The sequence below is a fragment of the Chlorocebus sabaeus genome, chromosome 24 (genome assembly GCF_047675955.1).
Source record: "Chlorocebus sabaeus isolate Y175 chromosome 24, mChlSab1.0.hap1, whole genome shotgun sequence".
NCBI lineage: Eukaryota > Metazoa > Chordata > Mammalia > Primates > Cercopithecidae > Chlorocebus > Chlorocebus sabaeus.
In genome coordinates this window covers 59,717,477-59,789,565 of record NC_132927.1, presented here as the reverse complement: position 1 = coordinate 59,789,565, position 72,089 = coordinate 59,717,477, and positions in this window count along the sequence as shown.

Sequence of the window (72,089 nt, the reverse complement as noted above, 5' to 3'; positions counted from 1 at the left end):
GCCCAAGTGTTGGAGTCACAGCCTGATTTTATACATTTTAGGAGGGCAGAAGTTACAGGCAAATATCAATTAATACACGTAAGGTGTACATTGATTTAGTCTGGAAAGGCAGGACATCTAAAAATGGGGGCTTCCAGGCCATAGGTGGACTCAAAGATTTCCTGACTGGCAGTTGGTTGAAAGCGTTTAATTTTGGCTAAAGAGTTGAAGTTAGCAGGAAAAAAAAAAAAATGCTTGGGGTTAAGATAAAAGGGATTGTGGAAACCAAAGTTTTTGTCATGCAGATAAAGCCTCTAATTAGCAGCCTTCAGAGACAATAGATGTTAAAGGTATTCTTATCAGACATTAAAAGGTGCTAGACTTTCCTGAAAAGACCCAGTAAGGGAAGGAGATTCTCTACAGAATATGTTTCCCCCCACACAACACAACTTTGCAGAGCCATTTTAAAATATATCATGGAAAAATATTTTTGGATAAAATACTTTTATTTCTTTCAGGGCCTGTTATCTGTCATGTAAGTCTATAGTAGGTCAGATTGGAATTTGGTATCTTATTGCTACAAAGAGTCTGTTTTGCCAGTTTTAGATCTTTGTTTTAATGTTAATGCTGGTCAGTTGTGCCTGAATTCCAAAGGGAGGAGAGTATAATGAGGTATATGGAACCCCTGTTTCCATCATGGCCTGAACTAGTTTTTCAGGTTAACTTTAAAATGCCCTTGGCTGAGAGGAGGGGTCCATTCAGTTGGTTGGGGGCCTTAGAATTTTATTTTTAGTTTACAGATTGATTCTAGTTCTGGACCCAGTCCATTTTCTGTTGAAAGTTCTGAAGAAAGTTCGGATCAAAAATTTTGTTCAAATAAACTTGGATAGCTCAAAACACAAAATCTGTTGAGCTTCAGAATCCTGGAGAGAACTTGCCAGGATTCCCAGCTGCTGTGAGAGTGCAATGGACACAACGCACTCCAGGCATCCCACTTGGTCACTCAATGCTCCCGCAGGTTGCTAGAAGCTCTATTTCCGATGACACTTCTGACTTCATCTGTTAAAAGACAAAAACATAGACAAATTAAATTTAACAAGTTTAATTGAGCAAAGAATGATTCACAAATTCTGCAGCTTCCCAAGCTGGATGAGGCTCAGAGTTGCTCCAGCACGGCCATATGGTGGAAGACAATTAATGGACAGAAAAAGGAAGGTGATGTACAAAAAATGGAAGTGAGGTACTGACATAGCCAGATTAATTACAGTTCAGCATTTGCCTTATTTGAACACAATTTGGACAGTGGGCTGCCTGTGATTGGCCGAAACTTGGTGACTGGAATGAGAAGGTTACAATCTGTTTACACATCCAGTTAGAATACAACTCACCATGCACAGAAAAAACTTCAGGCTGAACTTAAAATATGAAAAGAAACAGCTCTAGGCTAAATCTAATTTAACAATGCATACCAATCAAGAGTTCTTTTTGTTTTTGTTTCTGTCTGGATAAATGTTACTGAAGAGCCAATAGAGGATTACTTAAGGGAGAAACCAGCTGAATTGTGAGAAGTGCAGAGCAAAAAATAAATGGGTGTTTAGAAACTGGTAAAATATACTCTTTCTTTCAATTATTTTTAAAGTAAACTGAAATCATCATTAATTTTACTTAATAAAAAGGTGGAAATTAAGTGTCCAGAGGTCGTTAATAATGAAGGAAATCTAAATATTTCACCCAAAATATGTCTCCTTGGTACAATGAGTATTTTAAATGGAAAATCCTAAAAGATCAATAAGTGACAAAAGAAACTTTTCCCCATCTACATAAAGGGAGAACTGACCCACCAAGGAGAAAAGTTGTTCTTATTTCCCTCCCTTTTGTCTTATTTTTCGTTACAGGAAAGAAGATCAAAAATGTAACCACACTTGAACAGACCTGTTTTCAGGATAATGACTGTTTCCGAGGATCATTTAAAATCTAAAGACAGCTATTTACAAGTCAATTTCTGTTAGATAGTAATCATTTATGGACCCTCAACAGAATTCCTCTTCTCTCCCTTCCCATATTCTATTTTACCAGGATGCAAGCCCCCATTCTTTCTGTAACCTCAAGGTGGTATATAAGCTTCTGTTCCTCATTGGGAGGTTGGGTCTTTATTCTTAAGGCTCCTAGGTATACCCATTAAATAAATTGGTATGCCTTTTCTACTATCATTCAATTTGCCTCATGTCAGTGCTTTTCAGCAAAACTTTAGGAAGTCAAAAGTGTAACCACCCAAGGGTTCACGTTGCCTGCTGCCTAGACAGAGCCAATTTATCAAGACAGGGGAATTGCATTAGAGAAAGAGTAATTCATGCAGAGCCAGTTGTGCGGGAGACCAGAGTTTTATTATTACTAAAATCAGTCTCCCTGAGCATTCAGGGAACAGAGTTTTTAAGAACAACTTGGTGGGTGAGGGGAATCTGGTGAGCCAGGAGTTCTGATTGGTTAGGTAGAAGATGAAATCATAGGGAATTGAAGCTGTCCTCTTGTGCTGAGTCGGTTCCTGGGTGGGGGCCACAAGATCAAATGAGCCAGTTAATCAATCTGGGTGGTGCCAGCTGATACATCCAGTGCAGGATCTTCAAAATATCTCAAGCACTGATCTTGGGAGCAGTTTGAGGATGGTCAGAATCTTGTAGCTTCCAGCTGCATGACTCTTAAGCTATCATTTCTAATCTTGCGGCTATCTTGTTAGTCCTACAAAAGCAGTCTAGGCTCCAGGTTTCTTTTGGGAAAACGCTTTTATTGTCTTTGTTTTAAACTTTAAACTAAGTCCCTCCCAAAGTTAGTTCAGCCTACACCCAGGAAGGAACAAGGACAGCTTAAGGTTTAGAACCAAGAAGGACTTGGTTAGGTTAGATCTCTTTCACTGTCTCAGTCATAATTTTGCAAAGGAAATTTCAATAGCTTCAGCCTCCACAATAAGAAAAGTGATAGATACAAGTTTTGTAAGTTTTCATAAGTAATTAATTTACATAAGAGTCTAATTTTGTTTGAAAGAAGAATAGGTAGAATGAATGACTTTAAACCGTTAGAAAAAAAATTGTGTAGCTTAACACAACAAATATTTACCAACCAATATTCTAGGTATTGGGCATTTGCTTGGGTTGTTGGAAGAAAAGGAGGCGATTGTGAAGCAGAACTGGTAATGAGGAAGGTAAAAGTAGTTCAGAGATGTAGAAGGGAGAGAATTCTAGCTCATGGTATAGAGACTGGAGCGTGCTTTCACCAAGATAATGTAATGAAGAGTCTGACTCAATTTTTGATGTTTGATGGCGGAGAGCTTTCAAGCCCCATCTCTTCCTTTTACTTTTCTGCCACGTATCTGGGCAAGCTGAGGAGAATTCCCTAGTGCTCTCTCCTTTGGTGCCAGCAGGAAGTTTAAGTTACATATGCTTCTACCCCAAAGCGGAAATTCTCATCCCAACCCAACTGTCTAACCACAGTGAAAGCTTAAAGCTAGTCTTGCTTTTTACTCCTGCAAGCCATTTTCAGCTCCCCTTAGGAGTGGCCCCACTTTCTCAAGAAAATATCCTATGTGAGAAACCTTTTCAGACCCTTGTGTGTGTGCGTGTGTGTCACTAACAGTGTTGACATTGAGCCAAATTTTAAATGACCACAACTGAAAGTAAGCTTTAGAAATGTTTGAGTAGGTATAGATATTATTTGAGATAGAGATGATAGATAGATAGATAGATAGATAGATAGATAGATAGATAGACAGACAGACAGACAGATATGGATATAGAGAGATGTAAAACAATTATTTATTTTCTCTGTGCAAAATATATTGAAGGAAGGGAGGGGATAGAACAGAAAACTATTGCAGGTTGCTTCAGTAGCTTAAACCACTTCTCTCCAATCTTTCTTACCCTAGGAAGCCCACATAGAAATTAAGAGTGCCTATGCCATACACTGGGATGGCAAAAGAGGCTGCTCAGCATCAGGAATTGTTCCCAGTTTCTCTAATTTCTTCAGCCCTCACTGATCATAAGAGGATTTGTTATTGTGGTACACTTGAATCATATTAGGAACAATGTTAGGAAAGCTGGGAAGAGATGGTGAGGGCTTAGATACCAAGTGGCAGAAAGAGAAATGAGAATAAGTTGTTTTAAAGGTAGAGCTACTGCACTTTGGTGTATGTTGGAAGTAAGATGAAACCACCTTTGTAAGATTATGACAGTGAGAGAAATTTAGTATAACTGACTTCATCTTGCTTCTAACCTTACAGTTAGAAGCAAGGTTACAAGGTTACACGTCTTTGCTCATTCCTGGGTGTAGACCAAGCTGACTATGGAAGGAATTTAGTTTATAGTTTAACTTTGAAACAAGTGATAATAGTCCCTGCCTAAAACTGATCTCCTCCATGTTTGGGGTCTGAAACAACCTTTGTAGGACTAATGAAAGGTCGTAAGATTAGAATTATGAGGGAAGCCTGAATCCCACTAAGATATAGGCATAGTTTCTATAATCTCTTACTTCTTGGGAGTCAAGGCCAGTGGTAACAAGATGTGTGACTTCCTCAGTTGCTCCTATAGCTAACATCACTATCATAGAATCTAAGATTCGTCTTTTAAGATGTTTTTCAGACTTTTGCATTCTGGTAGCTGACTGACCCTACCTGGATTTATGATTTATGACTCATGACTCAACTAGTCCTGTGGGCCCCCCACCCAGAGGCAGATTCAGTGCACAAGGACCATTTTCCACATATCTATGATTGGATTCCAACCAACTGGCAGCACCCATTCCCTAGTCCCCTGTCCACCAAATTATCTTTGAAAAACCCAAACTTCTGCGCATTTGGGGATAATAATTTCAGTGATTATTCCAGCTGTCCTGTGTGGCTGGCTGGCCTTGTGTCAATTAAAGTGTCTTTACTGTAATATCACGATCTCAGTGAATTGGTTTTGTCTATGCAGTGGGCAGGAAGAACATATCTGGTGATTATAAGAGAATGTAGGATATCAAGATATCCCCAAGGTTTTTGGTATGAGCAAACAGATGAATAGAATTACCATTTACTGAGATGAAGAGAGTGTGGAAAGAGCTAGTTTAATGTACCAGAAAGGAAATTTTGTGTTCTAAACATACTGTGCTTTTCAAAAATGTATTAACAAGCACTAACAGCAAAAATTCAGGACCATTGACATCATTTTGCTAGAATTTTCCATTGAAAAGATAGAACCAAATGGTAAAATACAGTGCAACGTTTAGCATGTGTGTGGTTCAAAATAACTTCAACAAAACATATATTAAATCATCTGTTATTTTTAAGGTCTATATTTTGTCATTTGGTTCCTTTTTATAACTTATATGTCTTACTGGAATTTTATATCTTGTATTTGTTTCCAGAGAAGTCATAATTGTTTGTTAATGATTATGCTTACTGTATTATAAAAATCCTTTTAAGGTCATGCTAAATCTGGCTCATCTCACTTTGTGTCTGTTGATATCTTTTCTCATTCATGTTGTGATTTTCCTGTTTCGTGTTATGATTAATGCATTCTCAATTATACTCTTGACATTTTAGTTGTTACGAGACTCTGCATCCTATTTAATCTTTTTTTTTTTTTTTTTTCAGCTGGATGTTCCCTGGGGCATAGTGAAAGGGCCAGGTGGGTGTGTATATTTAGCTTTCCACTGTGTCCCACACACACCCTAGCAAGAGTACTCAGTCACACTGCCTTTTTGCAGACAGATATGAAATTTCACCTCTCCCTCAGCCCTGCTGATGTTTTCTCACAGAAAGAAGACACCAATTTGCACCTCCTCATTGTATTCAGGTTGGGATATAGAGCTTCACACTGGGCTCTCCATCACCAGGAAGATAGTAAGTAAAGGACTAATTCTCATTGTCTTGTTGCTGTTTGGGTAGGTAAAAGTTCAACACTTTACTGGGACTCTCATACCAGGAGTGGAGAGAGGCAGAATAGAGTGGAGGGGAAATGTGGAGTGGCAACTACCTTCACTTGAACCACCATGTCATTCTACCTTGTTGATACTGGCTTGGGGTGGAAGCAAGGCTCACCACCAAGCTAAACTAGCAGTAGGGAAAGGAAATACGGAGTATTGTCTAACCCATCTTGCACCACCTAATTCTGCCTTATTGATGTCAGGCGGCTATGAAGGCTTAGCTCCCTGGGGTGCCCACTTGTTATATACTGATTTTATAAATAGTAAGAATAATGTGATTTAACAATGAAAATACGTGAAATTTAAAAACTTTCATTTCACCTGCACTGCAAAATTTGTGTTTCATGCTATTTTCCAAACCTTCTCTGTATGCATTCATATAGTATACTATTGTAATGATAGTATATATTATTTTATCTTATTTTTATGCTTATATTTATATATTTTACTTTTGTAAAGTCTTTATGGTTATTGTACTTGATACAGTCTGGATATTTGTCCCTGTCTTAATCTCATGTTGAAACGTAATCCCCAGTGTTGGAGGTGAGGCTTGGTGGGAAGTGTTTGAATCATGGGGATGAATCCCTCATGAATGACTTGGGCCATCCCCGTGGTAATAAGTGAGCTCCTGCTTTGAGTTCACAGGAGATCTGGTCATTTAAAAGCGGGTGGCAGCCCCCTACATTCTCTCTTGCTCCTGCTTTTGCCATATGACAACGCACAAGCTCTTGCTTCTGCCATGAGTAAAAGCTCCCTGAGGCTTCCACAGAAGCCAAGTGATATCACTGCCATGTAAAACAATTAAATTTCTTTTCTTTATAAATTATCCAGTCTTGGGTATTTCTTTATAGCAATACAATAATTGCCTAGCACCATACAACACAAACAGTATTTTATAAATAATTGTGTGTTAAAATTTTTTAAAAGAATATTATGATATTGGGAAGTCATTTAAAAACCTTTTTTTTTAATTAAACGTATAACACAAAATGCCTACCAAAGTGGCTGATTAGTAAGATACTCTTCTTTCCTGTTAGTGATTGTATTACTTTCCTGTGGTTACTGTAACACATTACCACAAACTTATCATCTTAAAACAGAAAAAAATTTATCTGTTACAGTTTTGGAAGTCAGGAGTCTGGACAGATCTTACTCAGCTAAAATTAAATTGCGGTCAGGGTTGCATTCCTTTCTGGAGGCTCTAGGGGATAATCCATTCTTAAAATTTGGAAAAAGTGGAGACATTCATATCTGAAGTCCTATATCCTTTAGTACATTTCTAAAAAACAAATGTATCAGGAATAGCACATCAGTATCAATAAGATTTACTCCAATTTCTAAAGGAAAATATGGAGGAGAAGGTTTAAATTTTGGGACTGGAAAGATCAGCACCAAAGTCTAAAACAACTTCGTTTGTCTTAGAAAGATAATAAAATTGAACTCCTGCATCTTAAATAACTTGCCTATATTCATACACCTAATAAGTAACAATGAGAGAACAAGAGCCAGTAATCAGTATTTTTGAACTCCAGTTCTTCACTTCTCTGTTTCATTACAACATTCATTAGGAAAAAAAAAGTGTTAATTCATTTCAATTGAAGTTTATTCATCATGAAAGATATGTGACAAAAATACCATCATACAAACGGATAAATTTGTTGAAAATAAGAAATTATTTTAGAAAGAACAACTAGACTAGGTGTGGTAGCTTACCTCTGTAGTCTCAGCAATTTGGGAGGCCAAGGTTGGAGGATCACTTAAGTCCAGGAGTCTGAGACCAGTCTGGGCAATAAAGTAAGACCCCATCTCTACAAAAATGTTTTAAAAATTAGCTGGGCATCGTGATGTGCACCTGTAGTCCTAGCTACTCAGAAAACTGAGATACAAAGCTATCTTGAGCCCAGGAGGTCATGACATTGCACTCCAGACTTGGCCACAGAGCAATATTCTGTTTCAAAAACAAAATAAAAATAATAAAAAAAATTAAAAGAACAATTAAAACTAATACCAATACTTTTATAGAGAATATCTCTAGGTGCTTTTAGGTAATGACATTGTTCTTTAATTTGCTACATTTTGTAGTCTGTGTAGTTATAAACAGCCTCACCTGAGTCTATTTAAAAATCACTTCTTCCAGTCAAAAAATGCCAACATGTATAGGTTTTGGCTCAATGTTGGTGTCCCTTCAAAATTCATATATTGAAATCCTAACGTCCAATATGAAGTGGAGACTTTGGGAGGTGATTGGGTGATGAGGGTAAAACCTTTATGAATAGAATCAATACCCTGATAAAAGTGGCCCTAGAGAGATTCCTGGTTCCTTCTGCCATGTGAGTACACAGTGAGAAGATGCAACCACCTGTTCATCTGTGAACCAGGAAGCCAGCCCTCACCAGACACCAGATCTACTGCTGCCTTGATCTTGGACTAGTCCTTGGAGACTAGTTCCAGTCTCTAGAATTGTGAGAAATAAATGTTTGTTGTTTAAGCAACCCAGTCTATGGTATTCTTGCAATAGTAGCCCAAATAAACAAAGCCAATACTATGCCAAGTTAAAGTGACACTTAAATCCACATACATACACATATATATGTGTGTATATATGTGTATACTTATATATTAGGCAAGCAGTATGCTTGAATATATTACTAACTAATTGTTTGAAGTGGATTATTTTTAACAAAATGTTTGAAATATATTTATCACTAAACCTGTCAGAGAAAGAAATCTACACTTCTAATTTAGTTATCAAAGTAAAAATTCTGTCAATTTTTGCACCATAGGAATTGAAATAGCTATGAAATATGTTAGTTTCCTAGTTAGATCTCCTTTTCACTCTAAGTCAGGTCACTATGAAAAACTAACATGACATGGAAAGGAAGAGTTCTTGATTGCAATTTTAAGTCTTTTACCTGTAACTCATGGTATTACATGAATTTGAAATCAGCAGCTGAAAACTAGAATATACCATCCCTAATTCATTGCTAGATGATAAGTAGGAAAAGAACAATCCGTTATTTTTTTCTCCTTACAGGACAATTATAAAAATGATGCAAAAATCACAAAATGATTCCATTGTAGCTGTGTTGGCTCCACAAATTAGCCATTTTATAGAACCTGTTTTTGAGCACACTGTAGAAACACGTGAATTCTACAAATGATAATACCACATTTTGAGTTTAAATATAGGAAAATCCATTACAGATGACTTAACTCTTCAGTAGAGAGCTTAATATTTTTTTTCTCCACAAGTTCATATTAGAAAGTTTTAGGCTTAAACATTCTTTGAACTGTAATACCTATATGTTTGTACAAAAGAAACTTATGAAGAAATGTTGGATAGAAATCTAAGAAACGTGTTAGTTCTAGAAACACAAGAAATATGTATCAGTGTTTTTTTGTTTGCTTTGATTTTTAGCACCAAATGTAGATTGGCTACTTTAGGATATTAGCTGTAACAATTACTTCACTGCAAATCTTTTCTTGGCATCATTCATGACCAAATGAACTTAAGAAGCCAATTAGCTATTCTCATGAGATACAATGTTTCTTAGACAGTGTGACTGTTTTTATTGAAACAGTTTTTATTGAAAAATACACAAAAACAGATTTTAAAATATGAGGTATTTGAGATACTTGTAAACTTTATATAAAAACAAGATGAGGCAGAAAAAGGCTAATAGAGTGATTACATAATTTGTCATTAAAAGTCGGATAATTTTCAGAGCGAAATGAACTATCGATAATTAGACCAAAATGAGACATTGAGATTGCTCAAGACAATTCAAGAAGTGTGGGCATGCCATTGATCAAGACTATCAAATCAATGTATAAAGGGACTTAGAAGTGTTTTTGCACAAACCTGAATTCAGGCTCTGGATGTGCCATTAACTAAATGTACTTTACCTAGGACATCATTTAAAGACTACTAAAGTAGTCTTTAATGCTTCAGTAGTCTTTGGCCAGATGTGGTGGCTCACACTTGTAATGCAGCACTTTGGGAGGCTGAGGCAGATGGATTGCTTGAGCCCAGACATTTGAGACAAGACTGGGCAACATAGTGAAAGCCTGTCTCTACAAAAAAATGCAAAAATTAGTTGGGCATGGTGGCGCATGCCTGTAATCCCAGCAACTTGGGAAGCTGAGGTGGGAGAATCACTTTAGCCCAGGAGGCAGAGGTTGCAGTGAGCCAAGATCACGGTAATGCACTCCAGCCTGGATGGCTAAGTGAGATCCTGTCTCAACAACAACAGAAAGGACTAGTCATTATATGTAAAATTGTAACCGTAATAATATCTGTCTTTCTAGTTGATTGTGAGGAGTAAATGTGGTAAGATTTAAAGCAGTAAAGATTATTGGTACCAAGTAAGTGCTGAGAAAAGGGTAGTTATATTGTACCGATACTGAGTTTTTTGTTTTTGTTTTTAAGCAGAACAAACAATCAAAGAAGAGGCAGATAATCTGGATAGGAGATTTTGAGAAGTACCTCTCCAGCACTGTGAAAATACCTTTCCCATCAAAATTTGCTATAATTAGAAATTCTTTTATTGTCCTCCTTTTAAGTGCGAATAATTCTGGGAGGAATACACATTTTAAGCACTTCAGAGGTCTTTCTCCTCATTAGATATTATTATTAATTTATTGTTGGATAAAAACGGCAGATTATATTTTGTTTAGAATTCAATTGTTTCCAGAACAATTTTCCACATATTATGATGATTTCATTTTTTTTTTTTTAATTTATTTATTATTATTAAACTTCAAGTTGTAGGGTACATGTGCACAATGTGCAGGTTTGCTACATATGTATACTTGTGTCATGTTGGTGTGCTGCACCCATCAACTCGTCATTTACATCAGGTATAACTCCCAATGCAATCCCTCCCCCCTCCCCCCTCCCCATGATAGGCCCCGGTGTGTGATGTTCCCCTTCCCGAGTCCAAGTGATCTCATTGTTCAGTTCCCACCTACGAGTGAGAACATGCGGTGTTTGGTTTTCTGTTCTTGTGATAGTTTGCTAAGAATGATGGTTTCCAGCTGCATCCATGTCCCTACAAAGGACACAAACTCATCCTTTTTTATGGCTGCATAGTATTCCATGGTGTATATGTGCCACATTTTCTTAATCCAATCTGTCACTGATGGACCTTTGGGTTGATTCCAAGTCTTTGCTATTGTGAATAGTGCTGCAATAAACATACGTGTGCATGTGTCCTTATAGCAGCATAATTTATAATCCTTTGGGTATATACCCAGTAATGGGATGGCTGGGTCATATGGTACATCTAGTTCTAGATCCTTGAGGAATCGCCATACTGTTTTCCATAATGGTTGAACTAGTTTACAATCCCACCAACAGTGTAAAAGTGTTCCTATTTCTCCACATCCTCTCCAGCACCTGTTGTTTCCTGACTTTTTAATGATCGCCATTCTAACTGGTGTGAGATGGTATCTCATTGTGGTTTTGATTTGCATTTCTCTGATGGCCAGTGATGATGAGCATTTTTTCATGTGTCTGTTGGCTGTATGAATGTCTTCTTTTGAGAAATGTCTGTTCATATCCTTTGCCCACTTTTGGATGGGGTTGTTTGTTTTTTTCTTGTAAATTTGTTTGAGTTCTTTGTAGGTTCTGGATATTAGCCCTTTGTCAGATGAGTAGATTGCAAAAATTTTCTCCCATTCTGTAGGTTGCCTGCTCACTCTGATGGTAGTTTCTTTTGCTGTGCAGAAGCTCTTTAGTTTGATGAGATCCCATTTGTCAATTTTGGCTTTTGCTGCTGTTGCTTTTGGTGTTTTAGACATGAAGTCTTTGCCCATGCCTATGTCCTGAATGGTTCTACCTAGGTTTTCCTCTAGGATTTTTATGGTATTAGGTCTAACATTTAAGTCTCTAATCCATCTTGAATTAATTTTCGTATGAGGAGTAAGGAAAGGATCCAGTTTCAGCTTTCTACTTATGGCTAGCCAGTTTTCCCAGCACCATTTATTAAATAGGGAATCCTTTCCCCATTTCTTGTTTCTCTCAGGTTTGTCAAAGATCAGATGGCTGTAGATGTGTGGTATTATTTCTGAGGACTCTGTTCTGTTCCATTGGTCTATATCTCTGTTTTGGTACCAGTACCATGCTGTTTTGGTTACTGTAGCCTTGTAGTAGAGTTTGAAGTCAGGTAGCGTGATGCCTCCAGCTTTGTTCTTTTGACTTAGGATTGTCTTGGAGATGCGGGCTCTTTTTTGGTTCCATATGAACTTTAAAGCAGTTTTTTCCAATTCTGTGAAGAAGCTCATTGGTAGCTTGATGGGGATGGCATTGAATCTATAAATTACCTTGGGCAGTATGGCCATTTTCACGATATTGATTCTTCCTATCCATGAGCATGGTATGTTCTTCCATTTGTTTGTGTCCTCTTTGATTTCACTGAGCAGTGGTTTGTAGTTCTCCTTGAAGAGGTCCTTTACATCCCTTGTAAGTTGGATTCCTAGGTATTTTATTCTCTTTGAAGCAATTGTGAATGGAAGTTCATTCCTGATTTGGCTCTCTGTTTGACTGTCACTGGTGTATAAGAATGCTTGTGATTTTTGCACATTAATTTTGTATCCTGAGACTTTGCTGAAGTTGCTGATCAGCTTAAGGAGATTTTGGGCTGAGACAATGGGGTTTTCTAAATATACAATCATGTCGTCTGCAAACAGGGACAATTTGACTTCTTCTTTTCCTAACTGAATCCCCTTGATTTCTTTCTCTTGCCTGATTGCCCTAGCCAGAACTTCCAACACTATGTTGAATAGGAGTGGTGAGAGAGGGCATCCCTGTCTTGTGCCAGTTTTCAAAGGGAATTTTTCCAGTTTTTGCCCATTCAGTATGATATTGGCTGTGGGTTTGTCATAAATAGCTCTTATGATTTTGAGGTACGTTCCATCAATACCGAATTTATTGAGCGTTTTTAGCATGAAGGGCTGTTGAATTTTGTCAAAAGCCTTTTCTGCATCTATTGAGATAATGATGTGGTTCTTGTCTTTGGTTCTGTTTATATGCTGGATTATGTTTATTGATTTGCGAATGTTGAACCAGCCTTGCATCCCAGGGATGAAGCCCACTTGATCATGGTGGATAAGCTTTTTGATGTGCTGCTGAATCCGGTTTGCCAGTATTTTATTGAGGATTTTTGCATCGATGTTCATCAGGGATATTGGTCTAAAATTCTCTTTTTTTGTTGTGTCTCTGCCAGGCTTTGGTATCAGGATGATGTTGGCCTCATAAAATGAGTTAGGGAGGATTCCCTCTTTTTCTATTGATTGGAATAGTTTCAGAAGGAATGGTACCAGCTCCTCCTTGTACCTCTGGTAGAATTCAGCTGTGAATCCATCTGGTCCTGGACTTTTTTTGGTTGGTAGGCTATTAATTATTGCCTCAATTTCAGAGCCTACTATTGGTCTATTCAGGGATTCAACTTCTTCCTGGTTTAGTCTTGGAAGAGTGTAAGTGTCCAGGAAATTATCCATTTCTTCTAGATTTTCCAGTTTATTTGCGTAGAGGTGTTTATAGTATTCTCTGATGGTAGTTTGTATTTCTGTGGGGTCGGTGGTGATATCCCCTTTATCATTTTTAATTGCGTCGATTTGATTCTTCTCTCTTTTCTTCTTTATTAGTCTTGCTAGTGGTCTGTCAATTTTGTTGATCTTTTCAAAAAACCAACTCCTGGATTCATTGATTTTTTGGAGGGTTTTTTGTGTCTCTATCTCCTTCAGTTCTGCTCTGATCTTAGTTATTTCTTGCCTTCTGCTAGCTTTCGAATGTGTTTGCTCTTGCTTCTCTAGTTCTTTTAATTGCGATGTTAGAGTGTCAATTTTAGATCTTTCCTGCTTTCTCTTGTGGGCATTTAGTGCTATAAATTTCCCTCTACACACTGCTTTAAATGTGTCCCAGAGATTCTGGTATGTTGTATCTTTGTTCTCATTGGTTTCAAAGAACATCTTTATTTCTGCCTTCATTTCGTTATGTACCCAGTAGTCATTCAGGAGCAGGTTGTTCAGTTTCCATGTAGTTGAGCGGTTTTGATTGAGTTTCTTAGTCCTGAGTTCTAATTTGATTGCACTGTGGTCTGAGAGACAGTTTGTTATAATTTCTGTTCTTGCACATTTGCTGAGGAGTGCTTTACTTCCGATTATGTGGTCAATTTTGGAGTAAGTACGATGTGGTGCTGAGAAGAATGTATATTCTGTTGATTTGGGGTGGAGAGTTCTATAGATGTCTATTAGGTCTGCTTGCTGCAGAGATGAGTTCAATTCCTGGATATCCTTGTTAACTTTCTGTCTCGTTGATCTGTCTAATGTTGACAGTGGAGTGTTGAAGTCTCCCATTATTATTGTATGGGAGTCTAAGTCTCTTTGTAAGTCTCTAAGGACTTGCTTTATGAATCTGGGTGCTCCTGTATTGGGTGCATATATATTTAGGAGAGTTAGCTCTTCCTGTTGAATTGATCCCTTTACCATTATGTAATGGCCTTCTTTGTCTCTTTTGGTCTTTGATGGTTTAAAGTCTGTTTTATCAGAGACTAGTATTGCAACCCCCGCTTTTTTGTGTTCTCCATTTGCTTGGTAAATCTTCCTCCATCCCTTTATTTTGAGCCTATGTATGTCTCTGCGTGTGAGATGGGTTTCCTGAATACAGCAGACTGATGGGTCTTGACTCTTTATCCAGTTTGCCAGTCTGTGTCTTTTAATTGGAGCATTTAGTCCATTTACATTTAAGGTTAAGATTGTTATGTGTGAACTTGATCCTGCCATTATGATATTAACTGGTGATTTTGCTCGTTAGTTGATGCAGTTTCTTCCTAGCCTTGATGGTCTTTACATTTTGGCATGTTTTTGCAATGGCTGGTACCGGTTGTTCCTTTCCATGTTTAGTGCTTCCTTCAGGGTCTCTTGTAAGGCAGGCCTAGTGGTGACAAAATCTCTAAGCATTTGCTTATCTGTAAAGGATTTTATTTCTCCTTCACTTATGAAACTTAGTTTGGCTGGATATAAAATTCTGGGTTTAAAATTCTTTTCTTTAAGAATGTTGAATATTGGCCCCCACTCTCTTCTGGCTTGAAGAGTTTCTGCCGAGAGATCTGCTGTTAGTCTGATGGGCTTCCCTTTGTGGGTAACCCGACCTTTCTCTCTGGCTGCCCTTAAGATTTTTTCCTTCATTTCAACTTTGGTGAATCTGGCAATTATGTGTCTTGGAGTTGCTCTTCTCGAGGAGTATCTTTGTGGCGTTCTCTGTATTTCCTGGATTTGAATGTTGGCCTGCCCTACTAGGTTGGGGAAGTTCTCCTGGATGATATCCTGAAGAGTGTTTTCCAACTTGGTTCCATTTTCCCCATCACTTTCAGGCACCCCAATCAGACGTAGATTTGGTCTTTTTACATAATCCCATACTTCTTGCAGGCTTTGTTCATTTCTTTTTCTTCTTTTTTCTTTTGGTTTCTCTTCTCGCTTCATTTCATTCATTTGATCCTCCATCGCTGACATTCTTTCTTCCAGTTGATCGAGACGGTTACTGAAGCTTGTGCATTTGTCACGTATTTCTCGTGCCATGGTTTTCGTCTCTTTCATTTCGTTTGTGAGCTTCTCTGCATTAATTACTCTAGCCATCAATTCTTCCACTTTTTTTTCAAGATTTTTAGTTTCTTTGCGCTGGGTACGTAATTCCTCCTTTAGCTCTGAGAAATTTGATGGACTGAAGCCTTCTTCTCTCATCTCGTCGAAGTCATTCTCCGTCCAGCTTTGATCCGTTGCTGGCGATGAGCTGCGCTCCTTTGCCGGGGGAGATGCGCTCTTATTTTTTGAATTTCCAGCTTTTCTGCCCTGCTTTCTCCCCATCTTTGTGGTTTTATCTGCCTCTGGTCTTTGATGATGGTGATGTACTGATGGGGTTTTGGTGTAGGTGTCCTTGCTGTTTGATAGTTTTCCTTCTAACAGTCAGGATCCTCAGCTGTAGGTTGTAGCTGTAGGAGATTGCTTGAGGTCCACTCCAGACCCTGTTTGCCTGGGTATCAGCAGCAGAGGCTGCAGAAGATAGAATATTTCTGAACAGCGAGTGTACCTGTCTGATTCTTGCTTTGGAATCTTCCTCTCAGGGGTGTACTCCACCCTGTGAGGTGTGGGGTGTCAGACTGCCCCTAGTGGGGGATGTCTCCCAGTTAGGCTACTCAGGGGTCAGGGACCCACTTGAGCAGGGAGTCTGTCCCTTCTCAGATCTCAACCTCCGTGTTGGGAGATCCACTGCTCTCTTCAAAGCTGTCAGACAGAGTCGTTTGCGTCTGCAGAGCTGCTGCGTTTGTTATTATTTACTGTGCCCTGTCCCCAGAGGTGGAGTCTACAGAGACAGGCAGGTTTCCTTGAGCTGCTGTGAGCTCCACCCAGGTCGAGCTTCCCAGCAGCTTTGTTTACCTACTTAAGCCTCAGCAATGGCGGGCGCCCCTCCCCCAGCCTCGCTGCTGCCTTGCCGGTAGATCACAGACTGCTGTGCTAGCAATGAGGGAGGCTCCGTGGGTGTGGGACACTCCCGGCCAGGTGTGGGATATGATCTCCTGGTGTGCCTGTCTGCTTAAAGCGCAGTATTGGGGTGGGAGTTACCCGATTTTCCAGGTGTTGTGTGTCTCAGTTCCCCTGGCTAGGAAAAGGGATTCCCTTCCCCCTTGCGCTTTCCAGGTGAGGCAATGCCTCGCCCTGCTTCAGCTCTCGCTGGTCGGGCTGCAGCAGCCGACCAGCACCGATCGTCTGGCACTCCCCAGTGAGATGAACCCAGTACCTCAGTTGAAAATGCAGAAATCGCCGGTCTTCTGTGTCGCTAGCGCTGGGAGTTGGAGACTGGAGCTGTTCCTATTCGGCCATCTTGCTCCGCCCCCGAAATACTCTTTCTTCGATGATTACATTTTTGCGTATTAGCAAATACTATTATCATTACCCTTGCTTTTCAGATGAGGGAATCGAATAAAATATTCCACCTTAGAGATTCAGAGTTGGAGCTTAACTTCAATGCAGGTTTTCAGGTTCAAGTATCTGGAACTCTATTTAAGTAGGACTAGCTAAGAGCTGCTTTTCAGAGCACAGAGGCTGGAAAAGACAGGCCCAATGCTAGAAAGAATCTTTAAGGGACTATATTTGGTAATGGAGTGGCCATTGCTGACAGATGGCACCTAAACATGAGTAGAAGAGAGTGGGGAGGGAAGAACACCATGAGGAAGGTAGATTCAGAACAATAAATGGTATGTAAACATACTTCTGGGCCATTTCAAATACTTTTCGCCTTACCTTGTGCTTTAGCCAGTACAGCATTGACTCAATCCATGGAAGTTTTAGCAACATGCTATCTCCTTACTTCTTACCCCAGGGCTTTTCTGAAGCCATTGCATGGAATACCCATGGAAACCTCCTCCAATCATACACGTATGCACACAGAAGGACAAGGAATTTCTTTTTTTCTTTTCTTTTTTTTTTTTTTTTTGAGACAGAGTTTCACTCTTGTTGCCCAGGCTGGAGTGCAATGGCACGATCTCGGCTCACCGCAACCTCTGCCTCCCAGGTTCAAGCAATTCTCCTGCCTCAGCCTCTGTAGTAGCTGGGATTATAGGCATGTGCCACCACGCCTGGCTAATTTTGTATTTTTAGTAGAGATGGGGTTTCTTCATGTTGGTCAGGCTGGTCTCGAACTCCCGACCTCAGGTGATCCACCCGCCTCGGCCTCCCAAAGTGCTGGGATTACAGGCATGAGCCACCGCGCCTGGCAGGAATTTCAAACTAGTGGATTTATGCATTTGAGAAGATATCAAATCATTTTTGCCTTGAATGGAAAGGTCTGAGAAGTATTTCACAAAGCTCCTCCAAAAGTCATAATGGACTGAACACTGGGTGGCTTTACTTCTTTCACTATTTGACTGACTCTCTTTGTTCTTTCCTCTTGGTTTGAGGTGTCAAGGCTCGCCAAAATCCAACAAGAAAATATATTCTCTTTTCTAACAGGAAATTATTTGCATATTGGAAAAATTATAGAACCACCAAGAGGTCCTAGGGGAAGAAGAAAACCCACAAAATAAGTGCAGTAAGTCTTGTGAGTACTGGTTTATTGGGCTCAAATATAAGACAGAGATTTATTGACTTAGAAGCACTTGGAACCTGTCTTTAATGAGACGTCCTTTTGCAGCATAACAACTGTCAAAAACATTGTTACTTAAAGGGTGACTTACAGACCAGTAGTATGAGTATCACCCAAAAGTGTGTTAGAAATACAGAATTATATATTCTATTAGGTATATTGAATCAGAATCTGCATTTTATCAAGACCCTAGGAAATTCGTTCCATATTTAATTTTAAGAAGTGCTAGTCTACAGTAAATGAAGTGGAGATGGCTTAATAGAGTATTAAAGAAGGAGAGAGAGGCACATACACAAAGTTCACTCTCCTGGGAGAAAACAGGGAATAGCCATATAGGAGAGAAAAATAGTTATCTTTTCCTCACCTACTGCAAAGGTTATGGCTGAGACTCATACAACAAAAGACAGATTAATAAGAGAAAAAACACACAAATGTATTATATAAGTTTTACATGACAGGGAAGACTTCAGAAATGAAGGCTTAAAGAAACAGGGAAATCTGTGTACATTTATGACAATCATGCAGAAGTGTGACTGGAGGACCAAAAAATGTATGATCTAAGGGTAATAAACTGAGGGAAAATTAGCAAGGCCCACTTGTTCAGATTAGTCTTGGTGACTATGTATTCATTCTCTTTCTCCAGGTACAGGGAGGACACTTCTGGAATTAAGCTCTTATGATCTACTTTGTTAAAAGTCAGATAATTCTTCTGTGGTCTACTTCATGGGAGAATGCTGGGAGAATTTCAGAGAGACTTTTCTACTTCTGCTATTTTCTTAAATGCCAAGGTGCCATACTTGGAATAGGTTGTCCTGAGTCCCATAAGTCAAATAAAAAAGCAAATTCATACTTAGGTAATAAGGGACTTTATTCAAAAAGACTATTGCAATAGGGAGACTATTGCAGAGAAATGAAAGTAAACAAGACCAGACAAAACTGGGTATTGTGGATTAGGCCGAGGCAAGGGTATGATTAGAGAGTTTATCAGGGAATAGTTTTTCGATGAGGTCAGTCGATTCTATGGAAAAGCCATTAAGAGGGTTGGTTTCCAACGCTCAGAAGAGGAACAAAATTTATGGACCTGAGGGAAGAAATCTTAATATAGGTTCATTGAGTTAGCAGAGATTTGTCCAGATTGGTGAGTGGGAACAAGCAGTTCAATTAATCGTTTATGAGATGAATAGGCATTTGTAAAGTCTGTGTCTGTCCTTATCACAAGTAAACAAAGGGGTCAGTCATCCAGGAGTCTTATCTAAAGGTGGGTCTTTGTAGCAAGCCCTCTCATGGAACACAAACGGAAGATTTCTCAGCCATTGCTGTTTGCCAGGAGCACAGGACTCTATGGTCAACGTGGAAACACATCCTTAAGTTGCCATTGTTCTATTTTTCATTACCCTGTCATTTCTACCCTTTGAAATCACTTCCCAAATAAACTACCTACATGGAAACCTTTTACTGGCTCTGCTTTATTTAGGAAAACCAGGCTAAGATAGAAAAACAAAGGCAATCTTTCCATTTTCCAACTGTTCAACTAAATGAACAGTTAACGTTGTTAAAAGGACCAGCAATACAAGAATAGACTTCTAGATAATTGGCTTGCTCTAAAATACTGCTCGGCTTTGAAGAGAACTTTGTCAACGTAGAAACACCAGTGCCCTGTGAATCTGAAGGTCTGTATTTAAACTACTGAAAGTTATCTGAATTTAGGAGAAAAAAAATGCAAGATTTTAGGTGTTCAGTCAATAAAATATAGAGAATAGCTGACTCATGGATTATGTATAAAATATGGAAAAGTTCTTTGAATTTCCTTTGTAAAAGGTATTACTAGCTCATAAAGTATTTTTTCTCAATTGTTGAACATACGCATTTTAATAGCAAAGAGGTGGTAAAATACGATAAGAACGGAGACGTTAAAAAAAGTAAGTGAGAAACAAAAGTTGCTTTAATGATTGTGATAACACACTACTGGGGAACTACTAGCTAATAATGTCTGTCATATAATCGGTGCAAAATGTGTATGTTAAGCAGGGAGAAATCATGTCTTTCACAGGCAGTCCTAGAAACAGTCTTCATGTGCCCCTCAGGAGTACTTCAGCATTTGGGCACTGCCCTTCTTCAGAGTCCTAACTCTGCAAGGTCCCTCCTCTGAGCTTCTGGAGTACCAGCACTAGGTAGGCAGCTCCACCTGTTAGAGCTAGAACTCAGTTCTGAGGATGGTTGACTCAGTTCTGAGGATTGGCTCCTCAGTGATTCTAGTCCTAATACATTAAACAACTTCTCTACCAACCCATCATTCTAGTTGGGGAGTGGGAGGAGGTGGTGTGCTGTTTCCTGCAGTTACTATCTCTGCATTGCTTCAGTGTTGCTTATCGGTGTTTGCTTTTCCTCTTCAGCTCCCCAACATTTAATTTATTTATTTATTTATTTATTTATTTATTTATTTATTTACTTATTTATTTATTTATTTTCAGATGAAGTCTCTCACTTTGTCACCTAGGCTGGAGTGCAGTGGTGTGATCTCGGCTCACACAACCTCCCCCTGCAGGTTCAAATGATTCTCCTACCACAGCCTCCCCGGTAGCTGGGATTACAGGCACCTACCACCATGCCCAGCTAATTTTTATGTTTTTAGTTGAGTTAGGGTTTCACCATATTGGTCAGGCAGGTCTCAAACTCCTGACCTCAAGCCATCCATCTGCTTCGGCCTCCCTAAATGCTGGGATTACAGGCCTGATCCACCACGTCTGGCCTCCCCAACACTTTCTAATGAATTCCTTTGCTGAACTCTCTTTGTGGAAACACATAGTATAATTTCTACAATTTCTGGTTTTTGACTGGACCCTAAGTCGTACAAATGTCTTCATGTGAGTAGATGAAAATAGTCCTTCAGTGGTTTTCAAGCCCCTGGCCTCACTCTGTTCACAACAAGTCTCCACACAGCTGTCCCTGATCTTGTGGAAATGCAGGTGTGTTCAAATTATTCATTCCTTTAATATCCCTCAGTGGATCATCAAGGACATAACAATTCCTTTTGCTTTTCTTCAGGTACAAATTTTCTTTAATCATGGGTCAGAAATTTTCTTTCTGTGAGGGGCCTGATAGTCAATATTTGATGCTTTGAGGGCCGTACTGTCTCTAGCTTAACTACTTAACTCTGCCTTTGTAGGATGCAAGTAGCCATAGACAATACTGAAAGAATGAGTGGCAGAATTCCAATAAATGTTGACACTGGTGGCGGGGTGGATTTGGCCAATGGATATAGCTTCCTGACACTTGCTCTAACAAAAGTTTCTTTAAAAAAAAAACTACTACTCAGTTCTTTAGCATGCTTTCTTCCTACTTCAAGCTTCTGGTTTTGTTCAAATATACTGTCATCTGAATAAAACATCATTCTGGTCTTATTTGAATGATGAACTCCTAGTCATCCTTTTAAAACTCAGTTAAAAGACATAAAGTCTTACCTCTAAAGTGAAAGCTTTTTACTGTACATCTTACTAGGGAGTCCTCATTGATACGTCTGATTCTCCTGCTTTACTTTGTAGTCATTTCTCTTTTAATGGGTAAAATATTATATTGGCCATCTGCATATCGTGTCCTTCTATAGAAATGTAAGTTCCTTTAGGGAAGAGAGATTTTATTTTTAAAATTCAGCTGTTATGATGTGTTTATTGAAACTTTTTAGTTTGCTAAAGGATTAAATGTATGAATGAATGACTAAAACATCCTTATGGTTCTCTGTAAGTTTGGTCTTCCTGGTTCACATTTTTTTTAAGGAAAGCTTGCTTCCACTTAAGACTTGGGCAGCAAAAGTCAAATAAGAAGAAACATACTTGCCAGTGGTTATCTTTTTTTTAGTGTTGGTTAGAGAATCTTTACCAAAATCTGAAGTAGCATGGTGCCTCATTAAGAGAGACAACCATATTTATAGCTAAGTGTTTGAGAGAAAAAAATAATGGAGAAAATCCGGAATTATCTCTTTGTTTTATACATACAGGTTCTTTGAAAATAAATAGCTTATAAAAAATAATGACCCACTTAAAAGCAATTCAGACCATATGGTAACATATTATGTTCATCACATTTAAGTTCTCAAGTTTGAGGCTTCTTGTTTTCTCAATGAACATGCTGCTAATAGTATTTATACCACTGTACAGCCGTTTCTGCCTCCAGATTCTCTTGCTTCATTCCCATGTGATATGGTTTGGCTATGTCTCCACTCAAATCTCATCTTGAATTGTAGTTCCCATAATTCCCACATGTTCTGGGAGGGTCCAAGTAATTGAATCCTGGGGTAGGCTATTCCCATGCTGTTCTCGAGATAGTGAAGAAGTCTCATGAGAACTGATGGTTTTGTCAAAGGGCAATTCCCCTGCACAAGCTCTCTATTGCCTGCTGCCATGTATCATGTCCCTTTGCTCTCCCTTCATCTTCTGCCATTACTGTGCAGACTCTCCAGCCATGTGGAACTGTGAGTCTATTAAACCTCTTTCCTTTATAAATTACCCAGTCTCAGGTATGTCTTTATTAGCAGCATAAGAACAGACAAATATACGATGTTACAAAAATATTTCTCTGAATACATCTGTTTATTGACTTTGAGACAGTAAGTAGGGAATAGTATTATTACTAATAAAGTTTTTTAAAAAAGAACAAAAACCTTGAAGTTAAAAACAACTTACGAGTACAGTTTACAATTCCAGACCTTGCATTTTACTTACTGACAAAATATTTCCTATTTTCTCTTGGTCTTTTCTGTACCAGATGTTTCAGCCTTAAATATCATACTGGTGCCTTTTACTGCCTTTAGGTCATAACTGCCATTAGTTTAAGAAATCCTGGATTAATAGTAAAACTTATCAAGGGAAAACTAAACAATGTAACCCAAAACTCTGTCAAAATATTCAGGTTTGGACAGGTAGTAGTTCATATAAAAACAGATTCCAGAATTTAGGGTGTGGGTTGGGTGGGTGGGGAGTCAAACACGGAATGACTGGTCTGAACATTGCATAGTGAACCAAAAAGCCACAGATGTTTCCAGGTTTGTGTCTGAAAATCTGGGAAGATGAATGATTTATATATTTTTATTTTTATGCTGGGGAGAGTCAAGTGAATGATGTTGTAAGTAACAAGTCATGAGATGTTGAAACATATGTTGAGAAGCTCAGTGACTTGGATGCCAAAATTGGCTACCCCGCTCTGCCCTCACAGCTAAACATATTTTACTTCTAGTTTATACATTTCTTCTACCTTAATGTAATCTCATTATTTTATGGAAACAATGGAGAGGTGACAAATAACTTTGATTCCTTTAAATATTGAGAAGAAATTTAAGAATCGTTCCTAGTTGAAAAGATTGGGTACACAGCAAAAATAAAACTGATAGTATGTGATTTTAAAATAATGCTCTTTGGAAATCTATATAAGTTATTTACTAAAAAGGTAAATGCATTACAACAAAAGTACTTCATATTGGTCTATTTTCTACATCTACATTGTACAATCTAAAAGAAAATCCTTAAGCTTGCTCTCCCTACACTTGCTACAATTGAAGACTGTTTTTGGGTGTTCACGGTGGATCATATTACTAACCAGTAAAAACTATTACAATTTTTAGTCACTAAAATGGTTATAATATTGCTTTGAACATGACTCAAAAGCTGTTTGTATTAATTAAAACTTCCACCTACATCTTGGAATTGTTTTTTTCTATTTTGCTTTCTTATAAGATTGCCTTCCTGTCTTTTCTTCACATCCAGGATACCACAAAATGGTCCAACTACTTACCTCGTCACTGCACATTTCTTACAAACACACCTGAAAATTTATCCCTTCTAAAGCAGCCTTAGACATGAGTGATAACTCTAACATTCAGTTTAATATTTACTGTATTAGGGTTCTCTAGAGGGCCATGACTAATAGGATAGATGTATATATGAAGGGGAGTTTATTAAGGAGTATTGACTCACACGATCACAAGGTGAAGTCCCACAATAGGCCATCTGCAAGCTGAGGAGCAAGGAAGCCAGTCCAAGTCCCAAAACCTCAAAAGTAGGGAAGCCAACAGTGTAGCCTTCAGTCTGTGGACCAAGACCCGAAAGCCCCTAGCAAACCACTGGTGTTTGTTCAAGAGTCCAAAAGCTGAAGAACTTGGAGAACAGGAGAAAGATGGAGGACAGAAGATTTAGCCAGTCTAATCCTTCCACATTCCTCTGCCTGCTTTTATCCTAACCGAGCTGGCAACTGATTACATGATGTCCACCCAGATTGAGATTGAGTCTACCTCTCCCAGTCCACTGACTCAAATGTTAATTTCCTTTGGCAACACCCTCACAGACACACCTAGAAGCAATACTCTGCATCCGTCAATTCAATGGAGTTGACACTCAATATTAACCATCACATTTACCAAAGAAAATTAACCTGCAGCTATTGAATGATTATTCAGCATGGTTAATTTTAGAGCAGTTTCATGTTCTCAGTAGGGAATATGCGCAACTGAAGAAATCTACAAGAATTCTACTTCATTCTTTTCTTTATATTATTTCTCATTTCATATTTATTTCTCAGAGATCCTTGTTTTGATATTCCTTGTTTTAAATACACGTTAAATTCCACCTGTTAGTCAAACTCCAGCTAGAAGATATAGATCACACTAGTTTTTTTTAACGGAAATAAATTGATATAAAGAGGTATTTTTAACTAGATATAAAACTGTTACCTAGGTAACTCGAAAGGTAAAAAAAAAAAACAAAAAAACAACAACATGAAGGTATCACAGAAGTAACAATTTCAAGAAGCAGCTCCCCACTCATACCTAAAATGCCTCATAAATTGGAAAATTGTCAGTGATTTTCAGCTAACCTTGTAATGGTTTTATTTCCATAGCTAGCTCAGAGATTTCTGATATCTCTATATATTTTTTAAAAATTGTTCCAGCTTTTTCTAATAGATGAGACATAAGTATTAGCCCACTATGATCTATTATATTCTAGAAATGAAGGTTTTTGTCAATACTTTTTACTAGTTGTACAATATGACTGAATTTACTTAGGATAAACCAGTTATAATTAATTTAACATTGCTGGTTAATACTTAGCAAATGAAAGCACACTTTTTGACAGTTCTGGATACTCCTACCTATCTCTCTGTGTAAGAAACTAAGTGTTTTTTTTAAATATATTTTCCAAAAGAGATACTTCAGTGAATATATATTCTCATACGTGAAGTTTTAGAGATAGATAGGATAGGTAGACATAGGTATCTAATATATATTTACATATTAATTAACAATTTTATTATAGTAAAATAAGCTTATAAATTATAAATTATTCCCATATAAGCTGATCTAGTGCTGTCAATCTGTTTCCAAATATTACTTTTCAATGCCAAACAAAACTTTTTGTGAAGTATAAAACTATGACCTTTTAGAAATGTATTATATAAAAACCCGTTAAACTCTATGATCATTGCTCAGAAATATCAAACATTAAAAACTACATAAAATTACGGATTCATCTGTCAGATGAGCAGATTCTATTGAGAAAACTACTTTTTTTCCCCTGAAATCTTCCTAATTATGTCTCTCAGCACACAACAGGTATACTCATGAAAATAATTTGAAGTTTAGACATTATATACGTTGACTGGTAACATAGACTGATATGAACTCTGTGTAAGTGTTCTTGTTCTATCTCATACATATTTATGGAATAAGTGTGGATGGAATAGAACACTCACAGTTCATATAAATCACACAGAGTCAATACAAATCTCCAGAACAATAAATCCATCTGACAAGTTCTGATCTGCTCTGATCTTCAGGACAATGTATCTGACTAGTCTGTATTTGCAGTTTGGTATCTCAAAGACATTTGAAATGCAACAACTTCAAAATCAAACTCTTTCCTCCAGCATGATCTACCTAGACTGCCCCATTTTTCCTAGCATGAAAGTGAAAATCCTTAGTATAGAATGTGGCAAGTCCTTCCCTTATTCAGGACTTGCTGGCCTACCTTGGCCTCGTTACTCATCACCCATTCCTTTGTGATATCCACGAGGACACGCAGTTTTTCAAATGTGTCTTTCTGTGGCTGCCTCAAGGGCTCTGCACATTCTAGTTCACCTGCCTGCCTTGCCAGAATGCCCCCCCACACACCATTCCCCTAGTCTACCCTGTCAAATCAGGGATATTTCAGCATACTTCTGTGGGTGTGTTTTCCATGGCTTCATAGGGTGGGGCACATCTTTTTGTTATGTGCTCATCTGACACAGCCAGGTACATATTGCAGTTTGTAAAAATAGCTTTTGTGATTTTTAAAAATTACCATTAATGTACTCCATCAGGCTGAATTTTTTGTGTGAAAGCAGGTATATCTATTTTAGTTGTTGTTGTTGATATTGTTTTGTAGTTGTCATTTTGTTTTGTTTTTACCATTTCCTAGAACAATGCCTGGCATATCATAGGCATTCAACTGACACTCCTTGTAGGAGGGAACAAAGAGACGGAAGGAGGGTTAGATTAATAAACTACCAAGGAAAACAGTGTTTGTTTTTTAAATTAAAAAAAATTTTTTTTTCAGTTTATTATTTAGTTTTTTTAATTTTTTAATTTAAATCCCAAATTTGGATGATTCAAGTAATTTCAGACCCTGCCACCAACAAGAAAATATAACTTGAAATAATGTATCCTAGTTTTAATAGCTGCAATGAGTAAATAGCAAAGTTCCAACGAAAATTAAATAAAATAGTATATGTAAAGCAACTTTCTGAAAACAGTGTATCTTATCCCCTTTCAAGGAATAACAAAAACTAAATTTTACAAAATCCAAATATTTGACCTTTTTTACACAAAAACTTTTGATATACAATCATAATTTTACCATTAGCCTTCCTGGTTTATGTTGATACATCTTTAGAAATTTTGGAAATGTGACTTGGTTTTTACAAGTTTAAATCTTATTTTAAAAATCCCAATTAGCCCTGGCATGGTGGCTTATGCCTGTAATCTCAGCACTTTGGGAGGTCAAGACAGGAAAATCACTGGAGCTCAGAAGTTCAAACCATCCTGTGCAACATAGTGAGACACTCTCTCTACCAAAAAAAAAATAATAAAATAAAATAAAAACATAAACAATCAGCCAAACAAATTAGCCGTGTGTGGTGACACATGGTTGTGTTCTCAGCTACCCAGAAGGCTGAGGATGGAGGCTTAAGCCCCAGAGTTTGAGATTGTCATGAGCCATGATCGCACCACTGCACTCCAACCTGAGTGACAGAGGTGACCTTGTCTCAAAAACAAAATAAAACAAAACCAAAATCCAAACAGAAGTAATTAACTGCTTTGGGACAAATTAAACTAATCTAACTTACTGGAAATTTCTCAAAATATGTGCCACTGAAAGGAAACAGTATTCTCCTACATATGGCTAGGCATTATCCCAGCACCATTTGTTGAAAAAGGTATCCTTTCCCCACTTCATATTTGTGTTTGCTTTGTTGAAGATCAGCTGGCTGTAAGTATTTGGGTTTATTTCTGGGTTCTCTATTCTGTTCCACTGGATTATGTGCCTATTTTAATACCACTACCTTGCTATTTTGGTGAATATGGCCTTATAGTATAGTTTGAAATCAGGTAGTGTGATGCCTCCACATTTATTCTTTTTCCTTAGTCCTGCTTTGGTGATGCGGGCTCTTTTTTGATATGAAGTTTAGAATTGTTTTTTTCTAATTCTGTTAAGAATGATGGTGATAATTTGTTGGAGATTGCATTGAGTTTGTATATTGCTTTTGGCAGTATGGTCATTTTCTTCATGTTGAATCTACCCATCCATGAGCATGGAATGTGTTTCCATTTGTTTGTGTAGTCTATGTTTTCTTTCAGCAGTGTTTTATACTTTTCCTTGTAGAGGTCTTTCAACTCCTTGGTTAGATATATTCCTAAGGGTTTTTGTTTGTTTGTTTGTTTTTGTTTTTGTTTTTTTGTAGCTATTGTAAGAGGAGTTGAACTGGATCCTCATCTCTCACCTTATACAAAAATCAACTCAAGACAGATTAAGGACTTAAATCTAAGACCTGAAACTATAAAAATTATATAAGTAACATTGTAAAAACCCTCCTAGACATTAGTTTAGGCAAGGATTTCATAACCAAGAACTCAAAAGCAAATGCAGTAAAAACAAAGATAAATAGCTGGGACTTAATTAAACTAAGGAGTGTTTGCACAGCAAAATGAATAGTCAGCAGAGTAAACAGACAACCCACAGAGTGGGAGAAAATCTTCACAATTTATACATCTGATAAAAGACTAATATCCAGAATACAACATATTCAAACAAATTAGTAAAAAAAAAAAAAAAAAAAAAAAAACAATCCCATCAAAAAGTGGGCTAAGGCCATGAACAGACAATTCTCTAAAGAAGATACACAAATGACCAACAAGCATATGAAAAAATGCTCAACATCACTAATGATCACGGAAATGCAATTCAAAACCACAATGCAATACCACCTTATTCCTGCAAGAATGGCCATGATCAAAATATCAAAAAACAGTAGATGCTGGCATGGATGTGGTGATCAGGGAACACTTCTACACTGCTAGTGGGAATGTAAACTAGTACAACCACTATGGAAAACAGTGTCTCCACACTTAAAGAACTAAAAGTAGAACTACCATTTGATCCAGCAATCCCAGAAATAGATACTTGCACATGCATGTTTACAGTAGCACAATTCACAATTGCAAAATCATGGAACCAACTCAAGTACCCATCAATCAACGAGTGGATAAAGAAACTGTGATATATATATGTAATACATATATGTGTGTGTGTGTGTGTGTGTATATATATATGTATATGATGGACTATTACTCAGCCATAGAAAGGAATGAATTAACAGCATTTCCAACGACCTGGATGACATTGGAGACTATTATCTTAAGTGAAGTAACTCAGGAGTGGAGACCCAAACATAGTATGTTCTCACTCATATGCAGGAGCTAAGCTATGAGGATGCAAAGGCATAAGAATGACACAATGAACTTTGGGTAATTGGGGAGAAGAGTAGGAGGGGAGAGAGAGATAATATACTACAAATATGGTGCAATGTATACTGGTTGGGTGATGAATACACCAAAATCTCACAAATCACTGCTAAAGAATTTACTCATGTAACCAAATACCACCTGTACCCCAATAACTTATGGAAAAATAAAAAAAGAAAATAATTCATTTAGAGGATAAGAGAAACATATTTTTCTTATGCATTAAATAAAGCTTGTAAGTGCCTGCCAAAAAAGGAAACAATATAATATTTGACACCTATAGCATACTTAACATTTTTAATAAGTAAATTGCAGATACTTATCCTCACATGCATGAACATAAGTCAGCTTCCATAAAGAGTCATACAACTGCATTTTCTGTAGACAAGCCCAACATCATAAATGTCATCTCATTGATGAGTAAACTGTTATCTTTGGTAAATGTTTTACCATATAATACTATATTTAAAACATTTATCAATGACACCTTTGTAATGGAATCATATAATTCATCTATAGTCTATAGGCATATATGTTTCCTCTTCTGGGGCAGACTCACTTCCAAAATAGCACATAGAATATAGAAATTTATCTTCATAACATAGATTATCTATATGACCATTAAAACCATGGCCCATCATACTGTAGAAACTTTTTTATTGTGTTACAGAATTTTAGCAATTTTCTTTTGAGTTTTGACATAATAAATTACTTACATGAAAAGTACCAATCACAAAATCAGTCCGTAAGAAGCTAAAATATGCTTCATAAGAGTATCTAATTTCACTTTCACATTTCACGTGATTAGTATGTTTGGATTTTTTTCTCTGTTGTTTGTTACAGTGTCCTATATCAACAGAATATCGTCTCCTAAAATAAACATGGTCAATAAAAAGATAACCTTGCTATCAACCAATGGTGAATGGAACTGTCAAGGATCCCATTTAAATTTATTTTTCATTTTCTCTTAGAGGCCTGTGATAACTGATCAAATAATTCATATAGCAAATCGAATTATGGGAAATGTTGTATATTTTCAGGTCCTAAAAAACATATTAATAGCCACTGTTCTGTTGTCATAATTTAAACTCTAATAGTATATGGAGAAACTGGACTATTGTGTAACTGGTAAAATAGGGCATATATTTCCTCACTTGGACGCCTGAATTAACAAATCTGCAGAAAAGCTTCAACCACTTCACCACAATCACCATTCTTTACTTCTCTCTCTCTTTTTTTTTAAATGGGCATATTCAAATGTTATATGTTTTTAAATTTAAAAAGAACAAAATATCACCACCCTTTTACCTTTTGGTTTCTCTTTATTTGTTCTTATGTGGGTATACTTTTAAAAAATATTACTTAATATAGCAGCAAGTGTATCACCTAGGATTAGGGTCACTTGTAGAAAGATGCCTTTGCCACAATCCCATGGATCCCTTGGCTACTATGCTTTCAGTACCAATAGCCATGGCTATGTCTCCATTTGTTCGAGGACTGCCCACAAACTTCCAGAATGTGCATCTCTTAATAAGTAGCAGATAGAGGCAAGAACATTAGTACTCCAGTTCCTTTGCCCTAATCAGGACCACTTGGAGATACAACCTATACTTCCTCCAAAGCTCCCCATTTAGCACAGACCCAAAGTTGCTCACTGTGGAACTCTGTGTGATATCACATCTCTTCTTGACCTCCTTTCCTTTGTGGTTCCATTTTCCTACTTTTCTACCAGAGTTTCCTATGAACACTTCTTATTAAATTAATCTCAAATGAATCTTGCTCTTAGAAGTTACTTCTGAGGAACCTAGTATTAAATATGGCATGAGTAACAGAAAATATAATAAATTGTTTAAAATATAATTTCTTTTTAGTTTTGGGGATCAGGTTTGACACTGTCACCCACATTTGTACCGAGGTGTGGTCATAGCTCACTGTAGTCTTGAACTCTTGGTCTCAAGTGATACTCCTGGCTCAGCCTCCCAAGTAGCTAGAGCAGGTGCGTGCCACTACACTCAACTAATTTTCTATTTATAGAAATAGAGATGTAGAGATGAAGTGTCTTTATGCTGCCATGGCTTACTTTCTTTTTGGTCTCACAAGTAAAATAATTATTATGGAGGTGGTTTTTAAATGGTTCTATCTAATAGGTGGTTAGAATTAGTCAAAAATGGAAGTTAGGCATATTTGGAAGGCAGAGTGAAACAACTACCATTACTCTGTGAACACTGTAAGACTCAGATGTGGTGACGAATAAATGCAGAGGTGTCTAGTACGTTTCTTCCTGTCATTACTGCCCTCTGCTCCTCTTCTACTCTTCTGACCAACTCGTAGCCCAATTCACCACAACAAACCCTGGAGCACCACCAGGAATTTGACTGTGGATCAACAGAAGTGGTAGCTACAAAAAGTCAACAGCTTCCCATAGACTGCCATGTGCAATTTCCAACTTCCACTCTGGAAGCTAGAAGAGCTTAGCTTCTCCGCCTGGCTTGTTAGTGACTCCTTCTCTGATTTTCCATTTCCCCTTTCAAACTATCACTTCTAGAGATCTTTTCACAATTGTGCAAGATCTAATATTTATACTGAATTCCTTATCTATAACAGCCATAGTGACATACACACAGTGACTCTTAATGGTCATTTCATAAATATTTGATAAATAAGTGCATAGTAATTTCATAGAAAGAGTTAACTTACTAAGAGATTGGGAAAATATGTCCTTCGTATAGTAAATACTTCTTTATCATTGACAGAGTTAAGTTAAATTATAAGCAGTTAAGGTATTCACTAAACTTAGAGATCCTTATAAATTCAGAGAATTTATAAGAATTCTTTTGAGAAATTGAGAGAAATCGAACAAGAAAGGCATAGTAGAATGTTCACATCCCCAGTTGATAACTCAGATTTGTTGAGCACTCACTGTGTGAATCATTACCTCTCTAATTGGTATATACATAAACTTGTCCCCCAAAAAATCATGATTTAATGTCTGCAAATAAATTGTACCATAGTGAACTTTCTTTTTCTTGATATACAGAAGAAATGCATTTCTAGATACACATCCAGAAAATTTCAAATAAGTAATTTATGGTTTGAAATATGAAATTTTTTGCATTGCAACCCAAAATTAAGCCTCGAGAACAGCAGATAACTATTAAATAACTATTTCACTTATTTAAAAGAATTCAAAAGTAACACTTGTTTTATTCAGCTTTGCAATGAAGAAATCTAACAGGAATTACTATGAATCATAATGTAGTGGCTCAAGTATCCATGATGTCTAACAATGAAAACAGGAAAATAAAGAATAAGAAATGTAGTCCAAGATTTACTGTAAATGTCAGAAACCTGAATGCAAGAAAACTCATAAAATCATTTTTTCAAGCTAAATTCTTACAGCATATTATTTATATGTCAGCTGTTAATACTGCTTTCATCATTCATTCTCAAAATGCTTGATAAATTTTAGTGAAAGCATAAAGATGCTTCTCCAATTCAAGATAGACTTTATTCTTGCTATTTCAATTAGATTGCCAATCTTTTCCTCCTACTCCATATCTCCCACTACCAATAGTGTTATTTATATTTTTTTCAGGAAAGAAAATGAATTATGGTATGACCATACAATAAAATGTTGCTATGAACTCTTATTTAGTTAACCGACTTAAAATTCTGGGCTGTACATGGGAAGGGTCTTAGTGTGACTCTTAAAAAGTCTTAATATACTAAAGATTTGTAGGTAATTCTGATATGAAGACAGTATTTCAAACCATGTTTTGTTTACAGAGTGCTATAGATATAATTATAGATAACTATTTGACTCATAGCACTCACTGGAAAGTAAGAATCTTTTTAAAGTTAAGCAGTGTTTAATCACATTTCCAAATTAAGTAAATTGTGGAAAACACCAGTTCTATTACATACTAGCTGTATGATCCTAATCTGATTTCTCCTCTCTAAGATGTGAGTTTCCACGTATTTAAAAAGAAGGAAGCTATCTGCCAATTCTTCCTCATGGTAGTCCTAAAATGCAATGGAATTAACAATGTGCCAACATGCTTTGTAAATCCTTAACTTTGTGAAAAAATATGCTCTGATAAGCATGGCTGAAAAACAAACAAACAAACAAACAAAAAGTTCTGCTGAGCGCAGTGGCTCACACCTATAATCCCAGCACTTTGGGAGGCCCAGGTGGGCGGATCACCTGATGTCGCAAGTTAGAGAACAGCCTGACCAACATGGAGAAACCTCGTCTCTACTAGAAATAGAAAATTAGCCGGGCGTGGCCAGGCGCAGTGGCTCATGCCTGTAATCCCAGCACTTTGGGAGGCCGAGGCGGGCGGATCACGAGGTCAGGAGATCGAGACCATGCTGGCCAACATGGTGAAACCCCGTCTCTACTAAAACACACACACACGCGCACACACACACACACACACACACACACAAAATTAGCCAGGAGTGGTGGCGGGCGCCTGTAGTCCCAGCTACTCGTGAGGCTGAGGCAAGAGACTGGAGTGAACCCAGGAGATGGAGCTTGCAGTGAGCTAAGATCGCGCCGCTGCACTACAGCTTGGGCGACAGAGGAAGATTCTGTCTTAAAAAAAAAAAAAAAAAGAAGAAGAAGAAGAAGAAGAAGAAGAAGAAGAAGAAGAAGAAGAGGAAGAGGAAGAGGAAGAGGAAGAGGAAGAGGAAGAAGAAGAAGAAGAAGAAGAAGAAGAAGAAGAAGAAGAAGAAGAAGAAAGAAGGAAGAAGGAAGAAGGAAGAAGGAAGAAGGAAGAAGGAAGAAGGAAGAAGAAGAAGAAGAAGAAGAAGAAGAAGAAGAAGAAGAAGAAGAAGAAGAAGAAAAAAGAAAACAAAAGCACAGAAAATTCGCCAAATGTGGTGACGCATGCCTGAAGAAGAAGAAGAAGAAGAAGAAGAAGAAGAAGAAGAAGAAGAAGAAAAAAGAAAACAAAAGCACAGAAAATTCGCCAAATGTGGTGATGCATGCCTGTAATCCCAGCTGCTCGGGAGGCTGAGGCAGGAGAATCACTTGAACCCAGGAAGTGGAGGTTGTGGTGGGCCCAGATTGTGCCATTGCACTCCAGCCTGGGGACAAGAGTGAAACTCCATCTCAAAAAAAAAAAAAAAAAAAAAAAAAAAATCTGAGAATTACTTAAAGTGTGTGTTTTCTTTAATCCTGCCTTTACCAGTTCCAGCAACTTTCAGTAAGCTAGAGCTCTTGTGTCATGTCTCATAACCCCATCAGACATTTGGGGAAAATGTCACCTATTCAGAACACATTGATATGATTATAGTTAAATATACTCCTGGGAACGACTGGGTGTGTCATATCATTTCCTTATAACTGGCTTTGATATAGAAAGCAAGCAATTGCACACAGGACAAAGACCATGTGAGTGGGATGACTGGCCAAGTGAAATACAAATGGAAACAACAGTTGATAGGTCTGTAGAAGACACGGCTTTGCTCATTTCAATACTGCGGTGCTGTACAACAGGGAAGTTACCTGTGAGGCTGAAACCACTGTTAAGTTAAGGCCAGTAGGATTGGCAAGACTCCTAAAATTACTGAGAACAGAAACAGTGATATATCAAAAGGAAACCATTTACAGTTTGATCATTATTGGTCTGTTTTTCTTAAGGCATTCATGACATATTCTGGGAATTACCTAAATTATTTACTTCTGTAATATATTTTGGAAGTTTCAGCCACTCTTTGTATATCACACTAATAAAGTTCTAAGGGAATAGAACAAAAACTAGTCATGTTTTGTTTTTCTTTCAGTGAATAAACTCTTTTGTGTGTTATGTGCTAAGTGGTCTCTATTTGTCCTCAAAAAAGAAGTCATACTACTCATTTCTGTTTGCATGCTGGAGGGCAGGGCAACTGATGGAGCGGACTGGTTGGGCTTTTTAGACCATTTGCTTCTACTTAGTGGGAGAAATCTGTATGATAAGAGTGCAAAGAGTGAAAACTTGGGGTACTTGTGCCCCTGCCTCCCTCCATATAAGACCAGGTGCCCTCCTCTTTTTCACATTGCAGTTCCTATCCACAGCCATTTCCTGCGGCTGCAGGTCACCCTGTGTTCCCTCCGACAACCCCTCCGGTGGCACCTTTCTTTAGAACCAGACTGGAGTTTCTTATTTTTGTTAGCAAATGAATTGTTTCACTATTTCCTATTAGTCTCCCTCGCTCTGTTCGTATCTTTGGGGAAATTTCCATCATTAAATGTTTTGGACCACATTTTATGTGATTTTCTGGCTCCCTAAAAAGCATGTGGTGTATAAAATAAATAATCAGGTATAGAAGCTACTCATAATGTTTCTTTCTTTCTTTCCCTCTGTCTCTCTCTCTTTCCCTTCCTTCCTTCCTTCCTTCCTTCCTTCCTTTCTTTCTTTCCTTCTTTCCTTCCTTCCTTCCTTCTTCCTCCCTCCCTCCCTCCCTCCCTCCCTCTCTCTCTCTCTCTCTCTTTCTCTCTTTCGCTGGAGTCTCACTCTGTTGCTAAAGCTGGAGTGCAATGGTGTGATCTCGGCTCACTGCAACCTCCGCCTCCTGAGTTCAAGCCATTCTCCTGCCTCAGCCTCCTGAGTAACTGGGATTACAGGCACCTGCCACTACGCCTGGCTAATTTTTGTATTTTTGGTAGAAACAGAGTTCCACCATGTTAGTCAGGCTGGTCTCGAACTCCTGACCTCAGGTGATCCTCTCACCTTGGCCTCCCAAAGTGCTAGGATTACAGGTGTGAGACACCACGCACGACCATAATTGTTCTTTTTGATACTAATTCTATTTTTAATTCAGAAAACAAACAGGAAAAGCAAGCAAACAAAACCCATAAACATGAAACATTTGTTATTTACTAAGGGAAAAAAACCCTAACCTGCAAAATACTTATTTTTTCTTAGTTAAAAAAAGAAAAGTTAAGTTACTTCTGTGGCCTCTGATATCTAAAATAAGGTAAGCAGAGCAACACAATAGAAAGAACACAGGCTTTGGAATCAAAAGACACAGATTCTGCTGGACACAGAAACTCTGTCTCTCCCTAGTCTATGATTGGTGTCTCGTTAACTTCCTATCTCTAACCTTTATTCTTCCATCTGCAAATATCAGTTTCTGGGGATGTGAAGTTCTAAATCTATAGGGCAAGCTAAAAATTTCAGCAAGTGTTGATGTTGCAGTCTTGAGTCTGAAGACAGTCTGGGGGGAGAAATCCCATCTTCCGGGACTCGTAAGTCTTTTCTCGAACGGTTTTCAAGTGAATAGATGAGGCCAATTATGTAATGTAATCCGCTTTACTCAAAATCTACTGATCTAAATGTTAACCACATCTAAAAAATACCTCACAGTCACATCTAGACTGGTGTTTGACCAGACAACTGAGTACCAGCGCCAAATTGATAGATAAAATTAGCAACGACAACAGGCTTTCAATAAATCTAAAATCTTTGCCACAAGCATGAAAGGGGATTGTTATCATTAGCATAAATAAACCATCCAAAATACAAACATTTTACACACACCCCAAAAGGAAATTCAAATGTTCATTAAAATATAAGGAAACATTGTTTAGGCCACTAATATTGCAGGAGAATAAAACCAAAAGCACAAAATCAATTTAAAGGTGATAGATGTTGTTATTTATAAAATTTGTGTTGAAAGAAGAGGGTGGGGAGAGCTTGTAAGCCAGGGGCTAGAAACATCACATCCCATTCTATATAGATCTTGAAAATAGAGAATTTCTGTAGTACATAGATGGATATTATCTAAGATCCTTTGTGATCTAAGATCCTCTTTGTGATTAACAAAGAGGATAAACCTCAACATATCTCAGTTGAGGAGGTTAAGACCCATCTATAAGTGGCTTCAGGTGATTGTTCAGGATAGGAAAGAAGTAAGAATCACCTTAGCGTTTAGAATTTATGACATGTAATATTTTCTCATATAGAGAGACATCCATCCAGCACTCAAATAAATGTAGCATAGATTACTTTCCCCTGGGAAATTAGGGATAAAAATTACATTATTCATATTGGCCCTCATATTTCGCATTTCACACATAAAAGACTAAGAGGTGAGAAGGAGTTTGATGGTGGGACTCTAAAAAGGAAGAAAAGGAGAAACAAAATAAGGACGAGGTTGCAATTTTTCGTATTTTTTCAAAGTAAAAAATATACTTGTGAAATTTGTACAATTATCCTAAAGCTTTTCTAGATCTCAAAAGTGAAAGATATCATTTGTGTCATTTTTTTCACGAGCAAATTTTTAAAATATTATCTTTACCCTTAAAGATTTATTATTACATGAAGATTGATGACTTAAAATTGTGGCCACTCTTTTGTGTATGGTATGTGCCAATATCAGAAAGGGTGAACTAAGTGGAAAATGCCAGTTTCTAGCCAGGAAATTGAAATAAAGGAAGAAAAATAGAAGCACCAGAACTTAGACCCTTAAATCAGCCACAGTCGGGAATGTGACAGCCCACTTTTTTCTCTTCTCCTGGCTTTGGTTTGCAGATGAACTCCAAGTTGCTTTTGAAAGTCATAAGGTTTCATTTAAATAATAAAAGAAATGAAGTTGGAGCACAAATCAAAAAACAGGGTTTAGTTTAACAACTAGAGCAGGAACGAATGAGAAAGGTTCTGGTCTCTCAGTAGATTCATCACATAGATCGAATTTCTCTTTCTCTGAGAGTTTACGTTTAAGCCCTTTGAAAGTGTTAAGCTTAATTCTTTCAAACATAACTCAAAATTCAGTTTCCAGTCAAGGTGAAAAAAATGTACTTCTTTAAAATCCATTTATTCATGATTGACCACAATCCCTTATTAAGTTTCAAAACAATTGGAATTGAAATATTTCAGAGATATGTCCCAAATTAGCTGTCCTTATAAGAAACGTGTGTGTATCTCTCTCTCTATATATATTCTATATGATATATTATACATATTATATATAATATAATATATAACATGTATATATTATAATTATATAGATTATATTATTATATTATATTATATATATTATATAGAATATATATATAGAATATATAGTCAAGGTTAACAAGTGATAGTTTTTAGGAGGATTTGAAATTCTTAGAACTATGGTAGTCACAAGTCCTTGCAAGACAGTCAGAACAGTGAATTCGATTTATGACAACAGTGGAAAACATCACAGTTCCTATACAAATGAAAGGAATTCCAAAGTCTTGCCACAGAGAGAAAACAATTCAGTATACCCATAAACCAAACCCAAATTATTTCACATTTAGTCATAAGAAATCAGTTGGGAAATATTTCACATGTGGCAATTTTGACCCTTTGGCCATAAGTTTCTCCATCCACTTTTTCTTTACTTAAAGAGTTTCCTTTTATCATTTCCACAGTCAACATCCTTTTCCTTTATCTTTACTTTCCATTCACCATTACATTTTTTCCCCTAAGTTCCTGACATTTTTCTTGTTCTGAAGGATCTAATTTGATTTCTTAATTCTTTTTTCATTAGCTATACTCTCCGGCTTTAGAAAGAATTAGAATATAGTGTTTAGAGGCAGCAAAAGCTGTTTTAAAAAAATCCTAAGTATGTGGTGTTCCTGTCCATTCAGGATACTATAACAAAAATATCATAAACTCATAAACTGAGTGGCTTAAACCACAAATGTTTATTTCTTACAGCTCTGGAGGCTGGGAATTCCAAGATTAAAGCACCTGCAGATTCGGTGTCTGGTTCATAGACGGCTGTCTTCTCTCTATGTCTTCACCTGGTGGAAGGGACAAGAGAGCTGTCTGGAGTGTCTTTTATAAGGGCACTAATTCCATTCATAAAGGCTCTGTCTTTGTGTGCTAATCACCCCCAAAAGAGACTCTACCTCCAAATATGATCACGATGGGGATTAGATTTCAACATAAACATTTGGAGTGGATGACCGTAAACATTCAGTTTATGACATATCAGGATCTTTTCATCCTCCTACCTCTCTAGTCTTTATTCTTTCATATTTTTGCTTCCTATATTGAGACAAATAATTTTAAATATATAGAGTAAAATCACGTTACATTATGTGAAATCAGGTGTGAAAATATATATATACATATATATGTAATTTTATACATACACATGTAAACATACACATATGTTATACATATATGTAAATATATTTTTATACACACACATGCACATACATATGCATACACACACACACACACACACATGAAATTTCCATGAAAATTGCTTTTGAGACGGGGGCGATTTGAGAGGAAAAGTATGAGTCTATGCACTAAATCTTTCCTTTTGAAAATGTTCCCCAACTTAATTTTGAAATTTGTTTATTTCTGGATTAGATTATCAAAAAATTACATACTCAACATAATTTTGTTAAATGCAGAGTTTCGTACATTATATTTTAAAAACTGCCACTAGTCTTACTCTATGAAAATAATGAAAAATTCCGTATCTTTAGTTAGAAAAGTATTCACTCGATATCCCTACATTTTCAAATAACCCTGGGAAAGCTTTGTGAGGGCCATAGAAGAAACACGAACACAAGTTGATGAGTGTCTGTTTCAGTAAATATCAGCCTTTGACTAGTGGGGAAGATGCGGTGAGCAGTCCGTTACTTCAAAGCATTTAAAATTCAGTTTGAGAAGCAACATATCAAGGTGAAAAATTTAAATTATGTCTTAAACATAACACATTGTAACAGTGGAATAATTGTTCTATTGTTATGCGTAATTAATATTCAGAAAATTGCCCTGAAAATGATTGCTATGGGAAATCAAATAAGAGCAAGAATCTTGGTCTGAGAAAGTTAAAGCTTTTGAAATTAGGTAGGTTTTGAGCTGGTGACAAAGACCAGATCAGATATGAACAGAGGCTGAATGTTCAGAAAGAACAAAACTGAGCCATGATAAAAACATCCACCAACAACTTGATTGCCTGAGATAGAATTTGTGGAATTAACTTGAGGACAGAGGGGAGATTATGATTTAAAAAATAAATGCTAACTGAAGTTGGATCTTGTTGGCAGCATACTCATACCATGGAAAATCTGTTTTTTCCCTATGACTTCTGTACATTAATCTTACTATACTTAATTAATGTCGAATGCTTTTTTTATTGAAGATTTAATAAAGAAAGATATAAAAAGAGAGAAAAAAGGATGTGGATGGAAGATAATAATTTAGTGGCAGATGTTTTAATTATCTACATAAAAAATCCTAGATTGTCGAATGCCAAATCATAATAATGCAAAGGAAAATTTTTCAGGACTCTCAGATTATGATTCATGTAACAATAATGAAGCATTATATATCAGTAATGACAAATTAGAAAACATAAAATTTGGAAAAAGAATATATTTTTAATAGAATCAAGAGCATTAAGATTAATAGTAATATGTATGAAAACTTAAAATTCCTGTCAAAAAATTATACAACATTATTGAAGGACAAAAATAGAAATGTGAATAAATGAAGAGATATAAGCATCAATTTCTACCACATTAATGTATAAATGCAATACAATTAAAATAAAAATAATACATCCATTTTTTGGAACTCCACAAGGCATTTTACAAATTCATAAGAAAAAGCAAAGTGCCAAAAATTGCCGATAGATATCAATATTTAAAGAATGTCAATATTGTAATTAACGCAGTGCAGTCTGGCACTTACACAAATAAGAGTAACTGTCATGCGCGTCCGTGTGAAGAGACCACCAAACCAGCTTTGTGTGAGCAACATGGCTGTTTCTTTCACCTGGGTGCAGGCGGGCTGAGTACGAAAAGAGAGTCAGTGAAGGGAGATAAAGGTGGGGCCGTTTTATAGGATTTGGGTAGGTAAAGGAAAATTACAGTCAAAGGGGGGCTGTTCTCTGACAGGCAGGAGTTGGGGTCACAAAGTGCTCAGTGGGGGAGTTTTTGAGCCAGGATGAGCCAGGAAAAGGACTTTCACAAGGTAATGTCATCACTTAAGGCAAGGACCGGCCATTTTCACTTCTTTTGTGGTGGAATATCAACGGTTATGGCGGGGCAGGGCATTTGCACTTCTTTTGTGTTTCTTCAGTTACTTCAGGTCATCTGGGCGTATACTTGCAAGTCACAGGGGATGCGATGGCTTGGCTTGAGTCTAGATTAGAGTTGGAAAGTTACAGGGAGTTGTGTAACTCAATATATGACAGAGATGCCATAGCCAATAGGTGTGAAATTAATGGATTACTTAATATACGGGAGTCTGCCTTTCATAACAAATCAAAATAAGTTCTGGTCTGAGATCCAGGAAGATTATAACATAAAGTTGTTATTTTTCTACTCTCTTCTAGAAAAGTACTCCACGACATGGAGACACACACACACACACACACACATACATAAACACACACACACACACACACAGTCCCCTTATATCTTTGAGAAATCTAGAAGACACAAAAATGTAAAAGGAGTGCTAGAAGCAATGATTATTTTGCAGGGTCATGAAACAAAGTAAACTAAAGAACACACAGAGCCTACGATTTCAGAAAGGGTTGGCAAAGTATACTTCTCCAAAGGTCCAGAGGAGGGAATGAGAGCAAAATTCGTGTCTTTGACCTTTCTTACAATAAAAGCAAAGCCAAGCCGAGCTGCCACCAAGAGTTTTCCAGAGCAACTGTGGTCTCAGGAAGCAACTAGAATAGCTGTTTTTCCAAAGTAACTTCAAGATATGGCCCTCTGTATTAGAAATTCTCACCCAAGTGTCACAACTCACTAATGTGTCAGGTAATGGTGAAATATCCTAAGGATAAAACATCAAAAATTGCAACATTTTACCCTTTCTTAAATAAGAATGAATCGGAGACTGTTAATCATATTACTCTTTCACTGGATGTTCCATGTGACTTTGGGTGATGCACATATATGAGTGTTGTCTGTTTATGTGTCAGAGCGGAACAAATAGACTGAAAACCATTACTCTGGGGTAGTTCTCCTTGTATGTTAAATGTATTAATGCCAGCTGCCTCTCTAGTCAGAGACATGTTTTTTGACAAGTTCTACATCCATATATTTCAGACTACATAAGTGGACTTTAATCCTTTTTCCTCTAAGACCCTACTGTGCAAGAGTGAACTTCTGAGAAGACTGGGAAAAACCCCTGACAACAACAGCTTTTGCTCAGATGTCTGCAGGACAGAGGCTCAGCAGGAAGCTGGGCACATGTGTCTCTAGTATATTTCAAGAACATCCATAGAACCAAAAAAAAAAAAAAAAAAATTACTGCATAATGAGGTGCTTTTTTTTTTTTTTTTAAATTGTCCTGAAGACTCTTTTTATTTCCGTGCTTGCAGCCTTATACCATTTCCTTTTGGAAGAAGAGAGGCAGCTAAAGAAAGTCTACCAGCTGAAGAATCAATTGTACCAGATATTCCTCTGTCAACACCTTGATTCCAGCAGTGGCTATTTCTGCCCCTCAAACCAGCACCAGGGTTTGTAAGACAAACCTAATAGCAGGATGCCCAGGGCTACGCACTTGAAAGGAAACTTTGTCTTTCCCCTAATAAATAAGAAAGAAAAGAAAGAGAGAAATCAGGAATATTTGTATTACATATCACTGGATCATTTTGATTGATTTATTGCTTACTTTTTTCCATCACTCCATAAAGAGTGGGAGAGAAAGCTGAGTGATGAAGGCTGGTGAAAACATTAATTTTTTATATCCATTCTAAGTGGTTCTTTATTTGACAGAAATGTTACCTTCTGGTGTGAGTGGTGTTTGCATATTTACTGATCTCCTTTTTTAATTGAGAAAGCACTAATGCATTATAACATATTCTCTATCCACATGTAACTTTGTTTCTTTTTTTCTGAATTTGGTGTTATGATTGGATGGCCTACAAAAAGCTTTTGATGGTATGAGATGATACCATCAGGATTCAACACTGTGGTGCTGTGCACATCTTAAAGAATAATTGCATTTTAAAAGAGATTTCACTATAATTATCAGTTAATCATACTAGACTTTTCCATTTATTTATCTATTCCATAAATAATATTGATTTCTTACTATGAGACATGTCATAAACTTCACTATATGAGAAGACATTTTGCAGTTAAGTGCTTAAAAACTTGGTAATAAGAAAAAATATAATGTATATCCCTATAATGTCAAAATGATAAGCATAGAATAAGTGGTAAAAATGAACATGGCGATTCATCTGGGTGGTTAAAGAATATCACCTGAATAAGATTACACACAGACATATTTTTTATATATATATATGGGTTTATACAATATGTAAGTATAGAGTCAAATGAAATCTTCTATCCATTGACTTGTTAAATTATCACAAGTAAAACTAGATACTTAAAATATATTATTTATATAGTGGATTTGAGAATAAGAACATAAATATATTGTGGAAAAAAGGCAAATCCATAATTAAAAGTAAAAATGTTATAAGAGAAATGTTTAGAAGTTATTATAAAGCATGGTTAGGGTCAGGCCTCTGAGCCCAAGCCAAGCCATTGCATCCCCTGTGACTTGCACATATACGCCCAGATGGCTTGAAGTAACTGAAGAATCACAAAAGAAGTGCAAATGCCCTGCCTTGCCTTAACCTATGACATTCCACCACAAAAGAAGTGAAAATGGCCGGTCCTTGCCTTAAGTGATGACATTACCTTGTGAAAGTCCTTTTCCTGGCTCATCCTGGCTCAAAAACCTCCCCCACTGAGCACCTTGTGACCTCCCACTCCAGCCCACCAGAGAACAACCCCCCTTTGGCTGTAATTTTCCTTTACCTACCCAAATCCTATAAAATGGCCCCACCCTTATCTCCCTTCGCTGACTCTCTTTTTGGACTCAGCCCGCCTGCACCCAGGTGATTAAAAAGCTTTATTACTCACACAAAGCTGGTTTGGTGGTCTCTTCACACAGACGCGCATGACAGTTAGCACTTGGTCAGTAACACAATATCCATTCCAAAAGTCCTGTTTTTCTGTTCTCCATCCGTGACACACATGGGAAAGAGTGTCAGCTTCTTTAGGAACTAGGAATGGCTGTAAGACACAGTTCCCACTCATGAGAGCTTAACAAAATTAGGCTGACGTGCAAGGCAAGGGAAAATGTTGGTTTTCCTGATAAGGGACAGACACAGCAGCACTGTACCTTACCTTGTTTTTTTTTTTTCGTTTCCTCAGATGTGGACATAATGCATGATGTTAAGCATAAGAATGAGGAAATGCAAGAGAATCTTAGAGTCCTTAATGAATCAACAGAAGAAGCAGCTTCTTTTTCTGTGAGCAAAATAGATGGTAGTGGTATCAGCCACTGTATAAGTTTTGTTTTTTGCCATTTTAGCCCATTGATTCACAATTTGTTAGAGAAGGTTTCCGCAAGAGCATATTAGGCAATGTCTGGAGATGTTCTTGGTTTTCACAATTGAGTGCTAATGTCATCTAGAGGGTAAAGGCTAGGCATGGTGCTAAACACCCTGCAATTCACAGGACAGCCCCCACGACAAAAGATGATCCACTCCAAAGTATTGATATTATTGCCAAGGTTGAGAAACCTTGGCTAAAAAAGTTATCCAAAAGAAATTAGCAAAACACCCCTAACTGATAAAGTAATCACATAATCTCTCTATTTTACCCCTCAATGAATGGCCAGTATGTTTTCTTGTTGCTCTACACTTACTACATCATAGTTTAATCAGTCTCTTCTATTGCATTTTTTCATAGCTGTACTATTCCTGTTTAACACCTGCCACTTGTAACACTTCAGTGTTCTAAAGTTTGTAATTCTGTGTTTATATTGGCTCACATGATCGCTTGAGTGCTGGCATCGTGCCTCTGGACTGTGGGCCTCCAGAGCGGTGTCCAACCTGCCTTGAGAAACAGGAGAAAATTACTGAGTGAATAAATGCCTTGGTTCCAAACTCTTGAGATATCATAAACAAACAAAAAACCATAATCTGGATGTGCCCTAATCACAAAAATAGACTGAGAAGATTTTGGTGAGAGAAATAACTGTGCTCCCTTGCATAGCTCATGAAATCTTGAGTGAATTTTGTTTCTTCTGAACTTAACCAAAACTAAACTTTTCCCTTTGTAGTAATGGCTGAGTCAAAATACTACATTGTTTTGTGTAATTTTTAAATTCTTCTATTGTTGAAAGTAAATTAATAGAATCAAAGAAATAGTTTTGGTCAGATTTGATGTTGTGATGAAACTGCATAATTACTTTTTAAATTTTTAAAATACACTTGTCTATATCATACATACTCACCTATATTATGATGTAATCAAAATGTTTTAGGCCTGCACATCTCAGCAATAGTTTGTATTGTCTTAGTGGTCTAGAAACTAGATATTATCTTTGAATATTTTTACAAAAGTAAGCATTTGGGAAATGGGTGAAGACAAGAATTTGCATACCGATCATATTGAAAATTAATGAAAACATGAATATTGATATTTCACTCTTTTTGTCATAAAAACAGAGTAAAATATTTTGCCAGAATGTAATATAATAATCAATAGCTAGGAATAATAGTACATTAACAATGAAAATTAGTCATGTTTTTTAGCACTTATATTGTAGCCAGCACTTTTTAAGTATTCTGCATATATCACTTAACCCTCAGCATAGCTTAGAAGTAGACACTGATTATCCCTAATTTTAGAATGAGAAAACATAGATAAAACTCATTGAAGATAACACCAGTAGTTAGTGATGGAACCAGTAGGCACATTCTTTTTACAACTGAAATATTACATATGATAAAAATATACCAAGCAGAAGAAGTAGCAATAATTTGTTGGTAATCAGATCAACTGTCCAGGTCAGCAGGTGCATGTACCTTCTGACTGGGCCTCTCTCACCATGATGAAACCACCTGCAGTTTGACAGTCATTTCTCTTGATACCCTGTTTTGTTATTGTATTTCGATGTGTACACTAATAGTCACATATTATAGTTAGTATTTACATATTATTAACATATTGTAATATTTATATTATATTAATGAATATTAACTATATTAATAACTTTTGTATTTTTTCATTTTAGTGAGATGAATACTACATCTTTGACGCTGAGAAAACATCAAAATGGTATGAATTTTGAATTTGTATTCATCAAGTCTGCTTGCAAATTATGATTCTGACATTCATGGAGTGGGGGGTGGTTATAACAATACTTCACCTCCCTGAGACTTTTCTACTTACCTGTAAAATGGGGAAATAAACACCATCCTGACTGACTGTTATCTTTAGATGAAGTCTCTAGTACATTGCCATGGGCATAGTTGCTGATCAATATATGGTAACTATTTTTTATCACGCTTTCAGTCAGTTAATAAATATTAATGTTCAGTTCCAGCATAGCATTAATATTGCATCTACGATATTCTACTTATTTCAGATTTTACTATGTAATACTTCCTAATCACCTGATTATGTGTTTAATATATGGCCCACCATTTAACCCACACAAGTCAGAAGTATTAGTGCGTTTACAGAAATTTATAGCTCATCTGCAGGTGAGCATACTGATTTGAAAGAAAAACTGTAAGCTACTTGGGATGTGTACATTATCGATATTTGATATTATAATTCTTAAGTTTACAAAAAATGAAATATTCCTTTTTCAAAAGATATTTAGATATTTCAAGCTGTATTCATAGAAAGCAGATTTTCTAAGTGTGTTGGATGAGAAAATCATATAAAAATAAAATGTATAATAACCCTAAAATTAATTATCTTGTTCTGGAAGTATATCGCAAGAAAGCTTATGAAGTTGACTATACCTTAATTACTCTAAATTTTTGACTGCAAGGGCAATTATACTAGATAAATACACCAACTTATTTAGGTTAAATATGTAACTAATGGGGCAAACTCATAGGTTTAATTGCATTAAAGGTCAATCAGCTTTGCTCTGCTCCATGGAAACACACTGCACTCCAAATTCTAGCTATCCTCATCCAAATGAATGAGAATAATCATAAGAAATTGCAAGATATTGAAGCACTTAGTTTAAGTTCATCTTCACAACTAAAGTCTCCAGCATTATATGTCAGTAATACCATCAAAATAGCACACAAATATTATGTTTTATTCCAGCTCACGACCTTCTTTTATTTTAGTGTGATTCTTTTAATAGATATAGAGCTTGTTATTACACATGATATAAAATATGAACAACTCTCCCTAGCATTCAAAGTCTTTCTGAGCTAATGCTCTACATTTCAAAATCTTCTCTCCTTTATTCCTATTCTGGCTTCTTCATGATCATCCATGAACCTGTCATAATCGTACCTGGTTTTATTCTTTGCTTGACCTTTTCATCACTCTTTTTTTCTTCTCATAGCTCATAACCTTTATTTTTAAATACATGAGCAATAATAATTATTAACAAAGAACATAAAAGTGAAATGTTACTGTATTTTTAAAAATATTGTTACATAAATTAATCTTCCTTACTCCTCAAAATAACCCAATTAATCAGGTACCATGGTTACACTGAACCAATTTTAAGGCTGGAGAAATTTAAAAAAAAAATGATTCTAATATCTTTTGTTACACTGAAAGTTACTAAGGTCATCAAAGTCACCAGGAATCTATTTCTGTCTTATCTCCAAATTGTTGTGCTTGATGGCTGAATGGTCTTTATAAGAGCTGGGACTTCTTATGTCTCTTACGTGGCACAAGAACTCTGCACCTTGTCTGTTAAATTCTCTGTGGCTTATGGGTAAACTCCCTTGGAAGCCTGAGTAAAGAAGATCACTTTAGGAACTTTCCATTAGTTATTTCTCAAAGGTACAGAATGTCCAGTCAAGAAAAAGCTTTGGCCTATCACTAGTTGGTTTTCCCTGCATTCAAACATTTTCCAGGCCTGCCAAATAATTGTTATCTCAAATATAGACACATTTCTCATATAGTAGATTCATTCAAAGTTCAGCAAGATTTTATCCTGATATAGACATTTTAACAAATTCCGACATTTCTTGCCAATCAAATCATTGCCATTGCCATGACCACAGGAGACACATATACTTACAGTTTTTTAAAAAAATACTTTTATGTGAACACTTTATGAAGTGTTTCAGTTTGGGTTTGGAAAGGGGGAGTATGTTAAATAAATGTGGTAAATAGTAATTCTTCTCTAAGTGGATAAAAATATGGAGAGTGGAAAAAGAGGAGTAAAATTTATAACAAAATTTAAGAAAGAGGAGCTTTTGCACTAGTAAATGTAACATGAAAGAAAAAGTATAAAATTCAAGAGGGGAATCTGAGGTTTACAAATATCAATTTTAGGGAAGACCACCTTCTCCAATTTAAGGGAAAAATGTAACTACTTTGTTTTTAAAAATAGAGGATGTTTGTGTGTATGAGTGTGTGTATGTGTATGTGTGTTTGTGTATGAGAGAGAGATTAAGAGAGAGATAGAAGGAATAACTGAATTAACCTATTATAAAACAAATAGGCACAAAATAAGTAAAGTTTTGATGAGTGCGGTATTCAATTAATCCCAGTTCTTAAAAAATTACTTCTATTAGCAGACTGTGCTTTTTCTTGAAAAAAAAAAAAAAAAAAAGAAGAAGTTGTTAAGCCTTCATTGAGGGAAGAGTGAGAAGTAATCACATATCTTACCTTTCTCATAGAAATTGGGGAAAAATGCTAAAGATACACAAAAAAAGTTCAAATTTGAAGTCAGTTCTCTTGTATCAAAATTCATAATAATATATTGGTTCTAAAAAATATAAATTTTAACTTCTTTCTGTAATTGTAAATCTACGTTAATACTTTGAAAAGTCAACCTCAGGCTTTAATCAATTCACAGATATGGCAAAAACAAAGGCAGTATTTCACAGCTTACAAATAGCTGCTCTAAAGTTTCAATTTATACAGGTATATGTGCTTTTCTTCACCTATCAATCAGTAGCACAAAAATGATGTAGATATGAAAAAAACTGTACCTCTAAATTGATGTCTGTTTCAAAAATAAACATATATATATATGATTGGTTATCTTTATTTTTAAAAATGTATTAATATAAAATATTAGGCTTTAAGTGAAAACTAATAAGATGCCTTGGTATGTATTAATAGTTTTTTTTAACTTATCACAGAGACTACCTGCAACTAATCAGGATTCATTTTAAATTTACAATATACGAGATTTCTTTTGATAACAAATTTTTAGTTCTTACAGCCTTCAGTGACCTGCTAACCCAAATTCTACCTTTCAGGCAACTGCACTCTTTGGAAATATGATCCATTAGTCATAAATAATCACAAACAAATATACAAGTGGCATCCGGTAGAATGGGATCTAAACTCTAATTTTCTTATTATCCCATTATTTTAATTCATGAAACAGATAAGAAATAATAGCATTTTATTTATTTGGCTAAAATTTTCTGGAGCTATTTATAAAATAATTCAAGAAAATTAAAATAGAATAGAGTTTTAAATTGTGCAACTATATGCTAAAGCTGAAATTCTCCTGACAACTTTAACAACGAAACAATGAGTTAGCTATAGCAAAAAGAAACAAAGAAGATATAAATAAAGAATGAATTCATCAAATAGAAGTAGAAGTAGTATGAAAACATTTGTTCAAATATTGACCTGAAAGAGTGACTCTCTCCACTGGCTAACTGTCTGTCTTTGTGGAGTTGGAGGTTCAATTTAATTCAACAAATGATTTGAGTATCTACTAATTACTAAGCAGGTCAATTCTACTGAGCATACAAAGAAAATATATAACTCTTTTTTTGTCATAACAGAATTGAAAAAGAAAAGTGTATGGGTACGTTTACCAACATGTAATAATTAAGCAAATATATAATTAAGTCATTATTCAACTGTTTTGTTGACAATAACATGATATTCATGGCAAGGCCAATATAGTATGTTTTAAGAATGGAACAAATTAGAGTTGGTTGACTGTTGAAGAAGCTGTATGGAAAGTCTGGAGTTAAACTAAATTTTAACAACAGCATAAACGATTCAATATATAAATATTTTAAAATGTTGTACTAGAATTAGAAACATTTTACTAGAAAATACACCAAAATATACTAGGATTTTTGCAAAAGAGACAATGGGTGATCCCTTTAAAAACCCTTAACAAGTTCTGGGATTGTAAATTGCTGCAAGCCAGGAAGATAAGGTGGATGAAAGGGAATTTCTAAATCAAATTCAAAAAGCCCAGAGAGGAAACAAAACCACAGGCAAGTTATCCCAACATCATGGCAATGAAGAGTTTTTGTTTGTTTGTTTGTTTTTCCTTTAGAAGCTATCAAGATGGGGAAACCGTTACACACTTGTGTTTCAGAAGCATTTTACATTTATTCACAGTAAACATACCTCTTAATTCCTACCCTGGCCAGAAACCATTCTTTCTTAAGATTTTCTCATTCTAGTAACTGTATTTCCAGTTGCCCAAGACTAAGACCTATCATCAATTCCTCCTTTTCCTTCACCTCCTACATAGAATACATCAGAAGTCCCATTGTTTACAATTCCAAAATATTTTGGAAGTGGATTCTCTTTTCTAGCCACTCCCTTCAGCTACCCTAGTTCAAGTAAGTGTAAGTTTCTACGTTTCCAGCTGTAATAGCTGTTAAATGCTCTATCCAACTTCTAAAATGTAATCTTCTCGCAAAAGCCAAAGTTAGCTTTCCTGAACACACACCCCCCACTGGAGAAGCGGAAGGTCTGTTTGCCAGAGAAGTTTCCGACTTTATGTGGGGTAGAGGAAGAAGCAGAAAGGCCCCAGGAGCTTGCTGGGTCCTCAAGCAGCCCATTCCTGCCTGTCACCACAGGGATCCATCGGGGGGCGTGGCCAGAGAAGCAGGTTGTAAAACTCCACAGGGAGAAGGAATTCTCTAGCTGAACTTTGTAACAATTTGAATGGGGCGAGAAGCCTCTTGGCCAGAACTCGACAAAGGGCAGGAATCGGGCATGTAGACTTCACAGGTGGGGGAAGAACTAAAGTCCTTTTCTCTCGCAGCTGGGAGGTGAATACCCTCGAGCAAATTTTCAAGCCTGTCTCGCCCTCCCCCTGGAAACAGATTCAGGAATGTTGAGGGGAGCACACTGGGAGTGATACCAACCCTTCAGTTTTCCTGTGAGCTGGGTTAGGCCTATGACTGTCGGCCTTCCCCCACTTCCCTGACAACCTGCATGATTCAGCAGAGGCACCATAATCTTCCTAGGTATGCAACTCCAATGATTTGGATATCTCACGCCCATCCTCCACAGCAGCTGCAGAAAGACCTGCCCAAAGAGTGTCTGAACTCAGACATGCCTCGCCCCGCCCCCACCTGATCCCTATCCACCCTGGTAGCAGAAGACAAAGGGTATATAATCTTGGGAGTTCTAGGGCCCCACCTACCACTGGTTCCTCTCCACACTACTACAGCTAATGCTTTCTGGAAAGCACCGCCTCCTGACAGGAGGCCAACCAGCACCAAAATAGAACATTAAACCACCAAAACCAAGGACCTTCACAGAGTCCATTGCACCCTCTGCCACCTCCACCAGAACAGGCACTGGAATCCACAACTGAGAGACCCATAGACGGTTCACAACACAGGACTCTGTGAAGACAACTCCCAGTACCAGCCCGGAGCCAATTATACTCACTGGGTGGCTCAAAGAAAGCTACATCCATAGGAAAAGGCGGAGAGTACTACATCAAAGGAACACCTTGCCATGGGACAAAATAATCTGTAAAACAGCCTTCAGCCCTAGACCTTCCGTCTGACAGAGCTTACCCAAATGACAAGAAACCAGAAAACCAAAACTGGTGATATGACAAAACAAGGCTCTTCAACACCCCCCAAAATTACTAGTTCACCAGCAATGACACTGTCTTTGACACTGTGTTAGGTGCTTGTAACAAGTACAGAAGAAAGAGGTATGATCTGTCCTTTAAAGAGCCTCCATTTCAGTTGAGCCATGAGGACCAATAAATTCAAAAGAAGAACAAAAGTACCTATCACAAGTTATAGGTTAAGTGCTAATTAGTGTGGAGAAAAACAGTTGTCAAACGCAAACAAACGAAACACATCCCATGGATGGGTAGAATCAATGTTGTGAAAATAATCATACTGCCAAGAGCAATCTACAAATTCAATGCAATCCCCTTTAGAATGCCACCATCGGTCTTCACAGAATTAGAAAAAAAAAAATAATTCTAAAACTTATACGCAACCAAAAAGAGTCCACATAGCCAAAGCAAGACTAAGCAAAAAGGACAAATCTGGAGGCATCACACTACCTGATTTCAAACTACACTATAAGGCCATAGTCACTAAAACCGTGTGGTACTGGTATAAAAAATAGGCACGGAGATGAATGAAACAGAATAGAGAGTCCAGAAATAAACCTAAGTATTACAGCCAACTGATCTTCGACAAAGCAAACAAAAACATGAAGTGGAGAAATGACAACCTTTTCAAGAAATGGTGCTGGGATAATTGGCTAGCCACATGTAGGAGAATGAAACTGGATCTTCATCTTTCACCTCAGACAAAAATCAATTCAAGATGGATTAAGGACTTAAATCTAAGACCTGAAACTATAAAAATTCTAGAAGACAACATTGGAAAGACCCTTCTAGACATTGGCTTAGGCCAGGATTTCATGACCAAGAATCCAAAAGCAAATGCAATAAAAACAAAGATAAATAGCTGGGATTTAGACTTAATTAAACTAAAGAGATTTTGCACAGCAAAAGGAACAGACAGCAGAGTAAAAAGACAACCCACAGAGTGGAAGAAAATCTTCACAATCTATACATCTGACAAAGGACTAATATCCAGAATCTACAATGAACTCAAACAAATAAGTAAGGAACAAACAAAAAATCCCATTAAAAAGTGGACAAAGGACATGGATAGACAAGTCTCAAAAGAAGATATACAAATGGCCAACAAACACATGGAAAAATGCTCAGCATCACTAATGATCGAGAAAATGCAAATAAAAACCACAATGCTATACCACCTTACTCCTGCAAGAATGGCCATAATCAAAAAAACAAAACAAAACAAAACAAAAACAAACAATAGATGTTGGTATGGATGTAGTACATAAATTAGTACAGCCACTATAGAAAATAGAGTGAAGATTCCTTAAAGAACTAAAGTAGAACTACTGTTTGATCCAGCAATCTCATACTGAGTACCCAGAGGAAAAGAAGTCATTATTAGAATAATATAGCTACACATGCATGTTTATAGCAGCACAATTCACAATTGCAAAATCGTGGAACCAACCCAAATGCCCATCAATCAACAAGTGGATAAAGAAACTACGGTATATAAAAAGGAGTGAATTAACAGCATTTGTGGTGACCAGTATGAGATTGAAGACTATTATTCTAAGTTAAGCAACTCAAGAATGGAAAACCGAACATCGTATGTTCTCACTGATATGTGGGAGCTAAGCTATGAGGACTCAAAGACGTAAGAATGATATAATAGACTTTGGGGACTTGAGGGGAAGAGTGGGAGGGATAAAAGACTACAAATACGGTGCAGCGTATACACGGGTGATGGGTGCAACAAAATTTCACAAATCACCACTAAAGAACTTACTTAGGTAACCCAATACCACCTGTACCCTAATAACTTAGAGAAAAATAAAATGAAACCCACAACAAAAAGCCAGAGTTAGATTTTAAACTTTAAATCATTTCATTCTACTGTCTTAAAAAAACAAATAAGCTACTTTCAAATAGCTTCTTACTGTCTTAAAATGAAGATCACATTCTTGCCATGGCCAAAAGGAATCAAGCTGACCTTTTCTCAGTGATTTTTCTGATCTCGTCATTTGTTCTGCACTTTCTGGCTCACTAATGACCACTATCCCCAACCCCATACCAAAATACTCAAGATTCATTTCTTTTTCTTTCAAAGTATGAAGCCCTTTCTCTTACAGGCTTCATACATGTTTTTTGTTTGTTTGTTTGTTTGTTTGTTTTCCCCCTCTATATGCAATTCCGCCACCACAGTTCAAAACATTGGCTTAATAATACATGACTTTGTTACAATATGCTAGTCGTGCTCATTTTGCAAATTATGTGAATGGAAAGAAAATTGTGTTTGGGCAGTCAAAAGCTGTGTTGTAGGCATTTATAAAATTATTTGCCTGATTACATAATGGGTAGTCAATTATCAAATAGAAATATGTGGTTAAGGAATTTTAAAATTAGAAAGACATTAAAGTCAGTTAAGTGATAGTTTGTATTATAAGGTTCATGAGCATAAAGGACCAACATAATAAGATATATAGATTACATATATATAGTACATACATATATACTTGAGAAATATGTATGTTTATATATAGGTATGCATAAATATAGTATATATCGGTGAAGTGGTGTTAAACTCCAGTCTGGTTTACAAATGTATATTAAATCCCAGAGGGTTTTAAAACTGTTTATTTGTTTGACATTCCAAGTATGTTAATACTGTCTAGTCAAATTTTCTAGTAATTGACTAGAAAGTAATCAGTGTCTTCCCACATCAACCTCTGTGCTCAAAGGTAAGTGTTTCTTCTTTATCATGGCTGATGAAATTAACTTTACCTTTAGATGAGACTAAACTGGTATATATGTGGTTTCTAAGTGTGCCTGATAATATATGTTTATTTGACATTACCATAAGATGCCTGCTGCATACTCTTGTAATTTAAACCTTGATGGCAAGTGCAGAGTTACTTTAAATATTCATTGCATAGAATGGATAGATACAACAGCAATTTACATGATTATGTAAAACGTTAACATAGTTGATTTGCAAAATAACTCTGTTGATGAACCTCTCCGTTCAGGTTAGATAATATTAAACAACATAATTTTCCTCCATGAACTCATTACAATAGATTGAATTTATAAACCATCCAGTGATGCCTATTAAGAAATCAGAAAATTTGACTTTTCAAGCCTGATCATGTTCAAATATAAGAGTGTGTCTACATCTTAACTGATGAAGCATAATGCAATTTCGTAAGCTCAGAAGATAATTAGAAATAAATGTTTGTTGCTTTCTAAAATGAAAACCAGTATTTTTTCATTCATGAAACAAAAAGGAAAAAAATCATTCCACCCTTAATTTATCCTTCTGAAAATAGATTTTTATAAAGTTAAAATATTTACTATCATTCTTATTTTCTGCTATTTATGTCTCTTCATATCTTATGTATTTAGAAAATCATATTTTTTTTTACTGGCTAAAAATTAAAAAAAAATCATTTTAGTAACACTATCTGTCCTAAAATAAGGCTATGCTACATGATTTTAAACATACCCTGGAACTCAGATTTCCCAACTGTGGTATGTGGAAAATAATAACACAAATGTTACAGGATTTACATTAGTTGATGTATGCAAATGTTTAGAATGATATGTGAGATCTAGTAAATACTCAACAATGTCAGTTGTTACGGTTTACTACCTAGTACCAACCAACATTATCTAACGTATGCACTACTATTTTGGTACAATTTTGTCTTTATTGTATAGATGAGTTAACCAAGGCATAAAGAGTTTAACTAACTTGTCTGTGGGCATTTGATAAGTAATTATTAGAGCAATGATTCAGACATAAGAATTTTAACTGGAGCATGTGATCTCCCAATTTGGTGTAAAGTTGTAGAATTAATACACCATTAATATAGTGTAGTTTAAAGAAATGATACACTAACATTATAAACAGGTCAAAAAAGTTCATAGAAAATGACAATTGATTTAGAACTCAAAGGACAGTGAGGCATTTGCCACCCAGACAGATGGAGACAGTTTAAGCATTCCTAGAAGAGAGAACTTGTAGCCTTAAGATATAGGTCATCCAGGTAATACCAAATAAATAATTAGAAACAGAAAAATACAATGAGGTCTTTTTTTTTTTTCCTTTTTTCTTCATTTTTATTTTTATTTTTAGAGACGGAGTCTCACTATATTGCCCAGGCTGGACTTGAACTCCTGGGTTCAAGTGATCGTCCTTCCTGGGCCTCCCAAAGTGCTGGGATTAGAGGCATGAGCCACTGCTCCTAGCCCATGAAGTCTTATGAACTGAGGATGTTGGGAGATGCAGATACCAGATTATAGACAGCCTTGTAAGCCATATATATTTACATTTGACAACTATTTTCCTCCACCCTAATTAGCACTTAACTATAACTTGTGATTGCTATTTTTGTTCTTCTTTAAAATTTCTTGGTACTCAGGGCTCAACTGGAATGGAAGCTTTTCAAAGGCCAGATCATACCTCTTCCTTCTGTACTTGTTACAAGCACCTAGCACAGTGTTAAAGACAGCGTCATAATTCTTTCCATGCATTGATCGATCGCTCTCTCTCTCTTTCTCTTCCTCACTATATAAGGACTTTTACCTTTTTATCTACTTCATTTAATATTTTTATATGGAACAGGGATTATCATTTTATCTCTACGGAGCAGAACGTTGGGATTATGGGGGTTTGTGTTACATGCCTGACATCACTTACCTATGAAATCACTGAGTTGAGATTTAAACAAAGGCATTTACCTTGAATGGTCATGCTCTGGCCAAACAGCCAACAATAACATAACGTCTCCTGAAGTAGATGCATACAGCCATGTGATTAAATGGTAAAAGGTGAATAGGTAGTGAGTAAATATTTAGTTAATTTGTAAAGTATCTTTCTCTAGCTTAGAAAAATCCACTGCAATAAAATCAAAGATTTTTTTGTTTTTTCAGATTGATAAATTCTGAAATTAGGATACATTAGATTAACTCCGGGGTCCTAACTGCAAAAAAGAGAAGTTGAGTGTCAGGCAACGAAGAAGCAAATATGCATGTATTTGTGTTTCTGTATATGTAAGAAGCAGCATAGCACAATAGATAAGAGCATAGTTTTGAACTAAAAACTACCTTGGTTCAAGGCAGCATTTATTTTTTCTGTTACCAGAGAAAGTTACTTAACATTTCCTGCCTTAGTGTCCTCATATATAAACAGGGTTTATAATAGAATCCACATAATAGGCATGTTCTAAGGAATAATTGATTGAGCATTCATAATAGAGACTGGTTTATGGTCAGGACTATGAAACTGTTTGTTACCATTATTATCATGATGTAACTCACATGTGCTATGAATTCAGAATCATCTAACTTCTTTCATGTGTATTTTAGAAATATTGTTCCAATGTTCACTAAAGGAAAAAATGACATCATGAATTTCTAGGCGATCATACTCAGGATTGTTAACCATGAAATGATGTGGTACACATTGTGCCAAGCATAGGGAAAGGACACCGCTTTGATTAGAGGCTGACATGTGAGAAAAAGGAGATGAAATGCAAGGCCAGGTTTCCCCATGGGCCATGCCTCAACAAGGTGTTGGCCAACACAGCAAGTCAGGAGTAGGAGAAGAGAACTGAAGCCACCACAACCAGAGGAGTGCTGACTCTCACCAAGTTGAAACAAAATATTTTTGCTTCATAGGGAGCCAGTTTTCTCCCAGCACCATCAAGCTTGAGAGCCCACCTTAGAATAGCATACTTCCTCACAATCTTGTTTTCCAACACAAGAAATCTTTTGGGCCTCCTTTCTTTTCTGCTTTATCGATTCCCATCCTGATTTATGTGCCTTTGTTTCCCTTCCTGGATGTCTACAAGTTTTACTTTTGCTTTTTTGTAACTTGGTCACTGGCAATGTGTAGAGAACTGTTCCTCATGATTGTCGCTTGTTTTCACGCTTTGTGACTGTGAATTAGAGGCCCTGGCACAGTGCCATACCTGACCCATTCCAAACCTTGGTGACACCACAGTTGAGATCCGCCTTTTTTAGATATGCTCAATCTGGGGAGGGAGGTTAAAGCAATTGAGGGAAACGTTAATGAGGTCAAGTTGGAATCATTATTTTTATACAATGAAACATACTCACAAAAAAGTATGTACATTAAAAGAACACAGCTAAGTGAATGATTGAAAACAAAACATGCACACAAACCAGGGCATTGCTTGGACCCTATCATGCCGCCCACATGCTTGCCTGTAATAAGCATGCCTTCTTTACATTATTCCCTTGATTTTATTATTTTTAATTTAAACTATTACTCTTTTGCAAAGGTCTTAATAAAGTACTGATATAAAAATGGTTATTCCTATTTTTAATGTATACAGTTATAACTGGAAATTTCCCCTAAATACAATATTGCTTGCATAACAAAGGATTATAAATGCCATATTTTAATTTTCACTGAGTTCAGAATATTCTGTAATTTTGATTTGGTATGCCTTTCATCCCTTGGATATGTAGAGGTGTGCTACTGATTTGTTTCTAATTATCTTTTATTTTTTTATGTCAATCTTAAATTTACAGTGGTAACACAATATCCTCTTGCTTCATTTCCCATTATACTTGTGTTTCGGTAAATATTACATGGGCCTTTTAAAAGAATTAGTATGCTTCAGCTGTTGGTACTGTTTTAGATATAAAAATTGGATTACAGGTCGGGTGCGGTGGCTCACGCCTGTAATCCCAGCACTTTGGGAGGTTGAGGTGGGCGGATCTCAAGGTCAGGAGTTCGAGACCAGCCTGATCAACATGGTGAAACCATGTCTCTATTAAAAATACAAAAATTAGCCAGTCATGGTGGTCTGCGCCTGTAATTCCAGCTACTCAGGAAGCTGAGACAGGAGAATTGCTTGAACCCAGGAGAGAGAGGTTTCAGTGAGCCAATATTGCACCACTGCACTCCAGCCTGGGAGATACAGTGAGACTTCGAATCAAAAAAAAAAAAAAAAAAAAAAAAAAAAAAATTGGATTATGGTTGTCATTCAGAAGCAGCTTTTCTTCATCCATAAGTTTTTTATTCATTTGTACTACCAGCTACCACAGGAAACAGATTATAATTTTCTAATATCATTCTGAACTTAACTATTTCTTATTTTAGTTTCTGACATTTTTCTTTACATATTATGAGTTAATGCTATGACACTTTCACATTTAATATTTTTATGTGTTTTGTTAAATCATCCTTATATCATTTTGAGATATGCCTGTTTACCTTAATAGTGTTGCTTTAAATTTTGTTTTGTCAGATAATATTATAGCTGCGTGAGTTTTCTTTTGGCTGGTGTTTTTCCATTTCTTTGCTTTATCTCCTTTTCCTCTGTATCTTCATGTTGAAAGTGAGTTATTTGTAGGCAACATAGGATGTTTTTCCCTTTCAAACCCAGTCTTCCATTATTTACCTTTCAATGAATTAGTTAATCATTGACATATTTGAATTTAAGTATAGCTTCCAACTTTCTTTTGTGTTGCTATATATATATATATATATATATATATATATTTTTTTTTTTTTTGGAAACGGAGTCTCGCTCTGTCGCCCAGGCTGGAGTGCAGTGGCGCGATCTCCGCTCACTGCAAGCTCTGCTGCCTCCCGGGTTCAGACCATTCTCTTGCCTCAGCCTCCCAAGTAGCTGGGACTACAGGCGCCTGCCACCACGCCCGGCTAATTTTTTTGTATTTTCTGTAGAGAACGGGGTTTCACCGTGTTCGCCAGGATGGTCTTGATCTCCTGACCTCGTGATCTGCCCGCCTTGGCCTCCCAAAGTGCTGGGATTACAGGTGTGAGCCACCACTCCTGGCCTATGTTGCTATATTTAGTTCACAACCATTTTATGATTTTTTCCATCTATATAGTTAGCCATCAATTTATTTTACTTTCAGGGGGATATTTCAAATAAAGTGGCATACAATAATGCAATTCCGCTCTAAATACGTCAGTGCTTATATCATTACCTAAGGTTTAATGAGCCTTATTACTGAATATCTCCTTTCTTGTCTTGTCTACTTATAGAACAAACATTTTCTTTCTAATAGCTTTCTAGTTATGCATCATTTAGTGTTCTTTTCACAGTTGTTGTAGAGATTACAAAATAATTTTTGATATATCAAACTATATAATGTTAGTACTTTTGCAATGATTTTACAACGCAGTGACTTTTCATAACTTTAACTCAATTTGTCTATTTCTTTCTTGTGTGCTATTTTAATCACTTATTTTAATTTCATATACATTTTAAGCACAGTAGACCATTATTAAAATATCCTTATATCTGGATTTGGCTACAAATTACTCATTCTGTGTCCCTTATACTTTCCTGTTTCTCTGAGCAACTAGCTGGAATTCTTCTGATAAACACCTTTTAGTATTTCCTTTATTAAAATTATATTGTAGATAAGTCATCTCAGTAGTTTTTAAATCTTAAAATATATATATTTTTTTACTTTTTTTTCCTTTTGGATAAAATCTTAAGCTTACAAGTGATGGACTGTAGTTACACCCATGTAACCACTACCTGAAAGGGACTTTTTTTTTTTTTCTCTCCCAGACCACTACCATTATCCACAGGCAACCACTTTTCTGATTTATATAACCATGTATTAATTTTTCATTTTCTTGATCTTGGTAACAGTATCATAGAGTATACACTCTTTGTGTTCCATTTCATTTACTTAACATAATGTTTTTAAGATTCCTACATGCATTACATGTATCATATGGATGGATGGATGCATAGATAGATAGAATTAAAACTCAGCATTTTATCATGAATATTTTAGATATATATAACATTTGAAAAAATTGTACAAATAATAGACATATTCCTATCTTTTAATTTCTATAATAATTGTTGTATTTGTTTATTGTATACCTATCCTTCTACTCATCAATTATTACATCTTATTTTTGGTACATTTTAATGAAAGTTTCAGACAACTATATCCTGCACTTCTAATTGCATCAGCATTCATATTATTCATTACAATTTAATATTTGTTTATAGTTCTTTTTTCAGTAAATTTTACATACAGTGAAAGACAAATTTTTACTGTACAAAGATAATTATTTTTTATTGCTAACAAATATGTCACAATGCGATTATCCATTTCTTGCATTGGTGGAAGTCTGGGTTGTTTTTAGGTTAGGACTATTATAAGTAAACAATTATAATGATGACTGCCCAAATGTTTCTTTGGACATCTCCATTCATTTATCTTGGATAATCACCAGAAATTAGAATTGCCAATTTAGAATATATGTATGTTAAACTTTATTTTTTATACAGCAGTGTTGTGTAGACTCACATAATTAGATCATTCTGTCTCTCTTTGTCCTGCATAAGCATATCCATACATGAATATCAAAGATGTACAAACACACATGTGGACACTGATTTTACAATGCACTGCTATCAGCAAAACTCTCAAATAGAATATTGTAATCTGTCATAATTTTTCTTCTTTCCTGGAACTCTGTATTATTCCTACTCTCTGCAAAACACTCAATTTTATTTTAAGCCTGCTATTATCGTGCTTCATACCCTGATCTCATTTTCCACCCCCAGAGCAGAATAATACTGCTTTTTGAAAATGACTGTACTTGATATTTGTACATTTCTTAGAAGTGTGATGCTTTGATCTTTCATCATTTAAACATATTGATTTTTATAATGATTTTCTGTCATCTCCCATTTCAGTTTCTAAACCACTATTTCCTCCCTTATGACTTTCATTCATGCAGTGATTAATATGTTCATTTTTAACAATAGGAAGGAAAGATCTCTTCTCAGTAGGCTTATTTTCTTTCAACATTGAGTGTATTATTACCTTGAATGTTTCAGATAGAATTCATTAATAATTTACTTAAAAATTTGAGGGGATATGGGCACATAAACATCATGGGAAACAGAATAATTAAAGTGAAAAACACAACTGAAACAACCAAAAAAGTACTACGAAAAAAAAAAAGTGTTATCAGCATGTGGCTCTTAGTTTGCTAATACGTGTCTCCTGGAAATTAAGGCAGTTTTGAGAAACACAGGGCAACAAAACTATATCTAAAATATATAACAAAAACTAAATATAATAATCGTCTGTTCATTTATATACAAAGACAACGTTGTTCATGGCACAAGTGTTTGCTGTGCGTATATTTGTTATTGTTGGATGAAATGCCAGTTTCATGCTTGAGATCCCAAACATAAGGGGTATTATATTTTTATTTAGTTATCAATTGCTTTCAATCAGAGATTGACTCATGTGTGGGTTAACAGAGAGGTTTACATCTAGAGTTAATAATTTCTTATAAATATGTTAACCTTCTTAATCACATGGACAAGCCCTAAATTCTTCAATATTAAAAATTAAAAAAAGATTCTTTAACTTGAAAATGTTTATGAAATGTATAATGAACTAAAATCCACATTATCTTTAGAATATTGGAATAGGCCTCTTCCTTTTAATCTTGATAACCTACAGGGAATGTTAGTGACCATAATCACATCCAAACAATCAAATGTATTGACATTTGGGGAAGAGGTTTTTGGGAATGTTGAAATATATTCTAAATAACACTTCTTTAAGATAGAGTCTTTTGTGAGCATAATTTCAAAAAACAATCAATGGATTCATCCAAATTTTAATATTACTCCTGGTCATGGGTACTACATGTCTACATATGTACATTAAGATGGGGAACACAGCCCGGCGCGGTGGCTGAAGCCTATAATCCCAGCACTTTGGGAGGCCGAGGCAGGCGGATCAAGAGGTCAGGAGATCGAGACCATCCTGGCTAACACGGTGAAACCCCGTCTCTACTAAAAAAAAAAACCCCAAAAAACTAACCGGGCGTCGTGGTGGGCGCCTGTAGTCCCAGCTGCTCTGGAGGCTGAGGCAGGAGAATGGCGTAAACCCGGCAGACGGAGCTTGCAGTGAGCCGAGATCGCACCACTCACTCCAGCCTGGGCGACAGAGCGAGACTCCGTCTCAAGAAAAAAAAAAAAAAAAAAAAAAAAAAAAGATGGGGAACACAGAAAGACAGAAAGTTTTTGTGTGTCTACATATTTTGACAACTTGCATGACAAAGCATATTAGGAATAAAATATACTAAATCCTCCCCAAATTTTAGATACAGTCACCACCAGCTGAACAAGCCAAGACAATTTAGCTAATTTAAGTAAAACTTTTAGCTATAGTTGTCAAAGAACTTGTGGCGGGGGGTGGGGGTCAGAGAAAGGCAATCCTTCAGTAACGTGCACAGAACTAAAGAATCATAAATAGGTGAAACCCTGTCTCCACTAAAAGTACAAAAATTAGCTGGGCATGTTGGCAGGCACCTGTAATCCCAGCTACTCAGGAGACTGAGGCAGGAGAATCACTTGAACCTGGGAGACGGAGGTTGCAGTGATCACAGATTGCGCCATTGCACTCCAGCCAGGGCAACAAGAGGGAAACTCCATCTCAAAACAAAAGCAAAAACAAAACAAACAAACAAACAAAATCCCATAAATAAATAAACGATGAGAAAAAGGTCCAAAATACTACCAAAGACAAAAGAGTATACTATTTATTTATTTTTTTAATTATTGGATTCATGATAGACTCTAATAAGTGTTAACTCCTTCTCTTTTACTATTTCCTTCCAACTCATAACAGAAAGTTTGGGCACAGAATATTTTCCCCCAAAGTATTTCAAATATAAAATGCTTCTACATGTTCTTTTTATATAGTAACCCTTAATGTATAATCATAAATGAGACATGTTCTTCGTTGTCCATTTCCTGCGTTCCCTTAGGCAATGGATGCACTCAATGTTTGAACGGAGACGTCCTACGTATATTCAGCACTTTGCTTTAAAATGATTATATTTAAAACACAGTTTCTAAGAAATTGTGTCACTTGTGAACGGGAGCAAATGCCCAAGAGAGAAAACAGCTCCTTATTTATGCTGACTTCTCTATAAAAGGATTTTAAATTAATGGGAAATTTCAACATGAAAATAAGACAGACAAGTAATTTAGATGAGAATAGAGTGTCTAAATAGTTCAAAGTGATTTCCTGATGTCATTTTAATTTAAATTCCCAAAAACAAGTCACTTCAAAATTACATTCTTAGCAGTTGAATCCAATTTCTGGTGAAATTCTAAACTAATTCAACCTAGTTACTCTTATGAGAAAATTCTCAATTGCATATGCCTGTTTTGTAGAAGTGAATGAAAAATGCTATTCTCAAATTAATAGTATGTCTCAGAAGATTTTGTTTAAAGCAAATCTTCTTGCTAGTATTAACTCCTTTTTTTTTTTTTTTTTTTTTTTGAGACAGAGTTTCGCTCCTTTTGCCCAGGCTGGAGTGCAATGGCACGATCTCAGCTCACTGCAACCTCCGCCTCCCGGGTTCAAGCGATTCTCCTGCCTCAGCCTCCCGAGTGGCTGGGATTACAGGCATGCGCCACCACCCCAGCTAATTTTGTATTTTTAGTAGAGATGGGGTTTCTTTATGTTGGTCAGGCTGGTCTTGAACTCCCGACCTCAGGTAATCCACCTGCCTCAGCCTCCCAAAGTGCTGGGATTACAGGCGTGAGCCAACGCGCCCAGCGAGTATTAACTCTTATAAATATAATTTTAAAATATCTATCACAAGAAAATCCTAGGTAAGAAGTAATGAGAATTAATAATTAAAACAGTTATCACTGTATACCTTTTTTTTTTTTTTTTTTTTTTTTTTGAGACGGAGTCTTGCTCTGTAGCCCGGGCTGGACTGCAGTGGCCAGATCTCAGCTCACTGCAAGCTCCGCCTCCCGGGTTTACGCCATTCTCCTGCCTCAGCCTCCGGAGTAGCTGGGACTACAGGCGCCCGCCACCTCGCCCGGCTAGTTTTTTGTATTTTTAGTAGAGACGGGGTTTCACCGTGTTAGCCAGGATGGTCTCGATCTCCTGACCTCGTGATCCGCCCGTCTCGCTGTATACCTTTTAACAAGATGATATTTCAACATCAGAGTCACCTTTCTACGGAGGAAGAAAATAATGTCAGCTTTCCCAGTCTATTTTTGTACACACATTTCACTCTGTCAGTGGTTGCTAATTATTGAGTCACAAAATAAATCAAACTGTGGAGGTGATGATTTGAACATATCAATCTTCCTACCTCTCTCTTCTCGAAATCAGCTAAGAAAGTTTTTTTTCATGTTATTGAGTTATCTAAGAATTTTCTTAAGATTCCATCCACCTTATTCTGAGTATATCATATTGACAATTTATGTGACAGTTTAGAGGGAAGAAAAATAGTGCAAAAAGTTACCATAATTTTAAGAATATATGCAATTTTATATTTATATATTTTAATTATATTACATTGCAAAATATGGTGTATGCTGCCAAAAATATTACAATTTATCCCCTTTTCATTTGACATTGTCATTTCCATCTAATCAACGCAAACTGATTTAACTCTATTTCTATTCACTCTGAGAGCTCAGAAATAATTTTCAGAAAATGATTGTGCCTTGTAGATATGTCTGCATTATTTATGAGATGTTCTCAGATCTTCCCTGAATTTCTTCTTAGTAATTGCTGCTGACACCTTGTAATCAAGTCAAATAAAACCGTCATGATTTTAAATAAAACTTTGTTTTAAAATTGTTAATTTGTGTCAATTATATAATACACATACACACAAATACATTAGTATTCATATAAGAATGTGTGTGTACAAGAATGTGAGTAATTATATATATGTACACATATAAACTTATGACTTTACATTTACACGTTTATTTAAAAAATAACTAGCTTTATAATCACCGATACATGAAATTTTATGGAAAAGTAAAATTTTAATAACCATTTTAAATCATTCAGATGATGTGGCAAGAAAAAATGACAACTACTGTTACATATAACAATAATGCAATTATTACTAATAATTTACTAATAAAATAATTTGTCAGTAAATACTATAAACACAGTAATGTTTTATCATTACCTTATTATATGATTCATTATGTTTCCCTCACTTTTCTAAGAATCAATCATTTAGATAAAAAAATTTATATATTGGACTGAAAAATAGATAATTGACCATATTGAGATGTGCCAAATACATTCAAAAAATTCTTCTTATGTAACATTTGTTGGTGAATGATATAGTTTGTCTGTGTCCCTACCCAAGTCTCATCTTTAATTTCCACTTGTTGTGGGGGAGACCAGGTGGGAGTCATCAGGGCAGGTCTTTCCTGTGATGTTCTCATGAGAGTGAATAAGTCTCACAAGATCTGATGGCTTTATAACGTGGTGTCTCCCTGCACAAGCTCTCTTTTTGCCTGCTGCCATCCACATCAGGTGTGACTTGCCTTCCGCCATGATTGTGAGACCTCCCCAGCCATGTGGAACTGTAAGTCCAATTAAACCTCTTTCCTTTGTAAATTGCCTAGTTTCAGGTATGTCTTTATCAGCAGTGTGAAAATGGACTAATACAGTGAACGAGCAGATTAATAATTAAAATAACTGCCTTCTATATATATGGCATACTCTTTAAAGAAAAAAAAATCTCCTTTAAAAATTCAAGAAACAATATATCGGCCGGGCGCGGTGGCTCAAGCCTGTAATCCCAGCACTTTGGGAGGCCGAGACGGGCGGATCACGAGGTCAGGAGATCGAAACCATCCTTGCTAACACGGTGAAACCCCGTCTCTACTAAAAAATACAAAAAAACTAGCCGGGCGAGGTGGCGGGCGCCTGTAGTCCCAGCTGCTCAGGAGGCTGAGGCAGCAGAATGGCGTGAACCCGGGAGGCGGAGCTTGCAGTGAGCTGAGATCGCGCCACTGCACTCCAGCCTGGGCGACAGAGCGAGACTCCATCTCAAAATAAAAAAAAATTAAAAAAAAAGAAACAATATATCGATGTAACTTTTTAGTAATATATATTTCCAACATTATGTATTAATGTCACCACAAAGCTAATTCACATTATTATTGATGTGGTAGAGAGGCAATCAATCCATGCCTTAAAATTTATGAGAAAAATCACCTTTCTGCCTCTCAAATTTAACATGTTATATTTAGTATGTATTTTCTATAACTTTTTCCCCCAGTAAAGTGGTAATCAAATTTATATCGTAAATGCAGCAACACATACAGATTACAGATTAATTATATATTTTTATATATAAATTTATACATATTTATTTAAATGCATACATATATGTTTATATATTTATATATTCAATCTACATGTGTTGCTGTATTCACCATAAAATTGCTATAGAATTTTATATATATATATATATATATATATATAAATGAGTGATCCACTAGTTAATATTTATTTTCTCTCCCTAATTTCCTGATTTCTATATGGAGGCACCATCTAATTGTGCATAACACTGCATAAATGTACTTCAGAAAATTCTTATCTTCAAGAATAACGACAAAAATATTTTGGTAACGTTTGCCACTAAAGACATCACTTGTAGATTTTCCAGTTGTGTTCATTCAAATATATAGCATAAACTATTCCTAAATCCATACTTCTTTACAGAAAAAGTCATTGTTGACTGGCAATGATATAAGTATATATTATTATATATAGAAAGAGAGAAGCAATAGATTTTTTATCTATATATCAAGTACCACAGTTTCACACCATTCCTGTTTCAAACATGAGGATTGGCCATAAAGGTTCATATAGAAAATATTTTCATAAGCAATCTGGCATGATCCATTAAATTTTGGCCATAAATATTTACAGAATATTCAGATATATACATATGAAATTATAGATTTAATACTAATATCCATATAATTGTTAGAACAGAATTGCCCAAATTTTACACTGGAATAATAGCATCAATGGAGATAAAATTTTAGGACAAGTTAAATATAAACATAAGAAAGAGAAATATAAGCAAAAATTTACAAATATACATATACATACACATGCACACACAAACATATATATATACACATACACAAAATTTTACCCGTTGTTTTATATTTTAGAAAATTGTTTCTGAAGTCTGATATAAATAATTAATTCAATTATACATACCATGTTTTATATTTTATACATAGGCACATTTAATATTAAAAATGAAAATATTATTTTACATATTTAAAAAATTAAAACAATGCTACTACACTGATAAGATTTAATGAATGGATATACAAAGTTATTGGAAAGCTTTGCTATTCAAAGAGAAAACATTAGGACTCTAAATAGTAATAACTAGTTGATTCAACACCTCAACAATATTTATATTCTATTTATCTTTCTAAATTAGAGAAGGGTGACAGAGAAAAATAGAGGGATATTTACAAACCCTTAAAAAGTGATGTTTATTGATATTTTAGTTATATTTTTATGATTTATTACAATAATATGAAACAGGCTTTACCAAGTTTTAAATCTGAACCTTATACGAAGTTATCATAATGTAAGTACTCTCTTTCTGCCCACCATCTAACTTTGCCACTAGGTAAAGTCAAATGGAAGCAAGTTGGTCTAATTTTTCCCTGGAAGAATGTTTTCTTCTGAAGTTGATTATTTTATAACTGTTTCATCTTTTTGGCAGAAAACTAAGGATGCCTCTATACTCAAATGATAACAAAGGAAAGTTTGATTCAAAGGATTCTGGCTTTTCAATCATTTTGCCTACTGAATGTAAGTATTTGTAAAGATGATTAGACCAAATGTAATCTTTGAAAGTTGACCAGGCCAGGTGCAGTGGCTCAGGCCTGTAATCCCAGCACTTTGGGAGGCTGAGGCCGGGGGATCACTAGGTCAGGAGATCGAGACCATCCTGGCTAACATGGCGAAACCCCTTCTCTACCAAAAATACAAAAAAAAAATAAATAAAATTATCCAGGTGTGGTGGCGGGTGCCTGTGGTCCCAGCTACTCAGGAGGCTGAGGCAGGAGAATGGCGTGAACCCAGCAGGCAGAGCTTGCAGTGAGCCAAGATCGGGCCACTGCACTCCAGCTTGGGAGACAGAAGGAGACTCTGTTGAAAAAAAAAAAAAGTTGGCCAAAGACAATGCCTCTTTAAATTAAGGCCATGTAAACTCTGACTGTTCCAACTACATTGTCTCATCTCGGTTGCAAGAATTTGAGTAAAACATTTATATCTGAGAAAGAAGTCCAAGGAAAAATTAATCATGCACTAATCCATTGAGGAAGATGATTTCAGGGAGAAACTGCATTAGTTGTCTGAATATCTAATAAAATTGTTTTGCCAGTATCAGTACTGCATAGTAGATGCATTTATACACAGATGTACCGTTTATTGGAAGTATATATAAACACCAGAAATACAAAGTATTTGCAACATCAAAGCAACATCATAAAGCAATTGATAATAATTTTCCATCCAGGAATAGCTGAGTTTGGTCTCTGGCCTATTTTTGTAAAATATGTACCTGGATGAGGAGTGACTCATTGCTATGCTTTCTTTCTTCTTTTCCCCAACTTTACTGAGATCTGATTTTTTTTTTTTTTTTTTTTTTTTTGGAGACAGAGTCTTGCTCTGTCGCCCAGGCTGGAGTGCAGTGGCGCGATCTTAGCTCATTGCAAGCTCCGCCTCCCGGGTTCACGCCATTCTCCTGCCTCAGCCTCCTGAGTAGCTGGGACTACAGGCGCCCGCCACCGCGCCCGGCTAATTTTTTGTATTTTTAGTAGAGACGGGGTTTCACTGTGGTCTCGATCTCCTGACCTTGTGATCCGCCCGCCTCGGCCTCCCAAAGTGCTGGGATTACAGGCGTGAGCCACCGCGCCCGGCCGCTGAGATCTGATTTATAAATATATATGGATATATTTAGGCTATACAATATGATATTTTGATACTGTGTATACACTGTGAAGTGATTACCACAAATTAAGAAACATATCACATCACATAGTTACATTTGTGTGTGTGTGTGTGTGTGTGGTGGGAACAGTTATAATCTACTCTCTTCGCAAAAATCAGCACCTTGTTATTAACTGTGGTCATCATGCTGTGTGTTAGGATTCCAGTACTTATTCATCTCATAGCTCATAGCCCCTATAACAAATATCCTCCTCTTTCTCCCTTCCTCCAGTCCCTGGTAATCACCATTCTACTCTGTTACTATGAGTTTGGTTTTGTTAGATTCTACATACAGGTGAGATCATTCAGTATTTGTCTTTCTGTCTCTGGCTTATTTCATTTAGCATTATGTCCTCAAGACTCATCCATGTGGTTGCAAATGACAGAATCTCCTTCTTCTTTAAGGTTGAATAATATTCCTCTGTGTGTGTGTGTGTGTGTGTGTGTGTGTGTGTGTGTGAGAGAGAGAGAGATATTTTCTTTATCCATTCATCTACCATTGGACACTTAAGTTGTTTGCACATGTTGGCTATTGTGGCTGCAACAGACAGGAGATTGTCCTCTTTCTTAGTGTTTTTCATGACTTTTGTCTTAGAGAATTCCACTAAAGTTCACTATTGCTATAATTACTCCTTTACTAATCATTCTTTGTACTGTTTGTGTATCTTTATTAAGTAACTTTTTCACTCTTTTACAGCTTCCTTGAGCCAAAATTTCCCCCATTGAAACTTTGTTTTACCAGTAGGTAACATATTTTCTCTGAAAGTGAAGTTCTACGAGATCTCCTTCTGTGACATGTGTGATCTGCTGCAAATCCATGACATTTTTTCATTGTTCCTTTTGTTCTTTCATTGAATTAACTTTCTTTCTATTGTGGGCACCTGTACATTTCTATTGTTTCACAGCCTGTACCATTCCTGACATTAATTCTAGGTACAGTGAAAGGAGCTATTTATTTCCTTTATGAAGCTTAATTATTTTGGCAGTAATAACACAATTTACAGTACATTTGTATTGAGAAAATGAAAATATTTATCTTAATAATTCAACAAATAGACTTAGTATGCTATTTACTCATCCAATCATCATAGCAATACTGCAAAATAGATAAAAATTATTATCAATTTGACAGATCAAACAACTGAGGCTCGGAGAGGTTTCATGGATTGCTCTGGGCCATAAGGCTAGAATGTAGAAGAGCTGGGATTTCATTCCAGGAATTCAGAGTTCATATTTTTAAGTGCTATGTAAAATAATGTTCACTGAGACAAACTTAGCTATTTATTCATGTATGTATACATATAAGGTCTCAGCATTTTAATTGGTTATCTGTGCTGTCAGCTGTATGCATGGGCATTATTCCTTCATTATTGTATGTGTGCTCAGTGACATATAAAAAATTACTATAATCTTAGCAGCTTAAAACAAACACTTTATGTTATATTTTCCATAGGTCAGAAATCCAGGCACAATTTATCTGAATTGTCTGATCAGGGTCTGTAAAGGCTGCAATCAATGTAATTGCTGGGCTACCTACTTATCTAGAGGTGTAGGTTGGAAAGAGATGCTTCTAATTTCCCTCAGGTTGTTAGCAAACTCCATTTTGTAATTATAAATCTGAGGTCTTTGCATTTGTGGTAGTGGTCTGCTTCTCTACGCTGTCCACAGATGCTTGCCATGTGATCATCTCTATGTGCTCACAACAGGGAGACTTACCTCTTCAAGACAAGCAGGAGGGCAACCCTCTGAAGTATGCTAAGACTGAGTCCTATAGAATGTAAACTAATCATGAGGGTGACATCCTATTACCTTTGCCATATTCTATTTGTTAGAAGCAACTTGCCAGTCCCACCCCCACTCAAAAAGAAGGAATTATACAAAGTTGTGAATACTAGGAAATGGGAAAATATTGGAAGGAGAGTCCCTCAGGATCTGTCCACTGGAATCATTATGGTCATTCTATGTACTAAGACAAAATTCTATCCCTTGGTTTGAATTCAGGTGAAAAATTTTGAGGAAAGGAATCTTCTTCCATGACACTTTTTGAATCTGAGTGAGTAGCCACAAACTTTCTGGCATTCTTCAGAGTGGCCAACATTATAACTCTGGAATTGCAATATGTATTATTGTTAGAAGATTAATCAGATTTTGCTCAGTCTTAGTCCCCTATGTTTCAAGCTCCTGCCCATCAATTCATCCAATCAGGAGGATGCCACTAAAGTTCTGTTCTTCTGCTGGCTTCGAAGTGGCAGAGCTAAAGGAAAATATGATTACAGTTTCTTCTTAGAATTTTAGAAACAAG